Below are 72,089 nucleotides of genomic sequence, written 5' to 3'. Positions count from 1 at the left end.
CAAGCTACTAGACGTTCCCTGTGCTTTACACAATGAGCGCAGAATTTTGTGACAAATTTACCACTAGCAAGACATCGATTACTGCACACATTGCCCACCATGAGCAATGGCAACAGATCACAGTAGACCACCTGAATTCCCATGCATTTTCTTCAGAAAATATAGTTGTAAATTTGTCTAGTTTGATTTAAAACGCTGCAAGTCAAAGCAGCCTTCCATACATACAGAAGCAGTCCCCCCAATCAACCAGTGTGACCCAGGCAGAGAGCGTGACATGCATAGCTCCACTATACCTTATCAAGAGCCTCCCGCTCCAGCAGGTCCTGCACTGCCAGTAACTTGATGCTGGAAACAGAGAAAGAGTATAAGTTTTACATTTACATATTCACATTTTGACTGCATATTTACCAACATATCCACACCAAGCCACTCACTTCCACTAACCACAAACTGTTTAATTGGCTGAATCTTATTTGACTGTTGTGACCAGCAAGTAAAACTGTTAAAGCCACTCTGTACATTTTTATGCAATTATAGCATATATATTATATGCAATCTCTGAATTCTAATAGGCATGGAAAAGGAGGATATCACACTTATACACAGGAATACCAAGAAAGGTGAGCTTATTTAAAGGTTATACATTAAAGTGGTATTTGTTCAAGTGCTCTGGGGCTGACCGTGCCATGTTTTGTCACTTCTAGGAAGGTTGAGTTAATTATAACCAACTGTAAAACCTGTCCTTTATCCTTCAGTTTCAACCAATACAAAGAACTAGAAAAAAAATTACATTACCCAAATAAACTCAAACATGATTAACATTCAGAATATCCAAGGGGAAGATGTGTCAGTACTACCCACGCTGCTTCATAAATGGTTTCTAGGACACAACAGCACTGACTGCTGAGCATCATAGATGGAGATGAGAAACTACTGGTGGTATCCAGCCATGAAGAAATGGTAGTTTTGGCAATACGTGATTTCAAGATGTCTTACTGAGATGTTTGCCCCCATCCCAACACATGGAAGTAAATACATTTTTTTTCTGTGTTGCTCACAGCAATGAAAACTTTGACTTCTAAATTCAACAGGAACTCATCTTTCCAAAATCAGCCCCCTGGTTCTCAGAATAAGTACACAGCCCTTACTGTGAACAGTTCTCAGAGGAATTACATTCCTCTGAAGGAACAGTTTGTTGTAATTTGAGTCTGAGAACTGAACCTTCAAGGAAACAGTTGGTAACACTTCATATTACAGGTCTGGGAAAAGAAAGTAGGGCCTTATTAACAAGCAACTTATTAGAAATTTCTTTGGAATAACCACAATAATTACCTCAAAATGTATTCAAAAATACCCCAATTCTTTTAAATTATAATATTCTGCTATTTCCCAACAAGCAGTATATTCATAGGTGGTAATTTCTTTAATACATTTCCAGGACACTTCCAATTAGTTTCTGTCCAACTTCTGCAGATCAGTGAATTGAAGTACATTTTTAACCATTTACATTTGCAATGATTATACGCAGGTACATACAAGTATTGTAAATTTGAACTTTTTGCTGTTATTAATTTATTCACAAATGTACTGTTGTCTCAAAATGTAAAAAGGTTGACATTTAACTTGTTGGTGTCAAGACTTTATTATTAGTTAAGGTAATTTAAAAATGAAACTTTGAGAAGGGAAAATTAGTGACTTGATTGAAGTTGTATTTGTCCGTAATTAGCAATTTATGGTCACTAAGAATAAAAATGTTTTAAAATTGCCCCAAAGTTGGCCTGATCTGCTGAAGAGATAGAAATTGGTGACAATGTAAATGGTTAATAAAAATTCAATAAAAAATAATTTAGTGACCTTCAAGAGTTTGACTAGTTGGAAATTAAACTGCAACAACTCACTCCAATTTAGTTGCCTGCTGATGGGAAGTAAGTGGTTGAGAATTAAAATGACATGATCAGCCGACATTAAGCAGAAACCCATTAGAAGTTGCCTGGAAATGTATTAAAGAAACAACCAGTTATTCATCAATTGCTAATGGGGGAAAAAAGCTAATTATTATTATGAAATAATAATGGGGTAATTGTCAATACATATTGGAGGTAACTACTGTGGTAACTGGGGGGTCATTTCAAATACATTTTAAATATGTTACTTGGTAATAACTACTTACTTACCAATTAATATGTAGATCTGTAAAATGAAGCATTGTGTCTTGGTCAAGACCACCAGTTACTTCCAAGGAAATGCAAAGGTTTGCCATACCTTAAACATCTAGTCTACTTACAGTGAACATGCTGGAAATGTTGGATTTCTATCCAGTGTACGACAGATAGAGTAATGTTTCATGATGCTACAACCAGGGCAATGTTCTATTATCACACACACAGTAATAACATACTGTGTTGCAGAGAGTCATAGTGTTGACACAACAGATAGAAGTGGCACTGCCCAAACTGGATCCTCGACTTAATAAACAGCACAGCCCTGAGGGGCCAATCCAGTGTTTTTTAAACTGGCAGGGAAGGTAAGAAAATCTGACCATCTCATGCTGAGGGAGTTTCTGTCCTAAATTCTATCTGCTAACAGCGTTATAGCACTGTGAAGGAGGGGTCTTGACAGTCCAATAAACATTTATCTGTTTACTTTTTGAATGATTTTCCAGACCAAGAGTCAGCACAATAAAAAGCTAAATATTTCTGAGAGGCACCAGTGCTTTTCCTCCTGCCCCCATTTGGCTCTGAAGAGAAACTGCTGTGCAATGTCATTTGCGCAGGAAATGAGGAAAGCATCTGTATTTCATTTGGATCAACGTCTTTCACAAATGACCCTGGTGCATGAAGAAAGTTCAGTAATAAGAAGATAATAAAATAAGTTCCCAAATCCTGCTAGCTGACACCCACAATCTTCTAGAGCTCAATCTGAGTTGCTTATTATGTCAGAGCCAGGGGTGTTATTTCACTGAGTTACACAAGACGTTTATTCTAATACACATATGAACACACAATCTCAGCTCAGTCTGCAGTACCATATGCTGAACTGATTCACTGTGGTGCAACATAATATAATGAAGTTTGTGGCAATGCTTTAACCCCATTCACCTCCAACCTACTAATCCGAACTCAGCCAAACAGAAAATCACATTACATAACAGTCTTTTATATTAGTGAAGTGCTGCTGTTGCTGCTGCTGCTGCCGTGCATTACAGGAGCTATGTTACCACTCCAGACTGACTCACAGTCACTTAGCTGAGTGTTAACATTAAGGCTTAGTGACCAGCACCAGCAGCAAGTGTAATGTAATCAGTCAGCCCTTGTGAAGGAGAACATAGAGCAGTTACAACACAAATCTTTGAAATGGTTGGACACCTACTGCAAGGGCTGTGAAGCTGTCATGGGCAAATTCAGCTACGTACTTTCTGTACTTGTGAACTGACCTCCATGTTGATTCTGTTTTGCAGCATTCAGGTCATACAGGGAAGGTGGCAGTTACCATTTACCTAATGTCCTTGGTTTTACAGAATAATTATAGACATTTTTTAAAGTGGTCATCCCATTTGAGGCAAAGGTACAGAAGCCAAGATGTGCCGGTCCATGGAGCCAATAAGATTATTCCATACCAACTCACCCAAATTTCAGAATTTTTATTTAATATTTTCTTGGAAAAAAAAAAACATGTAAAATCTTCTATTAACTTCATGTGACTGTGCAAATCCTTAATCAGTACTTTAAATACATTTTTAGTTATGAATGTTTGAAGTTTGGCTGTCAGAGCAAAATTTCTGCACTTTTGAGATTTTTTCTTTTTTAAAGCCTCAAGGATTTCTATTTTTCACTTGACTGGGTTGAAATTTGTGCTTAACATCCAAGAAACCATAAGGATATTTGGCAACATGTATTCATTTCAATAGTTGTTGCTGAATGCTAACAGTAATACAATGAATATCAATAAAAAAAAAAGCTTTGGGGATGAAAAAACTTTTCAAACATATTTTCAGTGTATATTTTCCCAAGAAGGATTATTTTAATTTTAATTAGTTATTCATTGTATATGTGTATCCATCGATCAGCCACAACATTAAAACCAACTGCTTAATATTGTGCATGTTCCCCTTGTGCAGCCAAAACAGCTCTGACCCATCAAGGCATGGTCATAATACCTCTAGGGGTGTTGGGAGTGCTGTTGCCATGAGGGGTTTATTTAGTTCACAACAGTGTTTGAGTGGGTGGTGGATGTCGAGCGGCATCCACGTGGATGCCTGGACTCAAGGTTTCCCAGCAGAACATTGCATTGTAATGAAATGATCAATGTCATTGACATCACCTGGTTTTAATGTTGTGGCTGATTTCATGGGGTCAAGAAATTTGCAAGTTACAGATTGTAATGGCTTGGTTTGTTGCATACTAGGTGATGTCTTTTAGTTCATTGTGTTCCTTAGCTGAATACACACTGAACAGATGTCTGACACTAACCTAAGATACAATCAGACTAGATTAAGCCATATCAAGCCTATAGCAAATTGTGACGCTATCAAATATGACAGTAGTGTATCGTGATGTGTCATCATAAATCAACTTGATTTGTGATAAGATGGCTGTGTCCCAATTCAGGGGCTGCATCCTTCGAAGGACCCGGCCTTTGCGGCCTTCAAAGGCGAGTCCTTCGGAGAGACCTTTGAAGGCCGCATCAACCGTTGTTAAATGGGACGGTCTAGCTTTCGGAGCATTTCCTGGTTGCGTCACCAGATGTTCCCGCCCCTTACCCTTACGCCACGATTTCTGCAGCCCAGGCCCGCAAAAGTGACAATCTACACCACTTGATGTCGCCATTTTCTTTCTTTCTTCTTTTTCGGGCCCGCAAAGGATCTTGGGATATGGGAGGCCGCGAAGGATAGTAGCGGTGCGTCCTCCAAAAAGAGGGAAAAGAAGGCTGCATTTGTGGGGTGCATTTGGAGGAGCCTTCGAATTGGGACAGCCTTCACATGGCATTGTGACGTAATTGGCCTTCAAATGAGTCCTTCGAAGGATGCAGCCCCTGAATTGGGACACAGCCGATGTCTCCTAAGAAGACTGTAGCTGTGGGTGTTTTGATGTGTATCATGCACTGCCAGCCTCTGCTTCTCTTTGGATTTCTGTAGTGAGACCCGGTCCAGTGTTTTGGGTCCATATCAGTGCTTGATCAACAGCTTTCGTACCAGCCTAAATGAACCAAGCTAAACTGGCAAACACACCAGAGTTTGTACCAAACAAGTTAAAGTCAGGTGTGAGGAGAGAGTCTTCATGTTATTATCAAGGAGCACTTCAAACACATCAGCTGACCACACTGATGAAACAACTGATGTGTGCTCATACCCTCTTCACTCAGCTGCTGTACTATTATTGAGCATTGCATGGTGCAATCAGGACTTAGAAGTAAGCTAGTTCTAGGTATGTAAACCTTAATCCTAAACACATTCAGTCCTCCATTCACTGTTACTGGAATTCGAATCAATTACAGCAGCTGCTGATACATATTTAGTAGGCCACAGCAAGTACAGTATGTGAAGGACGAAGAGGCTTGGAGGTGAAGTAAAAGTGAAAGGGCCTATTTAGACACCTCTTAAGAGTCCAAAATGTACTGTATAGGGTGATGCTGATATGCCAGTGTGCTATTTAGTTGATTTAATGCTGTAGTCATGTGAAAAGGGAATATCCAGAAGAACAACGTTCAAAATCAACAAGTAGTCATTATTTCTTATTTGTTTGGTTATTCTTAATCACATACACGTGCTTTGTGAGATATTTTTGACTTCATATTATTCGGCAAATCACACATGAAAACAAACAATAACACTAAAGCCTGCTAGTCTGGAGGCTGCAATGTTCAGCAGACCACATGATACAAGATCTTAGACAGAACAGACAACATACTGACAACTTTGCAGGTCTTACAAGTAGTGGGGCTAAAAATGTTAAGTTTGTGTTGAGGTTGGTAATGCAGGTAATGTAGTTGTTCAAATCATAAGGGTTTACCCTTTGGGGAGCATGGTCAAGCTTGTATAGTTTTATTAATGTTAATAAGCATTATAATGGCCTTAATACATGTTAACTAACACTTATTATAAAGACCTTAATATAAAGCTTTACCCTGAATATAAACATTACTGTGTTTGTTTACAAAAAACAAGAATGCCTTTATTTCCAGGTTGGTCAGTGGACATTAGCTAAATGTTACCATTTGTACAACAACTCTTTACATAACAATGCCATTGAAACTCAATTTACAAATGGACCAATACTATCAATAACTCGTATTTCAGTTTTCCTACAAATCCCTCTTTTACTGCTCCACCCGACCGCACAGCCTCATATCACGTAACAGTGACAACTGGTGAGGTCACAAGCAGAAACCTTCTGCTTGAAACTTTCTGCAGAAACTTTCTGCTTGTGATCGCCTTCACGATCAGTAAGTCCACAGATCCTGTTTTCAGAACAAACAGACATGCAGTCACAGAGACAATACCTCTTTCCGCTCCTGTTGATGTGATCGCTCTGCACAATGAAAGAAGTTCTCACAGAGTTCCCTGCTTCACTCCCGCTGGCTAAGATCCTGATCCACCTGTTTCTACTGGCAGGGATTCAATCCTAGCACACACTAAGCTGAGCTGAGGTTCAGCCATGTCATCACAACATGAGAGATAATGCTGAGTCAGTGATGCAGCTAGTGCTTTAATTATACTTTCAGGCAATCAAAGGTCATCACAGTTTGATGTGTCTGTAGGAGATAGTAAGTAATACTTAAAATAAGAACAGACACACAAAAGTGCAAAAAGAGAGTCAAAGGTTGGATACAAACTCCGTGACATCAAGTCTAATTCCTCAGTGTCACTGTGACAAAAGAGCCTGTCATCGATGGAATGAATTTATAGGCTCCATATCTCCTGCTGCTGCAGACACAAACACAATATACTGGAGCAAAACAGAGTGTGAGCTTCTGCATGTGTAAGATTAAGGCAAATCTGAGGGCAGCCACGAGGTTGCATAATCAGAAGTGACGACAAGCAGCAGCAGTGGAGACGACCTTGAACATAACGCCTCTGAGGATTCTGTAGCAGGTTCCAGGCTGCAGTTCACCACAGCAGGCACATTTAAAGAGCACACAGCCTGATGGCTGCTGTCAGAGATGGTAATACACTTCTGTTTTGGGCTGGTTCATGTCATATCAGTGATGTTTAGAAAAAACTGTTTGCCGCTTTGGTTTTGGTTCTTCAATTGGCTCTTGAACCCAGATCCTTGTATAAGGTCTCAGTCAGGTGAAATCTTTTATATCCAAGGTGTCAGCTTTTCATCAACAAAAATATACAGCTATGAGAATATGTTGATGAAGCTTGTCAGTCATCCAGGTCAAGGTAATTTTAAGTGCTTTACATACTGGACTTCAGTTTCAGTTTCCTGAAGACGTTTCTCCACTCATCCAAGAGGCTGATGGAAAAGCATGAGAAAGCTAACCGGGACGTGGTTGTTTCTCGTGAACGCAAGCTGCCTTCTAAGTTTCATGAGTCTGTTGTTACTACAACACAGGGAAAAACTTTGGCTGTCAAGAGCAATGATGATTTAAGAGCCCTGTGGAATTGTGTCCTTGATAGGCAGACAAATGAGTTAAACTGCTGGTTTAGAGAGGACACGTATAGAGTCATGAGAGCGTCGGCCTCTTTCGCACCTGGATCTGCCACTTTTGAAATGAAAAAGACATTTTAAAGGATCCTTGCGCTTTGTATGGGTTTGAAATCTGCGATGCTGAACATGCTGCTGTATTCATCCAGTACATCAGAGGAAAAATGGATCGGGAGAACTTCCCCACATTAATGGAAGTACTGGACAGCTGCCCTGCTGACAATTTTCCCAACATGAATAGTTTGTTAAGGGCCATCATAACACTGACTTCCACGTCCTGCAGCATTGAGAGATTTTTCTCCACAACAAACAGGATCAAAACGTGCCTGGGATCATCCATGCTGACTGGACGCCAGAACAACTTGACACTTTTGTCTTTTGAAAGACAAATTATTGACACTGTGAATTATGATGACGTAATCAATCTTTTCAACTCAGAGCCCAGGAGACTCTGGGTTGTGTAGCAGCTCCGGTAAGACTGTGTGTTTTTATGTTTGCCCACCGTGGCATGATTGCTGTTTCTGAAAGGATGTTCTGATTATTAATTAATTTGTTTTTTCTGATATATTAATATTCATGTTTAGTCTGTGTTGTAGCCACTCTTATGCAGTGTAAGGTTTGTTCTTATTTTATGTGTGGAGTTATTCATCTGACAGGCTGGTAACTGTGATATTCTGACAGTACAAGGCATATTAAAATTCACCACTGATCTGCAAATTCATTTGGGAAGGAGGCTGAGCAAGTCTTCAAAACGTTCACATTCTCGGAGGAAGCCGTTAAAGATGAAAATGATTATGAGAGTGTTATGGTGAAACTGGACAGTTATTTGCTACGGAAGGTGAATACGATTCATGAAAGACCCTGTTTCCATCAGTGCACAGTGAAGCATGGGGAACAGCAAGCGGACACCACCTCCTCCGTGGACACCAGCGCATTTGCAGATGTGAAGGATGAAAATATCCGTGACATCTGTTTATCTAATATCCCTATGACCAACCTATCAGAGAAGCTACAGCTAATGCCAGACTTGACACTCAACAAGGCGGTAGAGCTAGTGAGGCAGTCTGAGCAAGTAAAGGGGCACACTAGCAAGCAGGGTGCTAATGCCAACTGTTCACAAGTGAGTGAAGGAGCATACAAACAACGTGTGCAATACAGCTTGAAACAGAGAAACGGACATCCACAGAACAATGGGCCCATGGCAGTAACTATGGGAGACACAAATGTTCCAGATGTAGTAGGGTGAGTGCTAAGGAGGACAAATGTGCTGCATGCAACAACGAATGCTGTTACTGTAAAAAGCTGGGACATTTTGCAGTAGTATGCCGTTCCCGTGTGGTCAACGAGGTCACTGACAGGAGCCACATTAATTTCCTGAGAGAAATTACAGACGTGGATGACTCAACCAAGGTCTGGACTGTGAAACTGCTTGTGCAAGGTATTGAAATAGACCTTAAAATTGACTCATGGGCAGAAACAAGCGTGATATCAGAAAAGACTTTTAACCTGCTGAGAGATAAGCCACAGGGGGTAGATTGAAATGTAAGGGCCACTTTACAGCTACTACTGTGTGGACAAGGCAGAAGTTCAGGTTTAAAGTAAATGTGATAAAGGGGTCACATGGCAGCAACTTGCTGAGCCGTAATGTAGCTATCACTATGGGCTTAATCAAGCGCATAGAAGAGATCAAAAGCACAGAGCAGCTGGGGGATGCCTGCCCAGCAGATACAGGCAAGCTGAAGATAAAGCCAATCAAAATCAGACTGAAGGAGGACGTTGTACCCTACAGTGTGGTCACTGCTAGGCGTGTCAGGACTAATGTTCCCAAAACTAAAAAAGGAGCTTGATCACATGGTAAGCAGTGGTGTGATAGAGCCAAGCTTACTTCTGTAGACATCTCCACTGTTTTTTGAACATATTAATCTAAAATTCTGGCGACATCTTACATATTGGTCCCAAACACCAACATCTTACTGTAGTAGCAACCAACCTCAGCCGTTTATTTAGCTATATTTTGGCTAAAATATAAGGGTTTACAACATACTGAGCATACAGACAGCAGACAGGTGGCTTAAAGTTCTTTTTCCTATGAATCTCATCCTTGGAATTCTTTCCAATCAAAGGACGGAAGCTACAAAACCTTTTTTAGAGGCAGTTTTTAAGCCTACACAGGTTGAGTGTTTGACACTCAAAACATAAGATTCTCATGGAGTATTTGTTTAGGTTTAACAGTTCAGATCAAGTATTAAGTTTAGCAATGTCTTCATTTTACACTAAACCCTACATTTCTTCAGTCTCTCCAGTACTTCTCCAGGTAATTTATCTTCTGTTTCAATCTCACTAATTAAAGTGGAGTTGCATTTAGCTTACTAGTGACAACAGTAAGTCAGTTGATTTTCTGCTGCAGGAGACAAACGAGCCCATATCAGCTTTGTTTAGCAAAAGAAACAGGGTTGGAAGCACTGTATTGGCCCGAGTGCCTCCTGGCTGGCTGGGCTTGCTGGGCAATGCCCCGAACTCACTGTACAGCCACAATAAAATGCTGCGCCAATGGAAATTTCCACATGAGCACCCAACACTCTGCGTCAGCTCAGTACAGACCTCCTTTGCAGCACCCCCATCCTCATGACCTCAGCACCCATGCTGGCCTCACCCTCACTGGATTCCTTTCGAGAATCAGGTTGTCTAACTGAGCTCCAAGCACAAACATCACTGAAAATGTGACTACCCAGCATGTTTATGTGGGTGTTTCTGATAGTTCTCCCAGTCTATGGAGGGATTAAATGAGTATGTCATGCTGCTGCCAGACTCCATGCCTGCCTATCTCAAAATCCAGACCTACTGTACAGACCACAGATGTTGGGTAAATCATCTTAACAGCTGCACTGAGCTTGTGTAGGCTGTAGTCAACAGGATTTACAACCTCACACATGCGAACATAGATGTACACATATATAATAAAATACAAAGGATAAACTACTTTAGACCAAGAGAGAAGAGAGAGTGAGAGAGCACAGCTGGTATCACTATTGATACTGGGGGAAATTATATTGTATTGAAACAGTTTCAAAGCTTCAGTATTAATATTTATCAATATTTCAATATCTTTGACAACACTACAGGTAAAAGGAAAATAAGTATTTTTGATTAGGGGGTGAACTGTCCCTTTAATGAATACTTGCCGATATGACATAAGAGCAGTCTTACTGCTAGTTTTTTTTTCAAAGTTATTTCGGCATTGGGAAAGGCTTTTTATTTGCTTTGCTTCCAACAGTGAGATGAGAAGATCCATATCAGCTGCATAAGGTATAAAGATTTTCCTCTGCTTACAGTCTTTGTGCTAAGCTAAGCTAACTTCATCCTGATTCCAGCTCAGGACTTAACAAACAAGCATGAGATTGGCATCCATCTTTTCTTTTCACCCTCAGAAAAAAAAGTACATAAGCATGTTTTCCAAAACCTTCAACTATTCCTTTAAGACCACAGTTCCTATAGCACTCCTAAACCCTATGGAGTAAGAGAGACATACTTTCCCGACAGGCCTTTGTTCTGGTGGACATATCAAATTCAAAGAAAGAGGACAATAACATGAAGCTAATACACTATAAACAGGCACAACTAACCTTTATGTTGATGAAGGTTCTCAGTCATCCAGGTCATGGTAATTCTAAGCTCTGTATCGTAGTCAACTGGACTTGGTTCAGTTTCTTGAAGAAGTTTCACCTCTCATCCAAGAGGCTTCTTCAGTTCTAACTAAATGGAACAACATCATCACTCCTTATGTCGCAAGAACATCTGGGAAACTCAGGTGGATTTTTAATAAACATCATATCCCGGTTCACTTTAAACCTACCAACACACTGAGGCAGAAACTTGTCCATCCTAAGGACAAAACACCCAGGCATAAAAAGAGTAATGTGGTTTATGCTGTTCAATGCAGCCAGGACTGCACAGATTTGTACATTTCTCCATAAACGAATGGCACAACACAGGAGGGCCAACTCCTCAGGTCAAGACTCTGCTGTCCACTTACATCTGAGGAGCAAAATCATTCCTTAGAGGACAACAATGTAAACATCTTGGCCAGAGAAGACAGGTGGTTTGAAAGAGAAGTAAAAGAATCCATCTATGTCAAACTGGAACAACCGTCTTTGAACAGAGGAGGTGGCCTAAGACATTACTTATCACCCACCTACAATGCTGTACTGAGTTCCCTCCCCAGACAGCTTCACAACCATTCACACCTGGGTCACCTAGCCCTAGCAACCCACATGAAGGCAGGTTGGGTCAACGACCCACAAGTGGCTCTAACGACTCTGAAACTCAGAGCTCACACGTGTCCTTAACGACTCTTTAAGGACACTCCCACACAGAGTTTAAAAGCCTGCAACTCCCCTCCAGTTAGTTAGAACTGAAGAAGCCTCTTGGATGAGAGGTGAAACATCTTCAAGAAACTGAAACAAGTCCAGTCTATGATACAGCACTTAGAACTAACCTTTATGTTACATACAGTGCAGCAGTGCGTTTATGACATTTAACATCTGACAAAAACCATAAAAAAGCCATTACGACACAGTATTTATTTTAGATTTATGATTAGACTACAGTACAACAAAACTGTTATAAAATCTTTATCCATGATGGATTGTAAAAAGTATGATTAATTCACTGTAAAATTTTGACATGTGAAATAGTGAAAAACACAAGTTAGAAATGTATATGTTCTTGGACTTGACATTATTTCTCACGTATTGTTTTCTTGGCATGTTGTGTTTTCTTTGTGCAGCCACACCCAGACTTAATGGCTTTATGGTGAGTACACAAGCCAATGCTGACTGCCATCATTAATAGTTTAATGCTGACCTTTCTATGGAACAAACAGGTAATCAGAAGATACTTCTATGAAATACGGCTCAGTTCAATAAGTCCAACTGCAGCACATTAAGCACTCCTTTGTACTGTCAGAAAAAATGTCAACGTGAAAGGTAGGTGTTTCAAAATCCATGACTCTTGTTTTATGTCTGAGTCTGTCAGGCTCTCTGTTTATGATAGAATAGTGATGTAATATGTTCAAAACATAAGAAGGAAATGTTAACACAATACATAGGTTTAGGATTCTGAAATAGAATATAATGCTCTATGTAAATGCAGCCTTCCACAGCCAGGCTTCAGTGGTTGTATAAGCTTGTAGTTCTCAGTAGAGTGATGATAAGCTAAACAAGGTCCAGAAGCAGATCTGATTAGACGGTAATATAATTAACAAGAGAGTGATGACAGCAGCTGCCATTTGTACTCAACTGTCACTCAAAATTCTGCTCACAGGATGAGGGAATGGTGAAGATATGAAATGTGAAAGGCAGGAGAGTAAGTGCAGCTCATTGGGTTTGGATGTTAGTCAATATCATAGCTACAGATTCTGTTCAGTGCATGGGTAAATGGTTTGACAGCCTCTATTCTGCCGGAATGACCCACACCCAAAGAAACGACAACCTGCATGAGACTGCTGTGGCAAACTCCATGAGGATGTAGATCTGTTTGGTATCTCTTGCTTTTCATTCTGTGCGGTTCTGAGAAAGCTGTTTTTTAGTAGGAACTCTCCACTCGGTGTGTGTTGTCAGCTGACCGTCCCCTATCATCATCAGCCCCGTCAGCAAGGTCAGAGGTTGACTACAGACACAGCACCACTGAAAACAAACCCTTGTGACTTGATATTGTGATGGAAAAAGTAAAAACGACCTTGAGTTACCTTGTGGCTTTAAGGTTCAGCTTGTGTAGCTCAGCAAACTTCTACAACCCAATTCCTCTTTGAATCATGAGTCAAAGAGGAATTAGGAAAAAATGAACTATGTTTGCATGACATTATGGATTATGAATGGAAACAAAAAATGTTTAAGTTAAAAAATTGTTAAGAGCCATTTTTGTGTAGTTAAAAGTATTACAAGCTGTCATGTGTTTAGTATATGTTTACTCTGTACATTATCAGACCTTGCAAGGACCTTCATTTTAACAAGATGTATGCAAGGGACTAGTTAGGAAGGGTTATTAGTTACTGAGAGCAGATTTCTTTTTTGTTTTCTGGGCTTAAAGGTCCAATATTGTGGAAATTAAGATTTTCATTTTTTTATTATAAAAGGAGGTCTGGGTGTGTTGTAAATATTGTAAAAGTCTCAAAACGCTCAATCGACGGGGAAATTAACACAGCTCATATTCAAAAACTGTGGCTTCAAACGAGTTGTCAGGACCTCTGTAAGGTTATTATGTCACAACTGCATAGTCACTGCCTTCAGCCACACCCCCGGCACTGCTGTGGTTGTAAAACCACCTAGGTGGTGCCTTGCTCAGGCCTGTGAGAGCTGACCAATCAGATTAGACTGGGTCTTTCAGGGGGGGAATTTTAAAGAGATAGCGACAAGTGTTCAGACAGAGGATGATAGGTGCTGCAGCAACAGACAGTATATGTAAATGTGATTTGTTAAAATGCTTTAATGTTCAAAGATCACATTATTTTTCACATTTCATTTTTTTTTACTGTATATGTTCTCATAGACATCCAAAACAAATGTGAATCTGAAGATGAATATTATATATATCAGACTTCCAGTAGTTTTTAACATGGGTCTAATTCTCATTATTCTTAACTTGGCCATTATCTGATGTCAAAACTTGTAATCTGGCAAAAAAAAGCATATTTGGACACGCACCATGAGCCTCCTCAAGCTCTCCAAATAATCAGTACAATGCAATGATCCAGCTGTACTAAAATTTGATCATCTCATGTCACTCTTTAAATACAATAAATTCATTCTCCCAAATTGTGGAACTAACTCGTCTACTAAAGTCACGTCCGTGAACTGCACACTGCACCCTTAGTTTACAGACCTGGCTCATCCAGGATGATTCATACAAAAGGAAATCAGAGAGATGACAAAAGATCAAATGTTGATGAGTCCATCATTCTTTGGGCAGATCGCTTCCTCAATTTTATGTTTTTCATTTCCTGTGTGCCTTTAAATGTCATGTCTGGATGAATATAAGCTGGTACACTGTGGGGATGTTCTCTCTTGCAGTTCCACTTTAGTATTTGGACAGCGAAGATGGATGTTGTTTAGTGCATTAAATGCTTGCTTAACACAGCTTGGAAGTTGCACAGTACTGCAAAAACACAGTGGATGTGCCATGTGAATGTTCCAACACTGATAGAGCTGAATTCTTCCCTGTGACACAAGAAAACAACCCCAGACTGATGAAGCCCAAAAAAAACCTGAGTGAACACTCCATGAACAGAAACATCCTCCTACAAACTGTCATGTAGAGAGAGAGGAGCAGATCTGACAGCAACACAGCTTTTCACTACTGCAGCCACATTTGCTTTGAATCAAGTGAGTCCCTGTCAGCTCCAATCTTCACCTTGATCCATATTAACCCTGCTGTTCAGAGCTGGTGGCAGCTTTTTTCACATCCCTTCAGCCCTGTGTGTGAGACTGACTAATGGCTGGCTGATTATTAACATCAGCAAGCCTGGCAGGCTGTTGTGGCTAAGCGCAGTTTGCTGTGTAACGTTTGGTAAGCGGGAGTTCATTGAACTCTAGTAGCTCTCTGCTTGTGCCTGGAGGAAAGCCAGGAAGTGTGTAAACTCAGTCTGGATCTTGTGATTGCTCATACAGCGAAGCCCAAGCACTGTGCAAACACACCGTATCTCCTCCATGGCCTCCTCCTCCTCCATAACAATGATCCCTACAATATCAACATTAGGATTGTTGGCGATGGCTTGGGAACACAGGAAGTGGGAGGCATGAGTGAAGGAAGTGGTAAAGATTTATATGAGGGTGGGTGGGTTTGATAGGAGAAGGGGAGGCAGATCTAACATGGTGCTGAAGGTAATCAGACAGCTCTAAAGAAAGAAAATAGCCAATGTGTGAACTGTGAATGTCATTGAACAGAACTGTGATATGCCCAAAATGCAAATTGTGAATATGCCTGATTAGAGAATTGCATCTGGCACGATGTTGTCAGCCAATAGTCTTGTGTTTGTGGAAGAAGAGAAGACAAAAATAATAAGAAATGTAAAATGTACAATTTTCAAATAGAGTTTGGTATGCGGGCTTCTCCATATGCCATACAACAGAATGTTTAGGAGCTAGAGTGGATCATATGATAGCTGCATTGCAGAAGATACTAATTTCACTAGCCATGACAGTTTCAGATGTAGCAACATATACTGCAGGAATGCCCTCCCATGACCCCCCTTCCCACCCTCCACCCTTCCAAGCAGGTCAGGGCTCACCACCCAAGTAGGGTACTGCACAGCTCCAGGCATTTCATCTGGTTAAACCAGCTGGTGTAACCTGGTGCCAACAGACAGAGAAAGTCTGGTCACACCTTGCTCAAAGAGTGTACTATGAACAAAGAATAACTGAGGAACATGGCAACATGAGAGCAGTCATATGAGCTGAACAAAGTAAATATCAGTGTGTCATGTGTTGCTGAGCTATCTCAGGCATGAGCTAATAGAGCTTTTGGACAAGGTGAGTTGAGTGGCTTGTTGAAAAGCAAATTCACGCAGAGTACCGTTGAATTAATCTCATTATTCATTGACTGTGGAACTGGACACTGAAACACTGTTCTTGACTTTATCTGGGCAGATTAACCCACAAAGGGTTCATTTTCAGCCCATTTTCCCACTATGTGCACTACTGCTTCACTCAGGCCAAAATAGCATGTTCACTGTTTTCTCTTTACTCGTCTTTGCTAGTGAAATCCTGTCAAACAACAATGCTGTGAATCAAAGAATCAGAGATGTTGCATCACTCAAAGCTCGTCCCTGTTAGCTTAAAACAGGTTTGGCCCAGAAACTTTCTGCATTGATACTGTTGCCTTGCGGAGAACATATAACAGAAATCTCTTTTATTTATTTTTTAGGGCATTTATCAGATGCTTTTGTCCAAAGCGACTTACAGTAATTCATACATTGATGGTGGTGGCTGCCATGCAAGGTGCCAACCAGCAACATCATTGTCTGCATTGACCAGGGGAATCGAACCAGCGACCTTCCGATAACAAGACGCAGGCTCTACCCCTGAGCCACAGCCACCCCTCTTGCTTTATCGAATAAAATATTTGACTAAAATACACACTTTGTTTATTTTTGACCATTAAAATGAAGTATATTATTAAAGGTGCAATATGTATGATTTTGTGATTTTGAGATGAAGAAAAAACTAAAACAAATCAGCTACAAGCTTGGCCAACAGGCCCATTCAAACCTTCCACAGAGTGGTTGAAAAAGAAATCCAGGACAGTTACAAAATGAATTCCTCGCACTCAAACATGAATCACAATAAGCAACTCACAATGCAAGACCTCTCCAGATACAGCGACATCATTATCAAACCTGCCGACCAGGGGGTGCAACTGTCTTACTGAACATTACTGATTACTTCTAATTCAAAAATGACTTCTACTTTATAGGTGTTTTCTATTTACAACTAAAAAGCACTATGGGTTCTACTGTCGCTCTCAATCACACCAATCTTCATATGGGTTTCACTGAGCATCAATTTGTCTTCGACCCTCCAAACAATCCGTTTTGTCAACAAAATACTCAAGTGATACAGATATTTGTATGATGTGTTTAGCTTTTCCAAGGAAAAAGGGAGGAACTGTGGAAATTCTTTTCATTCCTAAATGGTTTGAATCCTGATTTAAAATTCTCGTTTGAACATGTTCTGAAATGAGTCACCTCGAAAGAAAGAAACAAATCGAAACACTTTTCTTTTAGCTAGCAGTGAGAGCACTAAAATAAGTTTTACCTAAAAGGTCAGTTCTACAGATTAAGACGCCACTCTGATGAACACTTCATAGAGAAGGCCTTGGAAATTAAACAAAGCTTCTTAGAAATGGGCTATTCAACTCAATGTATGAGGCTTATCAAAATGCTCCATCTAAGCCTTGATCTGACCTATTGAAGAAACATTATTTAGTGTCTTTTCTTACCACTTACACTCAGACCTATATCGTTAAGAACAGTATCCTGTAAAACTGGCATATTTTGACTGCAGATCCAGCCCTCACACAACACTTTAAGGACCCACCTCTCTTTGTTTGCAAAAGAGGACATAACCTGCGCAATAAACTGGTTAGAGCCGACATATTACCTAATCCTAAACAGACTCTCCTGGCTTCCCTTAAACAGGGAAACTACCTCTTTAGTAATGGTGTCCAGTGCTAATACTAATGATTTTAGACATCCTAGAACGGGGAAAATAAATACAGTTTGGGGGATTATCACCTGCAATACAAAAAATGTTGTTCATCTGTTGAAATGTCCATGTGATAAAATCTATGGTACAACTACCCGCTCCCTTAAGCAGAGAATCAGTGAACACAAAAGCTTTATAAAAAAATGATAAGGAATTATTCAATACCCTGTCACTTTAACAGCCACTCATACCCCATCTCCTCCCTTAGATTCCAGGGTATAGACTGGCAGGTATATGTATTTTTCTTATGTATTTTTGTGTGCTAACCCAGAATTTAGCATCGCACTGTTTCCCTCGACAACAAGCCTAGGGGATTTTTGAATTGGATTTTGGATAATGGACGAAAACAAGCTCTGTGGCAAACACAAGCTTTTGATACTTACACATTTTGTTCAGCAACATAATCTTCACAGACCACCACTTTGTGATTTTCAAAGTGTAAATTAAATCGCAAGAAGGTCATTTTTTAACCAAGTTTTGAGTCCTTTTGAGTCCTGCTACATCTATTTTAGACAACAGAGTGTTGATGATGAACTGAGGAGTCTCACAGCCTGATGAATGAAGCTGCTCTGTAGTCTGGTGGTCTGGCAGCAGATACTTCTGTATCTGTTGTCAGATGGCAGCAGGGTGAACAGACTGTGGCTGGGTGGGTGTTGTCTTTTAGTATCTTTGGGCTCTGTACAGACAGCTCACTTCACTGATGTCACTGATGCTCTGTAGATGGTACCAGTGATGTTCTGGTGGTTTTAATCACCTGCTGCAGAGCCTTCCTGTCCTGGGCCGTGATGAACCATGCCAGTTTGTGATGTTTCCACTCAGGATGCTTTCTGCTGCTCCTCTGTTAAAGTTTACCAGAATCTTGCTCTGGAATTTAGCCTTCCTAAGTTTCTGTAGGAAGTAGAGCCTTTTTATAACATTTATGTTTCTGCTTTTTTAACCAGGGTGGTGACTTGTGATGAGCAAGACAGGCTCTCAGTGATGACAACCAGAAATGCCTCAAAACGACACTTATTTTGACTAAATCTATGACCACTGCTCTGATGTCTTTTTACTAATGTTGTTTATATATTTGCGATGCAATCACAATACCAACTGAGTCTTCAGTTTAACACATGATTCACCTATGACCCATCAGTCATTTGGATTCAATTAATAGCTTCCTTCACTCTATAATAAAATGTGTCTAGTTTGTCCTCCTTCAGACATGTGGGGCTACATCACCAGGACACATCCACCTGCTCATGTTTCAGTTCCAATCACACTTCAGACAACACGAATGAGAACAGTTAAGTTGTACTCACTCATTCTCCAGCAGGGTCATGCACACCACCTCTTTGACCCCGGGGTTGTTGGCCTTATCGCAGGAGCAGCCCTGCAGGCTCCATGTGCCCAGGCGCACCACGGGCTTCCCGTCCCGCAGGGCGGGCGGGGGCTCCACGATGGGACGCACAGAGATGATCTGGGTCGGTCCTCCGGGCGGGAGGTCCAGGTCGTCGCTCATGAGGCTGAATGAAGTCGGGCTGGGGTGGGACTTGGTGGTGCAGGTCAGCCCCCCGTTGGTGTTGGTAGACGGCGCTCTGGATCTCTCCACGAACACCTGGAAGCGGATTTTGTCCAGCAGGGAGCTGTTGATGTGGTTGACCCTCACCAGGTCCTCGATGCTTTTGAACGGACCCTGTTCCGCCCGGTACGCCACGATGTTCTTGGCTATTTTCTCCGTAATGCCTCGGATGCTCATGAGCTGCGCCGGGGTCGCCGTGTTAATGTTCATCCCGGTGCAGGACAGGTGATCCAGATCTTTGCGCAGGGAGGACGGGGAGTGCTGGGACGAACTGGTCCTACTGGAGACGCATATTTCCAGTTTGATCACCTCCAGTTTGGTGGCCCCGACCCCGCTCACCAGAGCCAGGTCCTCTACCTTCTTAAACCCCCCGATACAGTCCCGGTACTCCACGATATTCTGCGCAACGGTGCGGTTGACTCCCGGCAGAGTCATGAGCTCCTCCTCGGTGGCTGTGTTGATGTTGAGCCGCTCCTGGTTCACCAGAATGTGGCCGAAGTTACACGCAGCGCTGAATTTGCGCTTCCCGCAGCTGAAGTCTGTGGGGTCCTTGGGGATGGAGCGGTGGCAGCCCAGACTCCCACCCATGGCTCGAGCGGGTCAGCGGGGGCTCGGGTGAGTGCAGCGGACGGGAGCAGACAGCGGGCCACGGCAGAGAGACAGGCTGAAAGAAGCAAACACGGAGAACAGAGAAGTGACAGTCACACAGGTTCACACAGCCGCGCGCGCGCACACACACACACACCGTACACCGTACACACACACACATACACACACACACACACACACACACACACACCACCTCCTTCCTTTTAGTACAGACTGCTTCATGGCAGAGGATATCGAACATACGCACCTCACAGCGGTTGTCAGGCTCAGTCGTGGCTACATGCTGCATGTATGTCACACACCGGCTCAGCGTCTCTCTGCTCTCCTGCTGTCCTGCTGTCCTGCTGCCTGTCTGTCTGTGTGTCTGTGTGTCCTCAGGGGAGATAAGAGCTGGACAAACAGGCTCCACGGTAAACTTTGCCCGGTGACAGCGCGCTGTGTCTGGCCACAGGTCGGCCTCTACACACCCTCGTCTGACAGGGAGCCGCTAGCGCTCACACCGACACCGACCATCGCTCCCAACGCGCGTCAAGTCGCTGAGACTCACACAGGCAAATGCCGGAAGGCTTAGTATTAGTCTTCAAAATAAAAGCATCCAAAGTAAGCAAAGCATTGGTAGTTCTTGTGTTTCCTCTACGTCCACATTTACTTGCTGCCAAATGTATTTCCACATATAGCCTATTTTTATAACAGTTATGTTTCTGTTATTATAGCCTGGGCTATACAAGACATAAACAATTTCCCTCTTGATTTAATCTTTCATGCATCTTTCATTTTTGCTTAATTAAAACATCTAAATGTCTTAATAAATTAATAAAGAAATGTTTTTATTTAATGTTCTTATTTTGGTGCCTGGAACTGATTGATACCCCAATAAAGAAGAAGAAAAATCGTGTCACTCTGGCTTTTATTTTGAAGCCTAAACAATCTCCTGTTCTGAAGTGTTTAATGCTTCCTCTATCATCAGTAGCAGGGGTCGAGGTATACACATTCACACGTGATTCATGTCACCTCTGGGGAACTTACACAGACTTAGGGTGAGGGCTTCCTGGAGATGTACCCTAACCCTGACTACTACTCACCAAACTTTAACCCTAACCTGAACCACTGACCAACAGCTTCTTCTCAATTGGGAACACAGTTTCTGACAGTTTTAAAGGAAGTCAGACTGACAGATGAACTGTAACTTGCAGTTTCTCAATCAGCCATTCTGTTCATTACAATCATGATTTTGGTTGAGGTTAGGCTGAGGGGAATAGCCTCCAATACTTGTCTATGACAAAGAGTTTCTTGTAGCTTTCAAAGATGTTTTATAAAAATACAGACATTTATAAAAACAAGTGTTCAGAGTATCCAGTGTTTGACTGCAGCCTCCATCAATGGAAGGATGTAATTACCAGTCTGGCTCCGTCTGCCCTGATTCTGCCTGATTGAATTATCTTAGCATTATAATTTCAGATAAGCCGCATGCTTTGATTTCATTCTTAATCAACAAAGCCGGTGATTGTCCATTGATCTTATGCTTTCTCTCTTTTCTGTAGTGGCGTTGAAAAGCTCCTCATTCATAAACAGAACCAGTCTGTCTTTCCTGGTCACAAATCAAATGGCTTTTAATGTATTCTTACCAAATGGAAATGAGAAACACAGTCACAACGAGACAGTAATATGAACATATACGCACTGTGGGACCAACACATATGTGTATGTTGATTTCAGCGACAAGAGTGTATTATTTTCATGCAATGTATAATGGTTATAATATTTAATATGCCACACCAGCAATTTTCAAAAGGGGATTCAGAAACCACAGGAGTTCTTCAGGGGTTAAAACAGTTCTTTATAAGGGTTAAGGCCTCGAGAATATTAAAAGAATTGTGTTCTTCTACAAGAGCTTGAAGGGGGCATCACAGTGACAGGATAACAAGGAGTTCTTGATGTCATCTACTCAATCCACTGGAGTCCAGTTGATGGGGTGTTATATGAAGGGTCCTGAGTGGTTCTATGGGCCAGAGACGGGACATGACGGAGCAGCTGCTCAGCTGCCCAGAGCTGGCCAGCTCTGAAGAAGAGAGTGTGGTGCAGAGCCAGACCTTCTGGAGGAGTAAACACCTAAAGTTACGTCAGATTCTGCTCTGATCTGGAGCTGTTTACAGACAGATGGAGAGCTCAGGCACTACTTTTTAACTCTTGGGATTAAAAAGTGGATTTATCCCCACCACTCTTCATCAAGTTTATTGGTAATGCTCTATATTAAGGTCCTTATAAAAAGCAATAATTAATAGTTAATAAGTCAATTATTAGACCTTATAAGATGCTTATTAACATTAATGAGACTATATAAGGGTTAATAATAGCATAATGAATGCATGAATTTTGTTATAAGACACTTATAACTACTAATATGAAACTTGTTAAGAATTTAAAGACAGCTTATCAACATAAATAAGATGCTTGACAACATTAATAAGACTATATAAGGGTTAATAATAGCATTGTTAACACATTTGTTAATGGTTTAAAAGACACTAAATACTCTATCATGCATTAATATTTTTATTATTATTTTTATCATTAAGTATTTTTGCATCTGGATCTAAAGTGCCTTATATCAAGGTTAATACATCGCAGCTCCATTTAGAATAGGCACTACATAGTGTTGGCAAAATGTGAATGAATTTATATGTGTGTGTGTGTGTGTGTGTGTGTTCATTCATTCATTCACATTTTTAAGTTATAAGTAGTTATAAGTGTCTACTAAAGAATAATAAATGCATTAATTATGCTATGATTAACCCTTTTACTCTTGCATGTGTGTATGTATATATGGAGAGGATAAAGCTATGTGCTCCATTTATTTCTGAGATAATTACTTATCTTTTTAATCTATCCATTTCTTCTGAGGTTATCTCTAAGATCTGGAAAACTGCACATGTTGTCCCGTTGCATAAAGGTGGTGATAAAGCTGATATTAACAGCTATCGGCCAATTTCTAAACTGCCTTGTCTTGCTAAAGTCCTGGAATCATTATTCAATAATCAGCTCAAATAGTTCCTCTCAATATATCCTGTGTTGAGTCCTGACTAGTCTGGTTTCAGAGCTGAGCAGAGTACTGTTACTGCTCTCACCTCAGGTACTAATGATATTATATCTGCTGTTGATAAAGGGAAATACTGTGCTGCCCTCTTTGTGGATCTAACAAAAGTTAGATACTGTTGGTTTTGATTGTAATATTAATTATGAAAACATAATTACAAATATTATATTTGATTTTATTCATTTAATTTATTTTCTGCCAATAGTAGATCCTCCTAAACCCTACACACTGGACCTTTACAGTGGTTTTGCACTTCAGGTCCTTCAGGTTCTGGGGGCCCTGAGTGAGGTTCCAGTAGTTCTCAATATACTCATGTGGGTTCTTGTGAGTGTTTCTGGGAGATTTACATCTTTAAGATGCCAGATGGTACTGTGATGTAAGTTCCCTAATTTGACTGACTTCCTGCATGAAGTGTCATTCTGCCCATCGTTTTCATTAATTAAAAATATGACTAACAAGGGATTCCTTCATATTTAAGTGGCATTTTAACTCACAATAATAAAACATAAGTAATTTACAAAAGTAATTTACATTCTTTTGAATGCTAAAAACCTCCGGTATGTCACTCCACAGTGACCCTGTGGTCAGTCCCTGTCTTTTGCCATATTCAGAATAACCTTTGTGACCAGTTCCTGTCTTGTCATGTGGGCTGACACATGGGTTTCAGAGTTAACCTCTGTAACTGGCTGAGGGTGTCTTCACCTGGGGGACCCAAAGGCACAGCCGGCCAATCAGCAAGGGGAGAGGCCGAAGCAGACTAGTTGTCATCCTGGGAAGGCTGTGGCGTGATGCTGCAGCACAGCAGTGAGTGTGTGTGTGTGTGTGTGTGTGTGTGTGTGTACTCTATACAACAGCTTGGAGTCCAAAGGGTCCAGGTTTTGTTTAAATTAGGCCAGAGGATGGACGATTTTAAGGTTATGTCAATAAACAGAACCAAAATCGATCTTTTAAAACTGACAATCTGTTGCCTTCATCCAACATGAATATGACACAGTCAGATTGATTAGATACTCCATCGTGGAACTAATCAATACTGTGGTTGTTTGTGGGAAGACCTCATTAAATGAGCCTACACTTATCTCCTGTTGCATTACTTGGTAAAACAGGGACAGGAAATATACCTGAACCCAATCTGTTCCCAAGCAGCACAATCTCTGGAACACTCCCTGCATTCTTAAGAAGTTGTTGCCTCATTGTACTAAAAATTTTTGTTTAAAAAAAATCATGTTTTTTTATGTAAACTAAAGAGCCCCTACTAGAACTCAAAAAGTTCCATCAAGAACACCCTATTACTCATGTGGTACCCTCACAAGGATTCCGGTCAAAACCCCAGAACCTTCTTAAGGATCCCTGAGACCCTTCATAGACCCTTGAGAGAACCCCTAGAATTCTTTCAAGACTCCTTAGAACCCCTTTAAGGAGCCCTTCACTGACCTCACAACCTTTTCCCTGGAACCCCCCGGATTCGCACAGATTCCTGTCAAGAACCCCTGGTATTCTATTAAGTACACCTGTCATCAATCCCAGGAGGCCTTACTACCCCAAAAGAACCACTTCAAAACCCCACTGGACCTTAATGGAATATTTTCAATGACCCCGCACCTCGTCAAGAACTTATAAACCTCAAGAGCCCCAGAAGGCTTGCTTCATGTAACCCTCAAAAGGAATGACTTCAAAAGCCCCTAAAATCTTTTTCTCCCTGTGAATTAAGTTGACCTGAGACCCTAAAAAAACACATATAACACCCTGAAGACCACTTTGACTAACTCTGATGTGGGGGCTTGTAGGCCGCCATGTCAGACTGCAAGAAAAACAGACTTTACTACCTTGCGAGTTAATAATGTTACAGGCGGAGCATGGCTGGTCTTGTGAGAACTGCGGTCCATAGTAAGCACGCTCCATTATCAAGGGATATGATACGCTGTTTATAAGCCAGGGTGTATTCAACATGTGCTGTCAAGTTGGTTGGTTTTATTCAACTATTGGGAATATGAAATGCATTTAATTAATTTAGTCCAGACCAGAAGTGGGGATAAGAAGGATCACCACTGGTTATAAAAAATGAATGGGGGGATATCAAAAGCAGGGAGGTGGAGCTCCCAGCAACTTGCACCCAGCATATGAACTAAAATCTTCAGTGTCATGGGTGGGCTGTGACTTTGGAGGTTGAGAGGGTGGTCCACGAATCATAGGGTCAGTGTTTCAGTCCCCAGCTCTAGATGCATGTCCTTGGGCAGGATACTGAACCAAAAATTGCTGTTCCATCAGTGTGTGAGTGTGTGTGAATGGGTGAGCATAGAAACATTGTTCAGTGCTTTGGAGAGGTAGAGTTCAAGACGGCAAGTCGGCACCTTGCATGATATTCTCCGCCATCAGTATATGAATGTGTGTGTGAATGGGTGAATGTGGCAAGTGTTGTAAAGCTCTTTGAGTAGTTGGTAAACCAGAAAAGCACTTTATAAATCCAATTCCATTTACCATTCATCTGTGCCAAGCTGGCAGCTATCACCTCAATGACCCTCGGACTGAGGTGAACTGTGTGTCAGATAAAGTTTCTAATCTAACTCTACAGTTTATGACTGAATGTCAGCGGTCAGAAAGGGAGATCCTTCCAGCAGGTGAAAGACTATGACAACACACAGCTGGCTGTGAATCCTTTACCATACTATACTTTACTAAACATAATTAGGGTTTTAAGTGCATCGAGGGAAAACAGCTGGATCATGGTTAAAGTTCAGAGAGACGCTGATGAGACTGATCGGTATGAATGTCCCTGAACTTGTCAGTAAGGGAACTTCAGTGCAGTCTTGTGCTGCCACCTACTGGAAGTTGGTGTTGTTAAGGCCTCAAAACAGAACTGTTCTCTTTGAACCCCAGAAATACTTTCAAAATGTCATTTTGTAATGCCTTAAGATATTTATAGTTGTCTTTCTGTTGCATTTCCCGTTTGTTAAACACTTCACAGCTGTAAGCAACTCCTTCCAAGTCTTCTGTGCATTGTTGATTAGTCTACATCAACATGTCACTCAGTCAAGTGGGTTTTTTTCTCTGCATGTTTGCAGTTTTGAGTATACTTTACACAGCTAGTGCTTCTAATGACTAACTGCTCCCTTCATACATGACTAAAACATATGGACATATTTTTATTCTGGGGCTGATTTTCACAAGCTGCATTCCAGTGCCACACAACAAACTAACTGTGTATAGAATGCTATATATTTACAAGAAACCTACATACTTTCCTGTTTTTGTGAGAATATGTCACCACCAATCACATTTACGTCACATTCACGTCTTGTTTTTTTCAAGCTGTGAGCAACTCCTTCAAGTCCTTTGTGCGTTGCATTGCTGGAGATTGGTGTCACATTCAATAAAGTGGGTTTTCTTGTTTTCATATTTGCAGTTTTGAGTACAGTTTATACAGTCACTTTACCAGTGTGTATACAGTACGTACTTCAATCCTGCTTACAGTTAGTATGTAGTTTGGAATTGGGACACAGCTCTTTTTAGACTTAGATCCAATAAAGGGAAACCTTAATGCTTTAGCAGACAATAATATTGTAGGATGAACTAGAACGCTGACTGTTAGCCAGGCCTTATCACCCAACATCAATGTGACATCTGATGGAAAGCCTGAAGCCAGGAGAGTACAGGCCTTTGCAGTAGCAGATTACTAGCCATGGTTTTAAAATAACATGACTCAGGTAAGGAAATATCACCACATCATACTGATTCTGGCTTTCTTACATTGGTTACCTGTTGCTTTTAAATTTGATTGATTACTTACAAAGAACCGAGAGGCCTCGACCCAGAGAACACATTCTGTGTTGTTCCGAGGTCTAATTAATACACAAATGTGATAAAAAAATAAAAAAAACAGTTTTATGGTGATTTTATTGGCTTTATAAAATTCTGTTTGTTTTCTGTTTAGTTTTTATGGATTTGAGCTTGTTTTATTTACTTTTTGGTTCTGTAAAGCATTTTGTAACTGTGTTTTGAACAGTGATAGTTAAATAAAGTTAGTCATTAATAGTATTTTTATTATATTTTGACCAATAACATTTGGGTGTTCATATACTTGGTCACATAGTGTAGATCACTTGAACATTTAGCCAAGATCATCTGTGTTTATTCCCATCACAATTTTATTATGTGACTTTATACAATAAAAACAGACATGACAAAATACAGATGCAGTACACCAACAGTGCTAAATGTGCTGTAAAGAAAACCAGCTTTGTACAGTTATTGAGTTGACCATTGGCTGTTTGACTGAAGCATTTCAGCTTCAGCTTTCTTATCCACCAACATACAACAGAAGCTTTCCACATCCTGCCCCTGGGAAAATATGATTCTGTTTGGAAACATTTTTAAACAGAATCTGCACAAGAAGTTCAAATAAATGCAGGTAAAAGCACTTCAGGAGCAGTTTCTTTACATTGTCACACTCAGCATGAGTGATTTCAGGAGTACACGTTTGGTTTCCAAGAAAACTGGAAAACACCGGCTATGATACAGAAAACAAAATTAACACAGTTAATGCCAGTCTATGCCAGGGCCAATACAAAAAGAAAAAAATAAATGAACAAAAAGTAAGGAAATGTTTCATATGACTGAAGTTAAACACTGCAACTCATGGTTACACAATTTACATTACAGGAGATGGAAAAGCACAACACCTGGGGAGGAAAATAAATGTGTTACCTAAATAAATGAACCAAAAAGATACATATAAAAAACAGTGCCTGAGGTGAGCTTCAGCCTGACGCTGTCTGCCAGTGTGCAGCTAGTGAAAGGCCGACCTCTTTGTTTTTGGTTTTTGGCATTAAATGGATACAGCACAGTGCACTGCAGCATCCAACGTTCCCAAAGTAGAAGAATGACTGAACTCTGAATGTTGACATGTTGACAGTTTGTCATGAAGTAGACCAGGCATTTTGTCTGTGTGATTATACTTGTTTTTGTGAGCAGTGACTCAAACTGTAGACTGAATCAATACAGAGACAATAACAGTTCTGTAAGGAGGAACATGAGAACTAGCGAACAACAATTGGTTAAAATTCAGAGTCCAGACAATACTGCCCCCTGGCTTTCACTTGATTATTACACAGTAATATGGTCAAACAACGGATGTAGTTAATTGACAGATGTTTTGACAATCAAGGCTGGCAGTTTGGCAAAATAACAATACACTGTAACATCAGGAAAGTCCTCCAGAGTTATTAAAATATTTTCTTCTTTTTGTTCTTCTCCAAGGTCCTGTAGACACAAGAGGACAGAAGAGCGGTCAGAATATCATTTTTCACTTGTTATTATTTTGTAGTCTTCATAACACACGGGGTGGGCTGGGACTGGGTCCGGACTGACTGGCCATGGGGTCCAGATGCGGACCCGAGTCCGGACTTTGAAAAGCCCTGGTATGAATCATAACCTGAACATGATTAAAAGTAGGATACGGCATAACATGACTACTGTTCATATAAAAGGTACTAACTGACAGATGCTGCTGATGATATGGCACAGACCAGGACTCTAATGAAGTTACATTTGAAATAATAGTCTAAAAGTATTATAATTGTAAAATATTGTAATGAAAAGATCAGTCTGCTCTGCCCAGGGCCTCAAAATGTCCACATACTGACCTGCTGCAATACAGGTGTTTGTGGTAGCCCACATCACAACATGACCATGGTATTATAGGTGTAAAGACAGGAAACTGGAGTACAAAGCAATTTACTGAGAACTGGGGGTGGAAGGTGCTACAACCAGTGTTGTAACATCTCTCTGTGGGAATCTGAAGGGGTTTTTCTTGTTATTATTTCTGTTGGATCTCTGCACTAATTACTCCCTAATGTAATGAGTGAATGGAGGAAATTAAATAAAAAAACAGTTTTTATTCACATTTTCTGGATTTTGATAAAACACTTTGTAGTTAGGTTTAGCAGTACTCAGACTCCAGTTGGAAGTAAAACTTCACTGACACCTTCAGTCTATAGTTGAGTGAGGCCTGTAGACTCTTCTCTTCATCTCTATAAACCATTACTGATCATCAGATGTGATAATGTGTCTACCTGGAGGCGTCTAGTTTCTGCTGTTCCAGAATCCTCTGCTGGGCCTCCCAGCTGGCCTTCTCCTCCTCGTACTGGCGACGTTTCTCTTCCAGTTCTCTGTGCTGGGCCTCCAGATTCTTTTTCATTTGCTCGTGACGCCTCTGGAGCTGCAGGGACAGCAAGGTACAGACACAAGCTTAACAAGAATGTAGGAAAAACAAACTAATAAAAAACAATGAACTGCCTCATTAGTTCACCTCAGCCTCAGAGTCTCTGAGCTTCTGGAGCTTCTCTTTGACCTTCATCTCAAACACTTGTTCCATCTCTTGTTCCATCTTCTTCATCTTGGACACGTGCTCCCGTCGCTCCTCCTCCATCTGGGCTAGAGGGCTCCTGGAGACATAAACCAGTGTTCATACACTTGTATGAACAGTGTGCATTTGAAATGCACACTGTGGCATACACACCGTCACAGTTGGACATTATATGAGCAGAAAAGGAGAAGAGGCAGGATGAGGGAAGGAGTGCAGGCCTGGTTTGCTTGCCTTCCCTGGAAGCTTTCTGCAATAGACGGCCTCAAGTGAGGTTTGTAGCTGTGAGATGACAGGGCTTGTCAAGAGAACAGGCGCTATAGAAGAAGAAACCCTGATTCTGATACTAACCACGCCTTGCTACAGTGACATCATAACATCATGCTACACAAGCTGTCCAGATAAAAAACACAGTATCCTGAAGGTCATATTGGAGGTCTTAAGCTTTTGGGCAGCAGTAGCTGTTGTCATGATATCATTTTATAACGTAGTTTAATGTATTACCCTCTTCTAATATATGTTTGTCTACTTTTTCTACCAGTTGATGTATATCCTGTACCGTCCTCTGTATTATTGTAGCTGGACCAGCCAGGCTTTGTACTGTACTTTTGAAATCTCACTAACTTATGGGAATGGAAATACATGTTACAGTTTTGTACAGTGGAATTATGGTTGACATTTTGAAATGTATTTGTATTGGGGAATGTAAACACCTGACAGCAGTTAAGCAAAGAGTGAATCTGATAAAGAAACTGAACGTATAGTTCGCTCCTTACTGTTTTTTTTAATCTAATTGTAATAAAACAGTGTTAATTGTATCCTGATGTGCACAGGTATACTTTGGTTGACTGATATCATGTTTGTTAATGCAAAACTCGTATCATATGTTAATAAGGAATGTTAATAGAGGCTAATAAAAACATTTTTTACATTGTTATTAATGTTAAATTAGCCTTTTGGCAAGTTAGCTAGCTAAATTAGTATATTAGCTGTGTAGAGGTGAGGGCTAATGGCAGCACAGTCTACTGTTTCAACAATTAGCAAGTGACAGCATGCTAAAAAGTTATATATATATATATATATATATATATATATATATATATATATATATATATATATATAAAGATATATAAAACATCTGTATACAAACAATGAGACAGTCACTACATTACCATAAAAATGTAGCATTAAGATCAAAGCCACTTATCAATAGGGTTATCACACTGATAAGCCTAAAGTCAGATGAACATTTTTCATACATTTTTTTAAGATGATATTTTTGTTGTGGTTAGTTAACATTTGAATTTAATCATAATAAGCTGAATTGATTACATTAGTGGATTTTATTCAGATCCACTGTAACTGTTGGTAATGGTGGCTTTGCCTGCAGTTTTCAACCAGTTTATTTGATGTTTTTTAGCCAAGTGGGAGATACTATGGCTATCTTACATATCAAAATGACAACTAGAAGGGGTGGAGTGCCAGTTTTATTGACTGCCGAACTTATGGTGAACTGAAGTTATGGCTGCTCATAACTCCACTTTTTACAATATAATATATGTGTGGAATAAATAATAGGGTTAAATAATTATGTATTTATTAGGGATGCAACGGTAGAGTTTTCCCACAGTTCGGTATGCATCACAGTTTTTGGGCCACGGTAACGGTACGGTTTCGATATCTTAATGTAAAACTACTCACGCTAGCAAAGGCAATATTGCATGTAAAAATAATTAAAAGCAGATATAGTCAAACCACAAACCTTTATTATAAAAATTTAACACTTATCTTAATTGCCTTCCATAAAAAACATATGCAGTATGCAATCAAGTTAAACAGCAAACATTACTGTAGTATTGTATTGTATTGTATTGTATTGTATTGTTTGCCTTTGTGTATTGAACCTAACAGGGCGAATTGAACGGTTAGATAAAATATTGAATATTGTTGCATCCCTAGTATTTACGCATGCCGATTACACAACGACGTGGGTAAAAATCACTGGTTAGTGATATCATCATTATTGTGGGCAATATATTGTGATTGTGAGTTACTCTGTGATTCCCACCACTCATAAATACTGAAATATTAAAAAGCCAGTGGTTGTATAATATTTAGCCACAAGTTGCACAATGGCTGCATAGTAAGGTCTTCATATACAGCATGTGATGAAACTGCAAAGCAAGTAGCCGAGGCAGATGATTGACAATATGCTTTGGAAAATGACATTGATTGGATGTATACACAAGACCAAACTGTTTCTCTAAACATAACTTTTCAATATTTAATCAAACAAGTATATACAAAGGGAAACAGTCCTTTGAGGCAGGGAAACAGAGAAAGGTCAGAGATAGGAGTATATTATAAAGAAAGTGAAGTAACACTTACATGCCGTCAGTCGTCTCAGGTCTAAAAACAAACAAACGCACATACACTTAGCATGCTGCCATAAACCATGCATTAGCTTGTGAGAGTGTGCTTGTGATTGCTGACAGCTGCAGATGGTGGATTAGGAGTGAGATGGTGCTTCAATTAGTTCTGTCAGATTAGACACAATTGATATGATACAGTGGCCAGTTAGTGGGGGGTTAGTAATGGCTTGTTTGGGCCAAGAATGGGTTTAAACTTTTGAACTGCCTCAGTGACAGCTTGCCAACTTTAATCTGTGGGTCAGCCACTGCAGACTTTGACCTCTGAACTGTAGTTTCCTCCATGTTTACACAGTGAAAAAGCTGCTCAGAGGATCCTGATAGAACCAGCAGCCAAATCAACATTATCCCATAATTTTGCACCATTTAGTTCATTTCAGCAACATGAACTCCACAGTTCAGTGCACTCTGTACAGATGAACTTACTTGGTTAGCTGTCCCTTGTTCTTGTTGTTGTCCACACCATTATAGGTGACCGCAGCAAGTTTTCTGCTACGGTAGTTTTCATAGTGAACATTGTTTGTCACATCCTTCAGGTCCTGCATGTGGGTCCTGAAAAAACAACAAGAGTCAAGTAAAACAGCATATTTGCTCTCACAATAAGTAAATAATAAATTGGACTTTAATGGAACAGTTCACCCCAAAATTTAAATTAAGTCATTCTATCTTCTCACCCTTGAAGTTTCGTATTCCTCAAAACAATGACAGAACATACTGCTAAACAATTGATGTAGCTGGGGACATAAAATCTCCAAGTCTTCAGAAGCTTAGAGATCTCAAAGTGATTTGAAAAGACATTATTTACACCCTGCACTGTGTGCACCCATTCAGCTGGGGTGCGCACTAACGCTAAAAATACTGCACAAAACAGGGATTCATTTTCCACAGAGTCATGTCAGGCATTAGGCACTAGCCTTAGTCAAGCATGATTTATCCTGTACTGGAGATTTTTTGCTCACCTGATGAGCATGTTCCGCAGGATTGTAAAATCACAGTGCTCTCCATTTTCCACTGTAGAAAAAGACAGACAGAGCAGTTTAGATAGGATGAGCACATGAGCAGAATTGATTCGTGCAGGGATTATGAATACAGCCAAGAAAAACTACATTTTATAACAGATGGGTTATTATTTTCGAAGCTCTGGCCATCAGTTATATCAATTACATAAACATTGTTATTATGATGAAGTGATTGCAGAGATGTTGAAGTTTGGTGATGTTGCTAAAAATAGTCAAGTCGATGGGGCAGCAAACACAAGCAGTCAGATGATCAGACACACCAACAGATTAGCCAGATTACCTCTAGAGTCTAGACCACTTTATTTGGAGGTAAAACTTGAACTTGAGTACCCTTATAATCCCTCATTGCAAAGGACAGCTGTGTGTGCTAACGACTACAGTAAGTACAGTCCTTTTCTCTTTAACATAACTTTGATTCTATTGGAGATTTGTTTACAGTCCATCTGATCATCTGTGTGTCTGTTTCATGCCTTATCAAACTTCTGTTTTTTGGGGAAACTGGGATTACTTTGGTGAGTACAATAACCAACCAACCAACCAACCAACCAACCAACCAACCAACCAACAAGCCAGCCAGCCAGGCAGCCATGCAGCCAGCCAGCCAGGCAGCCAGCCAATGGAACCAGTAGACAGAGCTACAAAAATATAACCCAAGTTGTAATAAGCCATAGTATTCCTTTAAGTGAATAACAGCATTAAGTCTACTGGTGTGGTGAGGTGTCTGCACAGAGCCCAAAGGATACTAAAAGATAACACCCACTTAGCCACAGTCTGTTTGCCCCACTGCAATCTGGCAAAAGATACAAGAGTATCTGCTGCCGTACCACAAGACAACAGAGCAGCTTCATTCATCAGACTGAAGTCACTGTCTACACTACACCATGAATAGCTAATGTTTCTGAATTGATCACTTTTAATTCTTTAGTCTATACAGTTTTTGTGTAACAACAAACAACAAAAATGTTGTCACAGTGACAGGAAACGTCACAATACCAAAGATACCAAGGTGGCAATATACCAAAGAACTTGAATACATGCACAGCATGAAATAGAAGATAAATTCCCTGTATAAATATAAAGGCACTGCATACAAATAAGTGATAATATGAGTATATGAAAACAAAGACAACAAATACAAAAATAAACAACATGCATAATGCATACACTCTGTCTTGGTCAAAAGAAAGTCATATAATTCAATTATTAAATATATTCAATTAAAGCTAATTCTTTATTTCGGTCTCAGTACTCATTTATCTATTCCATATTTCACCAAGGGAACCTTAAAGAATATCCTCACCATGTTTCTTCTGCTTAAGGCTCATTTATTTGACCAACTAGATTATTTAGTGGTTTATTCGCTTATATTTTCTTATTGATCACTTGCACTGCCTTTTGTTTGGTTTGGGCCTTCACAGTTAATTGCCTCAAGACTTTTCAATGCTTTTCATGGCCCTGCAGCAGCACTAAAGTAGCTAGTTGTATACCAGAAGTCCTCAGCAGGTGGCATCATGTGCTGCTCCTACAGTAAAGCTCACCACAGTCCTCTGAGGTTTCTCTGGGCTGCTGTGGTAAAATAACTTGCATAGCTTCTCAGGGACCGCCCTCTTTCCATATTTATGCTGACAAGGAGCCAAAAACATTTGTGGCATTCCAAAACTCACTTCCCATGGAAGCCAAACACGGGTGGCAAACCAATTTCATAGTAGCACTCCTACCAGTTGTCCACTAGGCTGTACTGTACTCAGCTCTTGAGCTGTTGTTGTTCTCTGAGACAACAACAGAATCTATACGACAGGGAATGTTCCCCTCACAGCCTCTAACACATTAGCTTCAGTAAATACCTTGAAGTCACATTCACACTGTGACTCAGTCCTCATCATGTCAATATGTTATCATGTGTCATAGGTGTCAACACAATGTGAAAGTTGACTGTGTTCCAGTTCTTTGGTCATGAGAAGTAGTCTAACTGGCTGCAGAAGAAACTCAAAATTCTTAAGAAATATGACTACAGATTACATGAACTGGTATTGTTTACTATCAGATGTTTAATTAGTCATTTAGGAGTTAAACAGATTAGATACACATGTATTAATGGTACCCTGTGGATTAATCTTCTAATCTTCTTGTGACCACTGAAACATATTGTGTGTTTCCTTGAGGACTACCAAACGTGCTCAGTGTATCCATCAAATCCTCATGTTTCCATCAATGTCTGAGGGGCATGCTGACAATGGACCAACTAAACATTATTAAAGATTGTGCGGCCTGTCTACACAGGGCGGATGTTGAGCCGCCTCCCTGCTGTTGTCTTGCTAGTTGTGTACTCTCCTGTTATCTTTTAAAGAATCATGCGTTTCATTTTATCTTGCCCTAACCCTAACCCCAGCAGACAAACAAATGAACAGTGTTAAGATTTGTGTTAACATGTTATTATCGCATTAACTCTGACTGCCCCAAGTGTATATACATCTTTTTTGTTGCGGACGAATGGACCGAATGACTGGTAAAGTAAGAAACTACATGTCTGACTACTACAAGTACAGAAAATAAACAGACTTTTTTGATAATTTGGTCCAGCCTTCCTCATGTCGATGTTTAGTGTGTGTCTGTGTGTGTGTGAGTGTGTGTGTTGAATATTGGGATGACAGCAAAGCAAGAGCACATGGATTGTGTTACTGCTTTGCAAAACATCTACACATGATGTCTGCTCAATAATCTAATGACTGTGGAAATTTTGGTGTTTGCATGTGTGTCTGAGAGACAGAGAGAGACTCCACTTGGTTGATCAATTAACAGGCTCTGATCAGTTGACCTGCGACCTCTCACCTTCAGCCACACCCCAGGGGTACTGCCTTCCGCGCACTCGCTTTCCATTGAGCTCGATAATGGTGTTGCTACCGACTACAGCCAAGGGTAAACGATCCTGCAGAGAGGTGGGAGGAGGCACAGCTGTTGCATAGCTCATACACAATGGCTAAAAATACACTGTGGGCTGTGCCCTAACATACACATAGTACGAATGACACAAATCAAAAGACACTAAAAACCTCAGAGTCAGTTTCATTTAAAGTTGCCCTCCAGTCCAGTCACAGTTTAGACTGGACTGGAGGGCTCTTCCTGACTCTTCTTGTTCCTACAGTTGAATGTTTGAGCTTCACTGTGTAGAATGATGTACATACAGAGTTTAACACAAGAAGGTTGTTTTCACATTCAGTACTTCTGATTCTAAGTGGCGGGCCTACAAGCATGTTTTGTGGCATCACAAATAGTTTGGAAGCCAATCCTGGTCCAATTTTAAGCATACACAGGTGTGATGTGGGAACTTGAAGCCTCCAGTGCACACACACTGAGAATTGACGTCACAGTAATGTAGGAGACATCTTGTGTCCAGTAGTTAATCTTTTGAAAAGGACAGCATTTACATATTCATAGACTCTGGAATTTTCAATGAGGGACATGTAAGATGCCATTTTAAGGATTTGAACGTGTAGTTACAGTTTTTTTCGGCAAAAACGATGTCAGACACACATTAGAGAAGTTGTACATATTCCTTAATACATTAATGTGTGGTTGCTGTACAATAACGGACCTTGATTTTTCTGATCATCTTCATCTCCTCCTCATCATCCGTCTCTGGGAACTCGTAGATTTTGATTTTGTGCTCCTGGATTTCTTTCATGATCTGCACACAGCAGATAGGAAACAGTGAGAGACAGGGTTAAATAGATCAACAGCATGAAAGGAGACGGAGTAGAGTCAGCTTTAGGGGAACAATGTCAAAACTTATACTGGAGAATACACACAGGAGGAGGAACCTACCTGTTTGTCAAGCACACACACACACGTACACAAACAGCATCACTGTGTTGGAGCAGTATCTGCATCAATACAGTGTGATGAACTTGCACTGCTTCCTCAATACAACCTTACAATATCCACGTTTCATAAAGTACAAAAAAACAATACCCTCTATTCACAGCAAAATAAGTCCAACTAGACACTGAGTAGGTCATTAACCTTCAGCAAGACACTTGATACCAGCCACTTGAATACACCTGATATTTTCGCTCATGACATTATTCCCTGAAATATTACCAAAGAGTGAGAAAAGTTCCTGGATCTGTCCCTTTATTCACATCCACGCAAAAACTTAATGTGGTCTATCATGGGCCGTGTAGGATCATCAACAACATGCAAAATTGGATTAACCTGGACCTGCCAGCCCAGTGTCCTGAGGACACCTCCCTGCAGAGTCATGAAATGACTCCAAACACAACAGGACGCCGTCTTAAGGTCACTAATTCCACATCGTCAGACATGGCCCACAGTTCACAAACACGTGTAAACTGCTCTCTCAGGACCACAGGACCCCAGGGTGCCGTAGCCTGTGTAGATGCTAATCTACATGCCTGTCTGCTAACTTACACTACAGTCCTCCTCATACAAGAACAAAGGGACAATCACTGGACAAACAGTGTCTCACTTTTGCCTCATCAGCAAGAGGTTCCATTATGTTATTGTAGTGACTATGAGAATTATATCGCTGGTAGAAAGATTAACAATAGTCTGTATAATAACCTTTATTAGAACCATATTAATATCAATATTTTGGGCTATAATTAAAATATTACAGCTGAGACAAACCAAATGACACCAGTGAAAACACCTCCTTGGTGGACGTAATTAATGAATTACCGGACAAATGTTCAGACAGACACAAATTCCTCTTAACGCTGTTCATTTTTTGATGTGCGATTAATGCATGCACGTTATAACCCTCAGCCTACCCCGTAGTTTGGGATATCAGGAAGCGATGCAGCAGTAACGTTGTGGATGGCAGCAGAAACAAACCTCCTTGTGCAGAAACGGATAAAGAAAAGGGTCTTTTGATTGGCAAGTTCAGCTTCAAAGCCAGATGGTTCTTTCTACAAGAACAAAGTTATTTACATTTACTGTCGATGTGAACTGAGTTACCACCAGAGTACGTCCAGTCTCAAATACCACTTGCTGGCTGAGCACACAGCTGATGCAGAGGGCCCTCGTCCCCTCACCAAAGGTGGATAACACCTGAACAACTCTACATGTGACAAACTTTCAACAGCGATAGCTAAATGGGTGGCTACAGCTTTCAGGCCAATTAACATTGTTTAGTTAAGTGTAAAGTTGGACACTGCATTGTGTTAGTATTACAAAGGAATGTTACATTCAGGTCAGTATGCCCATCTGTTGTTGCTTGTTGGGCTTGAATTTGCCATGTTATGATTTGAGCATATTTTTTTGAGCATGCAGTACCTTTGAGGTTGAAATTTAGAAAGATACGCTGTTCACAATTACAGGTTTCCCTTTAGTTTGGATAATTTCATATCAAATCATTTGCTGTGGAATGTTAAGTGCCCATCTAATACAAGATAACAAATGTTACAAGAAACCAAATCCAGACAGAAAAAAAACCTGTTACTGTATTCACAAAGGTTAGATCCACAACTATGAATTTCAGCTTGGTTCAAATAATAAAAAAAAAGTCTCTGGACCACAAGTCGAAATGGGGCCCCAGGACCACGAATAAGAAAAAAAAATCTGTTTAGTGAAGCAGACAGGATGTCGACTGTACTGTCCACTACAGTGGATATGGTTAAAAAAGGTTACCGGTCAATCAGTCAGAGGTGACACACACACACACACAGTCACACACACACACACACACCTGTCTCTTGAACTGATGACACTCCTCAGGAGTCATTGTGTCGGCTTTGGCGATGAGAGGGATGATGTTGACTTTTTCATGTAACCGTTTCATGAACTCAATATCGAGGGGTTTCAGTCTGGGGAGGAAGCAAAGTGAGACAGTTTAATGGTCAGTGGAGCAGTGTGTGGCTCTGGTGTAAGCTGTGTGAGGCAGTGAGTTGCTGTCACACACAGGGTTCAAAATTAGTTTCACAGCTTGACCTCAAACTGAACATCTGGATGGACCAGACAGGTTTGTAAATCTGTCTGTTTTGAGTCTGAAAATCCTCCTTCAAATGTCATTATAATGCTTTACTATTGTGTGTATATTTGTGTTGTGTCATACGAATGTTCTTTGTAGCATGGCCTCTTAACTTCTTCTGAGTGATTATGATTGATAACAACTGGTGACTTTTCTGGGCCCATTTTAAAGGGCTTGTTTGATACACCAATTACACTCAGCCACAAACACTACAATGGGAAAGTCTAAGGAGCTCAGCATTGATCTGAAAAAGCACATTATTGATTTGACCAAGTCAGGAAAGTCACTTGGAGCCATTTCAAAGTAGTTACAGGTCCCAAGATCAACTGTACAAACAACTGTTTGTCAGTATGAAGTGCATGGCACAGTGTGATGATCAGGAAGGAAAAGGCAAACTATAACCTGCTACTCAGAGAAAATGTGGTGTATAAATTACTAAGTAAAGTTACTTGACTTGAGGCTATTGACCACGTGTGGCCCACTACGTTTTTTACTTTGTTCCATTTGCACTGCTGTCTCTTAATTTCCACTCACTATCTCTATAAACACAGGTCAACAGTCTTGATTCTTCTTTCTTGCTGAGGAACATACTGTAAGGTAGCTAGGCTAGTAATTGATTCACCTTTATTTATTCCTGACTACAGAAGTCATTCTGACGGTTATGTAGTCTAACTTAAGGGTGTAGCGTCACAACCCATCAAAATCTAAAGACTGATATTTAAGCAGTAAATTATCAAGCTTCAACTCTAAACCAGCTGTTTATCATCTAGTGCAAGTGAAACAAGCCTGATCAGACATTGCTATATTCTATTCTTTAAAATTGCCTATTTGAAATACAGCTTTTTTTCCATGACTTTACATTATCAATAGGATCCCTGTAGTACCTACCCATGCCCAGACGGAGCAATGAAATACAGGCAGCACTGCACTCTGCTGTCTGGCATCTGCCGTCTGTTGACCCGGGACTCTGCGTTGAGGTAATCCTCAAACTTACTGTCGATGTAGTCGATGACCGGCTGCCAGCTGAGGACCACATATTATTTACAACAATGTTAGGTACAGTGACACAATTAAAGTGTATTATAGTAACTTAAATTAACCAACGACAGATGGCTTAATTCACCAGTTACTGTTGTCAACTGCATCACCAAAGCCAGGGGTGTCGACGATGGTGAGCAGAAGCTGCACTCCTCCTTCCTTTACCAGAACCTTAGCTTGTTCAACCTGCAATGACAAATGCAGACACTAATCAGTCAAGAAATGTACAAATGATTACAAAATGGCATACAGTAATGGCAAGCAACCAATAAAAAGACATCAAGGATATGTACTCCCTAAGGAATTAAATCAGTAGTGTGAAAATATTTTAGATTTTAAAGCAAAGAGGGGTCAACCAAGTATGGATTAATCACCAGGCCGCTGGTGCGTGGGGGCCTCCAAAACCCTACCAACTGTGGCCTTATTCTGGTGACGTAAGGCTATTGGGTGCAATTGGTTGTTCCAACAGGACAATGATCCCAAACACACATCAAAAGTGGTAAAGGAATGGATCAATCAGGCTAGAATTGAGGTTTTGGAATGGCTTTACAAAGTCCTGACTTGAACCCCATCGAGAACATGTGGACTGTGCTGAAGAAACAAGTCTGTGCCAGGAAGCCAACTAATTTAGTTGAACTTTACCCATTCTGTCAAGAGTAGTGGTTAAAAATTCAGCCTACCAGGACTACCAGAAGCTTGTGGATGGCTAAGTAACATTAACAGTTTCAAAAGTAACGTTAGCCTTATGTTCGCCCACAATTCAAAGCATTGGAGCAACGACGCAACGTAACTTTATTGTCCAGCTGAGGCTGGACAATCAACAATCAACATAAGCTGCAGACTCTCAATTATGCTCTGTCTCTGCATCGATGCAGAATCTTCCACGTCCGCATCATGATGCATCTTATAATCGAGACATTTCCATACCTCTAGTCTGAGATAGTACTAATACAACACACGTTAATTAAGTATTTCACTGCTGGTAAGATGGTCTTTTCAGAAAACTGGGCTGTCTTTTTTAGAAAGACACTAATATTGTTTTAAATTGGTGCTATATGACCAGACAAAACAGAGAAAACAGGTAGTCCCCCCATCTCTCTCTTTATCCCACTTTTGCTGCCAGATGAGTTTTGCCAGTAAATGAGTGGAGAGCTCCAAGTGCAAGTGAAATGGAGGGAATTTTACAAAGCTGGTCTAAAATCAGCATCAGCATGTTTCCCTTTAACTTAAAAGTTTAGAACTGCTGACTGGACAACACTAAAGAACGATGCAGTGTCACTCTTCTTCTACTGCACAACAGGATGAGTCAAGCCACAGACATCCTATAAACAACCAGACAGGCTGCCCATAGTGAATTCATGCGAAAAAGAACAACACTGGGCTACAACATGTCGCATCAGTAACGTTAGCATTGCAGCAACTAACATAGTTTGACTGGATCACAAGACAACAAATGCCTTGAAATATGATATTATTTAGGGCCATATTGTTCACCTCTACTGTGAATACTGTGAAATCGCATCCTGTTTCAATGCTGACTACAGTGCACTTTTACTGACAGCTCATGTCACCACAGTTTAACAATATCTGCAACCATGTGCTCATTAGTTAAGAGTTAAAAAGGATAATACTGTCAATTATGTTAATTAGTAAAAAAAATATCTACACAGAGGAAACTAGAATTGTGAAAGTACAGAAAAGTTTTCAAGTGAACTAGACTTAAAATGCAATAACATTAATTTAAAGATCTATTGACCAAAGTGTTATTTACCTACCAAAAGCATAAAACCAAAAGCATACACGAGCATACAAGACAAATTGTTGTAACATTTATATAACCATAGGACTGCGCAATATTAACAATAATAATTCCTTATTGTGGAATGCGTTTTTTTTTACTCATTCATCTACAACAGGAAATGAGGGGAGAAAGAACGACATCCAACTAAGGTTGTTAAGGAAGATGCCTTCACCACGGCAGCCTGTGATGATGCAAATATTAAGAAAAAAAAGAAGCTAGTAAGTAAACCTTTAACCACTATTTGTTTTTAAAACTATTTCTGGATTAGTCAAGAACAGACAGGAAAATCGATTATGGATTGATCCTAACAGCAAGGTACTGCTTACTTTGATGTGGTTTACTTTGATGCTGTTCTGACTATAGACTCAGTGTCTCATTGTATTAATGTCGCATTACCCGACATTTATTGTACCATGGCCAGAAATATTATGGTAAAAACTATTACTAGAATTGTGACTAGTGCTTAAACAAAGGTAAATCCCATGAGTTACCTTAGAGTTGCCACAATTAGTCAATAAATCGATTTGTTGATTAAAAGAAAATGAATTGCCTATTAATTATTTCAGTCATTTTTCAAGCAAATATGTCAAACACTTGCTGGTTCCAGTTTTTTAAATGTGAGGATTCAATATTTTTCTTCGTCATTTATGACAGTAAATGAAGAGTCTTTGAGTTTTGGAGTGTTGCTTTGAGAAAATAAGCAATTTGGAGATGTCATTTACAATTTTTGACATTAACAATTAATTACTTAAGAATTAATTGTGATAATACCAGCAGATTAATAGATAATACAAATATTTTCTGGCTGCAGCCCTTATTTACTTATTTTAATTGCAAATATAGAAACATTTTACTGTACAGTTTTCATTGTTATGTTTGCATTTTTAAGTCTATATGTTGATCGTGTTCTTTTAAAAAGTCACTGTTTAAGCAGTCAGAGCAATGCAAACTGTAGTCATTCAAAAATCAGAGGCAATCCTGGCACTCCAAATAAGACAAAGCATCAAAAACGGAAATATTAAAAAGTTTAATGGCCAAACCATTGATCAATTAAATTGTTTTTGATACATTTTCTTATTTGGAGTGCCAGGATTGACTCTGTTTTGTAGTGGCAAAAATTATTCATCTAGATATAATGACATAATCTTTCAAACACAGTGTTCACTGAGAATAAGAGATAAACACTAGCCGTTATGGGAGTCTGACTTCATCAAACTATCTTGTTATTCTGATCTCTGTGATTCCACTGAAACAGGAGAAATTGTCAGGCATAGCATGACATGTCTGTGCACTGGCAGGACAAGACTGAGCTCACTGTGAGGCTAGCTAATAACCAAGTCCATGTTCTTGGTGACTCTGCTCTGCAGTCTCACTGAGCCTCATTAAGCAGGAATAACAGGGACATCGGCCCTGGCCTATCACCTCTAACAGTTAACACCCACTGGGTCCACCATTCTTACATCATGCTCTTTGAGTTTTTATAATAATAATAATAATAAATATGACTCTATCACACACAACATTCCTCAGAGTTTATTCACATACTTTGGCATGATTTGGGAAAGAAAGTGGCCACAATTATTTGAAATCCTCTCGAGATTTACTGCAAGGATAAACAACAAGCGACACACAGACACACACACGCAGTAAGTTTCAAGTTCTTTTCTTCTTTTGGGACTGGCAACCTACAGTAATCCTCAAACATAAGCCAACATAAGTAGGTAAACACACCGTCACACACACCTAAATCTCATTTGAACTTTTAACATGAGCAGAGGAGGTGTAATAGGCCGGTAAACAAATTGGAAGGCGCAGTGGGGTGAGAACACACAGAACCCCTCAGCATGTTGCCAGGGATTAGAGGAGATTTACAGCAAAGCGGAAGTTCACAAGGAACAGGTGAAGGGAAGATCCTCAGCATGCAGCTCATCTACTGTACAGCAGCCCAATCTGAACACTTAGAAGTCCTTCATACAGGCAGAGGGCAGGAGAGAGAAGCTTGCTACTTCACACCACCAGTATTACCTTTCACTCCTCAAAATGAAACTCAGGTCAAACCATGCAGCTTTGCGCTCTATTTGAGGAAACTGCTAAAGCCTCATTGTCTGCACCGTCACTGCAAACAGCATCAAAGAGTGAGCACTCCGGATGCATAAGCCACATACCTCACTCACTGAATATCACTCACTTCAGTCTTGGCACAGTCACACCTGCAGCTGTGATGTCTGTTATTGCCTGATTTACACGACAATTATTCAACCTATAGTGAGCTCATCAGTGATTCCCAAAGTGCAAGATGACGTCCTCAAATTTCTTGTTTTGTAAATTACATGAGTAGTCACTTTATTATGTCATCTATTGATCATGATCTTATTCTATAGTGTTTACATTCCTTTTTCCAGAAAATATGTACTGAGGTTCATTACCACTCCACAACCCTAGCAGTTAGGCATGAGCTTTGACAGAAATGAGACCGTAGCTACAAAAGTGGAGCATAAACTGAACCTTTTTAACTACCACCTGAGACAACAATTAGTAGTGATATTCAATCATCACCAATAATTTCAGTAAGCTTTTACATGCTCCACCAGTTTCATAGCAACTAATTAGCTCTTTAAAGTCAAACACAAAAGACAAAGGTGGTTTTCTGAGTTAAATATAACCCTTCACACTGCCTTAAGTTTTAGAGAAGAAGGGAAAAAAAAGTTTTTCAATGGTCCAACTCTCTGCCTGAGATCTGATCTGGAAAAACATGCTGGATGACTGACATACCTAGCAACTTTATGGCATACTGCTTTTGATGCTAGGTGTGGTCAGACTTGAAACCAGTCTATACACAAGTTTCCTGGGAAGGTCACTGGGGAAACAATTATGGGTGATACTTCTGGTGCTCTGTGGAATTAGTGTAAGTAACAAAGTACCATAATAACTGACACACTAGTGAAGCATTAGCTAAGTGGGCTAAGCAATAATTATAGTGATAATAGTATTTACCTAATAAAGTCGCAATGAATGATACGCTGTACCAAATGCTCTCAGAAAGAAGATTATAGTCTTGTTAACATGGAAAACGACTGCTCCAGTTAAGTGACAGGATATGCCGGAAGTAACACCCATAATTCGCGCAAGGTATCACAGTGGCTAGGAATAAGGTGGATAAGTAACTATAAATTATCAGTCAAACAATGCTTTTCAGCTACGGGTTACTCTTTGAAAAAGAAGACAGTGTTTGGATAGCACCACTCAAGAGACAAGGTTAAACACATGACAAAGCTATGACAAATCTTTCACGGGAGGGCTGTTACACACATGGATCCAACTAGGGCAGGTATGAGTGACAATCAGCCATTTCATACTGCAGTCATACAGTATATGAAGAGAAGGTTTCTTGTCTTGGAATGGGGAGGGGCAGTGTACTGTATACAAAGGCGCGTGCCTCGTTTTATCACTTCATCACCACAGGAAGTTGCCTGTTAGTGTGAGGGTATGTGCAGTACACACTTTAATGAGGTGTATGAGATCTACTATCATTGAGACACAGGAAACACAGCACCAGTCAGCACACAGCCTAATTCTACTCTGTTGATCTGAGGCCAACTGTGCATTATTGTAGCAGGAACAGTCAAAGTCATTTGTCAAATATACAGTTGGGTCAAAAAGTCTGAGACCACAAGTCAAAATAATTCTATTTTGCATTTGTTTCAAATGTCATCTTATTTTTTATAATAATAATAATAATAAAATAATAATTGTTATAATATCAGCTTAATAATTTTAATGAAAAAGTTCAATCTTTGAAAATGTCTATGAATTTCCCAATATCTTAGCATTTGGTATACCCCCCTTCTGCGTTAATGACAACATGCACTAAAGTTCAACAGATAAACCATCAATGTCTGTCAATTTGCCTTTCTTCTATTGTCATTTAAAAGATAATTATTGCATTTCCAATGCCCTTGTATATGTCAGATGGCTTCTGGGTAGCATCTACTTTCAAGATTATTTGTTTATGGATTTACTTCATTCACAAATTGAAGGGCTGAGGAAGAAATTAAGAACAGATCAATTCTGTATTGGAGGATCAATCTCCTGTTGCACCAGGTGAATTATTGTCATTTTTGCTCTGTGAAGCTTGGTTTTGGTCTGGCAGGATATCTATCCATGATATTATTAGGACATTCATTAAAATCACAATCAAAAATTGTTTATGAACCTTGGTACTTATTTGTTCTTTTACTTTGGCAGTTATCTCATTAAATAAAACGTTATTAGAAGCATGGGAATTAAACCCATATATATTACAAACAAAAAAAGTAGCACTGCCTTGTTTAATAATCAGTATAATCAATCTACCATTGCTAGAATGCTTTGTCTCAACAACATCGCCTTTAAATTTATGTAAAACCAACAGTACTTAAACTACCTCTGAACAGTCAATCTTTTCCAATTCATAAAGACAAACGGGGCACAGAAGGAAGCCTTCTTCCCCTTATTTATTTATTTAATAAGTTTATTTGTATCAGGGACAATGTACAAAATAACATTAGTCTCAAGATGAGAGAAGATGCTTTGTACCGGATTTAGCTTACTAGCTACTTTCCATCCGTAGTCCCTGGGCAGGTGAGTAAGAACAATAAAGGAATAAAAATTGTCAACTTACATAACAGACCAAACATCCATACACATACCCTTTGCTCTTGCTTTCTTCACTAAGGGCCAAAGCTTCTTTCTCGCGGCTTTCCCCTTTTCGAAACAGTGCTTTGATGATCGTTAGATGGTCAAGAAGAAACTTTGAGCCTTTAGCCTCCTTCCAGACAGAATCACAATGTGATCACATGATAAACAGGATGATGGTTGATCTGTTTAAGCCGTCTTACCCCCGATGCCCCATGCTATGTACGATGTCGACCCTCAGACTGTCATGAATTTTTGGAACCACTTTCCCTAATCAATGCTCCTGCTCCTGATGTTTTCTCCATCTTCCTCTCTTACGCCATGAATTTTTTTCAGGGACCACCTGCAGTTGTAATGGTGACATTCACTGATACCTGCAAGTGTCATCATGTCTTTGAGGTAACTCACAGATTGCTTCTGGTATTTCACGTTTTTTCTGCTGTCACGCTTGGTCTTTTTTGTTGGAGAGTATCTGGGAGTGGAAATGCAAGGACATGAGCTTGGACGTCTTGTTTAGCTTCAAACCAGTTAAAATCCTCCACCTACTCTTGTCCACAGGGTATATTGGAAGGCTGCATGGCTGCACAGTTGTTGTGGTTGTTGCCACGTGCTTTTTATCTGGTGTAACGCCACTGTTGGCTTCCTCCATCATCGTGGTCGTGGTGGTAGTCAAATCTATTCTCCCTCTTCTTTTTCCCCATTCAAGTGTCTTCCTTTTCAACAATTATAATCTTCTTTTCTGTGCTGCTTTATTAATATTCAGACTAACTCTGTTGTTTAATTACGAAAACATCCAAGTTACCTGACAGAGCGAGATACTCTTATACTGCCGCCATCTTGCCTTCTCTGGTGACTCATGTTATCCCAGCATGATCTGACAGAGTTCGACAAAGCTTCTTGTGATGTCAAAGAATGGTTGGCTATCTCAGTCCTAAAGTGCCTCCATAAATGCTCAGTGGGGTTGAGGTCAGGTGACTGTGGCGGAAAGTCCATGACAGTCATGACTCCTTTGTCTTCTTTGGTCTTCAAGTAGTTCTGTCAAAGTTGCAGTCCGGGGGGTGGAGCATGTCTCTGTAGAATGGGATGGTATTTTCACTTACTTTCTGAATCCTCAAACTTTCTGATTATTTTCAGGTTTGGGTGCCAATATTATAATTTTAGTTATGTAGTCTCAGACTTTTGAACCCCACTGTGTATGGGGCCAGTAAGGGCCTCTTTTAAAACATTAGATACTGTCAGTTAGAGTCACCAACATGTGGTTACTAGGGGTTTTGGCAAGTGAGTTTCTACATTTCTGTTGGGATTGATTTATCTATATTCCGATGGAGGCAACAAACATTCCTTGTGCAGCTGCTCTGTCAGAAATTCAACAGCAGAAGAGCAAATGGTGCATCTGTATCATCACTACAGTGACGGTCTGTTTATGTTTTTGTTCTCACTCCCTTTTTCCTCTTATTGACAAGCTTATGGTACAGTCCCTAAATGTCAATTAGCAAGTCCACATTCAGCAGCAAATGTTGGAAACTAATGGGAAGAGGAGAGTATCAGTGTTCCAGCAATACAAGTATCATGTTGATAAATACATAATTTCTCACCAAGGTTCCCATCATGCTTTGGGTTATCTAAACAGGAACTACAATGGCACATGGAGATACGTTAGCGGTCAGTATTTCTCCCATCTTTTAGCTCTCATTTCTGTACAATCTTATAAATTGTCATTGAGGAAACACAGACAACAATCATCTAAACTATTACTTGATAACATCTCAACGTATTGATTATGAGGCAAGATCTGAAGTTATAAGGGTTGAAATAATTTATATATAGATTGATGTTTATCTTGGATGGAAATAGGTTGACTCAAGGGCCATGTGTAATGCCTGTGTGTTCAGATTGCTATGACTCTGAAAAGAAGGCGGGGGTTGGGGGGACAGGGGAATAAGGAAGACAATCAACAATATCATCTAACATGGTAATACTAAACATATGGTTGGATTATGTCCACGTGTCTACATGCATGCATTTCTATAATGAAAATCTTTAGGATTATGATGTTAAATCCACTCATGTATAAACAGCTATGAGAGATGCTGGTTCAGCCCCTTTTTTTGGCAATACTTTCCCATGTTTACACTGAGCCATCCTCCAGCCCACATAAAGGAGCTTTTGTGGGGCTTTGCCGCAGTCATGGGCCTCCTTTCTCGGAAACTTCACAGAGCCAGACTTGAGCTGGGTACTACCACTGATTTCCTGAATTAATTCGATCACATGGTCCCAAATTGATTCAGTAAGTGATATTTCGGTTATGATACCAATTTTGCTTGGATATAAAAGATATTGAATGTATGAATGCTGTAAACGGTACAAGGAACCCTCTAAGCTGGTGTATTATTGAAAATATTAATGTTTACATTAAGATTTTAATTATATGGTTTCGCAGATTTGTGGTTAAAATCTTCTTTTGGAAAAATGAATGGGAAATTGCAATGATTTCAGCATCTAATAATTAAAAATGCTGCTGTGAAAGAACAAGAAAGTAATGACAAATCTAAGCCTACCTATTTCAACAAAGGAAAACAAGAAACAAAAGTAGAAAATGTCCTGCTTTATATAACCACTGTGGCCATTCCAGTATAGATTTCTGAGTTTACCAGGTGCATTCTAGTGTAATTGAATGCACCATGAAGTTCAGATCAGTCATTATTGGTCAGTTATTACTTTAACTGTATATCTTGTGACAATACAAATAATAAATATAAATATTAAAAAAATAAAAATAAATACAACATAATGAATGAATAATGATATGACTGATTGCAGATAAAATATGTAAAATAGCAATCAAACTGTGAAATGTTCCGATACATTTTATGGAACAGTTTATTTCAGGGCATTTTTAGCAGTTTTTTTTGTCCATTATTCAATAACATTTTGAATGTTTCTTCTTAATCACAAAGTTGCTGTCAGTCAGTCAAGACAATAAGGACTGAGCTGGTTATGTGAGATCCGTTGCCTTGGTCTAAATGAGCTGACAGCTGAACAGAAGAAGCCGAATGAATATCTGTTATATTGAGAGGATTTTTTATTTATTTATTGCATTATTTCAGATTTTCATTGTTAATTTCATATTTTGTTTGTATTCATATCAAACATTATTTATTTCATAATGTTGGAATTATTCATTATCTGATGTTGGCACCTTTGGGCCTCCATAGCTTAAAACCACACAAAATGTTTGAAAATGTGATTGGCCATCTGGAGCTCTGTGAATATGGGCTTTTTATTGAGATCCAAATATGCTGAGACTGTAAATTGTTACACAGCTAGGTGATTCTCTTTTTCACTGTCAAGGATTAGCTCCAGGAATTCCATTCAGATGAATTCATCAAAAATCCCGATGACTCAAAGAAAATCACAGGAACATCTCAGTCCTGTTGTAGGGTAGATTTTGTGTAAAAGTGTTAATTCTTTTCACTAAATTTTATTTTTAAAATGAAATTTTATAAAAAAAATTAAAAAATAAATAAATTTGCAAAAAGACAATCACTTAAAAAAGCAACTTCATGTAGATAAGTTTTACAACTAAGGAAATGGATACCTGATTAAATGAAATGAAATGAAATAAACTCCCATTAAATTGCCTAATTTGAATTTGTTGCAGCTCTTTCCCTTTGGCAAACAAACTATCTTTTTGTTAAAGCAGATGAACTGGTTTCACTGACTAACACTAACACATGGGTGTCAACAGCAAGGAGGAGCAGCCTCACAAAACAAGATCTCACACAGCAACTATTTAGTTGATGGCTGCAATGCTGAAAAGAAAGAAAGGTTAGGGCACACCACCTGTGTTATAGCAGCCTCGGGCTCTGACACTTTAAATGGCCAGTCAGGATGAAGGTAACCAATCATGTCTTAATTGACATATAAGCCTTTGGCCCTTCATGAGATTAAAATTCAATTATTGGCATAATCAAAGTAGCAACTTGCCAAAGCACGAAATGAATACAATGATGACATTTGAAGAGAAGAAAGGTGTGGAAATAATTACCTGTACAGTTTTTTTAATTCTATGCGAAGGACCCGGGTATTCAGGGGAGTACAGGTCTGTCAGAAAGAGTGAGTTGATGAGTGTAGACTTCCCCAGCCCAGATTCCCCTGAAAGACAAAGACAAAGCCAGAGTGAGTGGGCGGGAGTCCCCTCAAGAGATGCATTTCACGCTGTACTCGATTTCTAATCCTCTTTTTCATATGCAAGACTGAAGCGCAACATGACACAATCTGCAGATGTTTATCAGCTGTCTTTCACTGCTGGGAAATTCTTAACATGTTTCAGATTCAAAACTTGTCTTAGTACAGGAAATAGCTCCCTTTAACCCCCCTTTTTAAACAGGCAAGCGTTAACACGAGACGAAGGAGGAGACAGACAGGGTGGAAGTTCTGTCCTCCCAAATTCTTTTCCTGTCTGCATTTCAGGAATCTAATCAGAGAATCATGGGAAGGGAGGAGAGGGGAAGGAACATTTTCAACCACTGCAGTCATCATGAATTTTCACTCTAACAAAGGAGTGAAAACAGAAATCAAAAGCAGACTTGACAACGAACACTTTGATTCACTGTCTGGCTGAATTGCACCAACAGGGATTACCTTTAAAAATCTGATTCAATCATGGTTTAAGTTTAAATTCTGTTGCACCAAACTTTAAAACTATCTTAGAATTAAGAAAGATTCAATTTAAACTTCTCTTTAAACCTCAGTTTAGATTTTTTTTATCTTTAGAAGTGATCGTAGCAAAAAGAAGCTAGGGTTAGGTGGGAGTGTAGTAGGCAAACATGCTAATGATAGCAGCCGCCTCATAACAGGCAATCTGTCAACACTTTTGCTCTTGTGTTTTTGTAAGTACTAAACCTTAAATAAACAACAATGAAAAATCAATCAATCAATGAAAAAATTATTTTGATTTTGATCAATTTTGATAATCAATTAATTCCTTTCGTTATTTATCAAGCAAAAATGCCAGACATTCCCTGGTTCCAGTTTCTCAAATGTGGTTATTATGCTTTGCTTTTATTGGTTTAATATCACTGCCAATGAATATTTGGGGGTTGAGGACTGTTAGTCATACAAAAATAAGATGTCAACTCATTCTCAAAATTTAGTGCAAGTTCTTTGGGAGCTGTTGGAGCTGCAATAGTCACAAACATTTCTGCAAGAACCTGGAGGGACTGACTGTGGTAATCAAATACCATCAGCAGTGTGTCTGTTAAGATTGGGGTGAATGGAGGTCAACAAGGAGTTACTAAACTAAAGCTTCAGTGTGACAGAGGAGGCAGTCATACGCCAGGCTGGCACTGCAGCTAAAGAGCCATACCTGACCCTTTAAAAGTGGCCAGGGCCAGTTCGGTCCACTGCTGCCAACAACTCAGCCACTCAATGCCCCCTGAATAGGGAGGTGGAATCACACAGAAAATATCACACCAAAGGATCCTTCATTCTCAGGGTCATAAATATTTTCATAAGCAGGCTAAGCCACATTTATGTTGAAATCTGAACAGAAATGTTTCAGCAATTGTTGCTGGCTTGTGATGAAACATGCAAGACTGCTGTAATCATTTCTTTAAGGCTGAAAGGGAATGGAGAACTGTTATGAGAACCAGGGGGAGGCTGCGGTTTTGAGCAAACAGTGGGTGAAACATATGATAAAAATGACAGGAACAGCAGGACCACTGAAACGCAGGGAGATCCAGGTTCAAGTCTCAGCCCAGTGTGAGGAATTGGACGATGAGGAGCTCTGGTTGCAAGAGAACCATACTCATCATGATCATCAAAAGTGATATGAAAACATCAGAGAGAAATAAAAAAGCGTTCCTAATTATAATTATAACAGTAATAAAGTCCTAATGAGCTGCGGAGCACCTCTCCATCATTACTGTCGGCACTGTCAGCACAGTGGCGATCACACAGCTGGACAGCAGCAGAGAAAGCTTTGCCAGAGTCTGCTGTGGTACAGCTGACCTCACCAGTGCCACGGCTGAGAGTTTCCAGTTGCACGAAATGAAAGTGACGAAACAGGGCATGCCGTGCATCATGCTGTTCTGCCCTCCTTTTCTATCAACCCATTTCCATTACAGTCAGGTTTTCCAGTTAAGTCATTTTGAGAGAGGACTACCTTTGAGAAACTTTGTAGTAAAAAGCCTAATGCTTCAACTTTCAACATGTCGTTTGACTTGAAGGCTCCTCAGTTGATGATTCGACTCATTGATGTTAAGGTGGAAGCCCTAACTTTTTACATCAGAAGTCATTCCAATCAGGAACTTTTCAAAGAATATGAAATGCTTGATTTCTAAACATAAGGACACAGCAAATGAATGTTAAAACAACAAGCAATTGTGGTGAAAGCTGATTGAACTTTGTGAAATGTCACCTGTGTACACCTGAGGGCTCAATTTAGCTTTATGGGGTTTTTTCATCACTCTGCACAAATACAGTGATTAAGGTGCTATAACAGAGATGTATTAAAATCCTTAATGCCAGCTAACTGAACTGTACGTATAAAGTAGCCACTCACTACTACAGCCGGGCATCCCGACTGCAGCACCAGAGGAAGACCACTCTCACTGAGCCGGCCCGCCAAGGCCCACCGGCTTGCTGCTTGTCTCGCTCAGCAGCCAACACACTTCCTTTAAAGGAAATTTCCAGCAGCTGTGTAAACCATGGGGGTTTATTCAAAGGCACTTCCCACTGCATACAAGAGGCTGGTGGAGGGGCAGCCCGAAAAGTTTGGCTTGTGAGAGGGAGCCCACGTTGGGTCAATTCATTTGACAGGATTTCCAAGACACTGGGCTAACAATGTGCAACTCTGTTTGTTTGTCAAACAGACATGCTGTGTGTTCAACATTATCATTTGAAAGCAGTCATCTTCTCTCCACTAATCTGTGTTTATGAATGGAGCTTTCCCTTCAAAGGGGCCAGGAGACAGTAGAAGTTTAACAAGTTGTTGTACATGTATCTGTTGGCAAAGCCATCAATTTCCCCTCCTGTCTTTGTGAGGGCATTCTTTCCAAAAGGGAGACAACAGTGCTCATTCATCTCTGTTTCAACTAGGACCAAACACGATGGCTGCAGTTGCCAACACCAAGGTCAGTTCCTGCCAATGTACAAATCACTGCCAAATATTGACTTTGACCAACAAATAGCTCTGGCCTACTTTCATGTTCACTAATAGCCACCCCCTCACTTCAGCCTCATTAACACTGATGTATACTTAACCCATAACCCATATACATTTAAAAAATATACTGTGCTTCCACACTCACTCTGACATTTGATTGCTAGGAAATGCATAACCATTCACTAAAGATCAAATAGCCTCTTTCACAGTGGTGAACTGAGCTCTTAGATTATTTGGTGCTTGAAAACATTGAAAGAAAATTTTAACATTTTCATATTTCATTTGGTTTTCTGAACTTTCTTTTAGAAACAATTTTATAAAGAGACAAAAATAATTGATCTACTGAGCAGGCAAAACACCTGAGCTGATAGAACTGTTTAACCCTGGTCTTGTACGGCCGGACCAATTCCACAGCGCTATGTCAGGGCTGGAAGGAGGTCTGGTTGCACCAATTCTTATTCTAGTATGGGGGGAACATATTCTGCCTCATTTGTATTTCTTCTAACTAATTGTCTCGGGCGGCGCTAAGCAGAGGCAGGGTCCTCGCATTTAAATGGCTAAATCCCAAGAAAGAAAAAGGTAACAGCTGCTAGCTTGTTTAGGTTCGTACCATTAGCAATCAAGTTAGTGTTATGATAACTTGCTACTCAATGCTAATACAGCAGCTGAGCGAGAAGAAGATAAGGGACTGATCACCCGGATGACACCGGTAGTTATACCTGGCTGTGGGTCATCAGCGGTCACACCTGACTTTGTCGATATAAATACTTGACCTGCACATGCGCGAGACGCAAGATGTTCAGTGATAAGCACTGCATCTGGCAGTCAAAATGGGTGGAATAGAACTTGCCATTTTCAGGTGGTTTCAGGTTTCTATCTCAGAGGCTGTTGTTATATGTTTATAAGTTTTACGTAGCATAGACATTAAATAGGCTAACATGCAGACAGCGAAAGTGAGGAGAATCATAGATTTCAAATAGAATTAGACAGTACACAAAGTCAAAGTGACCAAAGATGGCTCCCATTTAGTTGAATGAGAAAAGCTTGCCTGGTGCATATGCCAAATAAGTTTTCTAGCTTCCAGGCTTAGTTCCTGGTTAGGCAGCCCACTGCAGTAGAGTTTCTTCTGCTGGCCCTACCCGTAAGTTCTCACTCGGTGCACAGACTTTACATAGTGATACCATCACAGATTTTAAAATCGCTTTGTCTTTGCTCAAGGAAAGTTTTACAGATATAAAACATCCATGGATCAAAATTTCATAATAGAAAGAGTCATCGCTGACCTTGCAGTTGTCATGTGTAATGGTTAATGTGTATTCACATAATAAAGACAACAATACAATTGCATTCATTCCCAATGTGTTTATACTTTCCTGAGGGTGTGAGCTGCCTGGTGTCCAGCCTATTCACATTTGTCTAATAAAGCACTAAAATAGAGAGAAACCAAGCCGCCCATTTGTAACCAATTCCCTACTTCACAACTGTCTCTTTCTGAAATATGCCTGTTGAAATTCCATCATCTCCCATAAATTCCATCATATCCCATAAATTCCATAACCATTGGGTAAACCCTGTAAAAATGCAGGAAAAGCAAACACTATCTGACGCTTCAACTACTCCAGCGTAAAAAGCACTTGACTTTTCCAATTACCCTGCTAGTCTAATTACATGCTGCACACAAAATTGCCTCATAAGAGCCTCTTTCCTGAAAGCGCACAGTGGGGGGAAACTCCAGGGAGTGGCTGCATTGAAGAAGCCAGGAGGGGGAGGGTAATCTAAGGGCGCACTCACACTTGGCCCAGTTGCTCCGAATTGTGCCGAAGCACGATTATTACTCCTCCCCAGTCCCCCGCTGGCCTGCACTCACATTGCTCTGGCCGCAATCGGACCTGAGCATGGTTACCTATTGTAAAGCTAAGTGCTGTATCGTCAGTTTCTTGAAGACCTTTCACCTCTCATCCGAGAGGCTTTTTTCGGTTCTAACTAACTGGAGGGGAGTTGCAGGCTTTTAAACTCTGTGTGGGAGTGTCCTCACACAATAGTTAAGGACACCTGTGAGCTCTTGGATCAGAGGTAAAACGTCTTCAAGAAACTGAAATACGCCCAGTTGCCTACGATACAGCACTTAGAATTACAATGACCTGGATGACTGAGAACCTTCATCAACATGTTACCTCTTGTACATATGTCATCATGTCGTAGTGGGCACAGCACAATGGAGAAAAACAAGGAACATACTTGATACTGACTTTTTTGTGGCTTTTGTTGTGTCATTTTGGTCATAGATGGCCCTCCCACAATCCTGGATTTCTTGATTATGCAAGCCGGCGTAATACGCATGATTATACTTCATGTCCATGTTGCGCACCCATGCTTGTGCATGAGCAACTGTACCATGCCGAAGCACACCTTTTCCAACCATGCCAGGGCCAAGTAAGTGTACTGAGCACGGTATGGAGCACTCACACTAGCCAAACTGGACTTTGGAGGTCAAACGTGCTTGGGCACAGTATGGATTGCCTAGTGTGAGTGTGTCCTAATTGCCATGGAGACAGGTTCATTAGCCCTGGAGGTAGGTAGGTACTGAGAATATGAGCTGAGCTACCTGCTCAGGTAGCTCTGGATAACGTGTACGGAAAAGAAGGGTCCCATGGCTGTGCCTGCCTTCGAATCAGCTAAGGCTTTGATTTCGGCTGCATGAATGGAATGACAGTAATCCTCCTCCCACCACACAATCCAAGAGACACAAGCCACAGACACAACTGCAAACACACACATGCAGCAGTAGTGGATTGTCTGTACTGCAGAATGGCAAACATTTCTTTTAAATATGGTTTTGTGGAGTCTTGTTTTACGCAAGACTTATCCTTCTCAACTAAAAACCTCTCTTATGCAATTAAGCAGCCAGGTGCTGATGCTGTCGACCATGATATTATTGTGAAACTCAATCCTGCTCAACACATGTACAGTAGGACCTATAAATTCCACCACAGAGACAGATTAACTGTATGTAGATGTATCTTCTAAGACCTTCATACTTAAATAAGCAAACAGACTGAGAAGCAGAGGTGCTCTCAGTGTTTGTTATCCTAACATGAATGCCTGATTGTGTCAGAGACGGAGGAGGAGCCAGGAAGTAAAAAGGCACTAAAAAAGAATTACTCACCCACAACCATAAGTGTGAACTCGAAACCTCTCTTCACAGATTTTCTGTAAACTTGGTTGGGAAGATTTGCAAAGCCCACATAGCCCTCCAGGTTCTTCTGTAGCTGTAGGCCAAAAATAAACATAGCTGATGCTTTTGTCCAGTAACCACAAGACTAAACTGGAAAATGAGCACAGATTTTGCCACATTGTAGCATTTGCAAGCTCAGATGACAGAAAGCACTTGAAGACCACATAATACCACTTCGGTGCCACAATAGTAAAATAAATGCACAGTTAAGCAAAGACAGAACAAATCTAGTTTTGAGTGGATGTAAAGTGCAAAAAGCTTACTTATTATCTAGCAGGGGTGTAACAAATAACACCGGGGCGGGCTGGTGCTAGCTGGTTAGCATGCTTACTAACTCTATCTCTGCAATACTATACCTAGACATCATAATTTTAAAACTGCTATTTATTCAAAGATTACAATTTTCACTAACTTTCAAAAGTTTTCAAGTAATATTCTTCCATACTGGCCATTTAAAGGGTGCACTGCACAATCAACCAACGTATTCACCCTATAGGTATGTCTAGATTCAAATGACTCAATTCTAAGAATAAAGAAAGTTTTGTTCATGAGCATTTGGTGAACAGAGATTTTTTATATGAGCCAATCTGTACAGCTCAGAGGTTCTGCAGGCTGAGGAGAAATAAGAGAGTACTTACAGCTGTGTTGGAGAGCAGACAGGTTGTCATGATGACAAATATCGATGTGGATAGGCAGCAGTCAAAGAAGGCAGGTCGTTGAAGCAGGAACAAAACCAGAGAAAAGAGAGCCAGAAAAAGAAATTAGGACACAACAATTCTCTTCTGGTAGATGAATGAACACTCTGATTTATAATGATGACAGGACATAGCAATCTAGCTCACTGAGTTACAGTAGGCACCAATTGTACCTTGTAGAGGCTGGAATATCCCTTTTCAAATAACAGCTGATATAATTCACAGATGTACTATGAATTTGGAGAATAGGTCTGTTTTATACGTCTCTATTTGCCCGATAACAGTAATGAAACATTCAACAAAATATGGCTCTTCTTAAATATTATAGCAGCAACCACAGAGGCTCAGTCATTCAGTCTTTAGCCCCATTCACACTGCCTTTTCAAGGCGGGAATCTTGCGCCAATATTCCACCTCACTGTCTGTGTTAAAGTTACAGAGGCGGGATGGGGGGACGCTTTCGTTCGACCTCTGATCCACCAGCGGAGGTAGTAACAGAGCCGCAACAGAAGCGAGACGACTTCTGTGTGAATGAAAAAGCCGGCAGCGTGGGACAGGGGTAGGTCGATTTGATGGTGTTCACAGTCTCAGTTTTTATTTGATGAGTGAAGGATCTGTTCAGCTGTCAGACTGTGAACACCATCAGACCGACACACCCCTGATCCACGCCTTTGCTTTTCCACTCACACAGATGTCGCCTCGCCTCTGCTGCGGCTCTGATACTACCTCTACAGGCGGATCAGAGCCGCAGCGAAACTGTCCCCACCTCTCCACATCTGTAACCTTCACACAGACGGCAAGGTGGAGTATCAGCCCATGATTCCCGCATTGAAAGGGCAGTGTGAATGGGGATTAGGAGCGAACAGTCATTCATTGGTATTCATATGCATGCTAGTAGTTGTTTGTGTTTGCGATGTAAACATAGATATTCACATTGGAGTACAGTAAGTGCATCATATCTGTGTGTTTAGATTTGACTAAAATAACCAACTCCCTGTTATACTGAAAGGTGTTTCAAGTACTTTGTCCAGCCCTTTTATAATAAGGATAAGGATAAGATGAGTATCAGAAACAACTGTCTGTATAATGCAATACATTTCAATAACACCAGCGATAGTGCTGCAACTAATGATTATTTTCCTTGTTGATTTAGCTGTCAATTATTTTCTCAATTAATTGTTTGGTCTATAAATCGACAGAAATGCTTGGGCCTCTAAAAAGGTCCAGTGAATGGGCTCTCCCCAAATCTGTTTTATTCATAACAACAAGTGTGCACTCTCTCGCCTCCATAAACACATGCAGAATGTCTTCACTATGAACTTCATCCTCTTTTTCACAGGTGGTGGTGGCTCCTTCACTGAAACTAGCTACCTCATGGCTATCGATGTTAGCTGTACATTTAGCTTCCTGGCTACCACTTGCCTCTTCACTCTGGTTGGAAACAGCTTTCTGAGCTGACTGAAAAAAAGTTGGTCATTATATTATTATTTGGTTTTAAAGCTCTTGCCAGCTCCCCCTTTTTCTTCTCCTTTCTTTTCTGGCATTCCAGTTTATGTGCAGATCCTGGCATAGCAAGGAAATTCACTACAACATTAGCAAGCAGCTACAGGCAAAACATTTTACTATAGACAGTAAATAACATTTTTATTTTATTTTATTATTTGATGTTTTAGTAAGTTATTGTATTTGGTTCAAAATGAAATTTGGTTATCATTGCTCATATTAGGATGACAATGATTTATTACTGGCCTCTATGGGCCCCCTTGGCAGCTAGGTCCAAGAAAGCTTCCCCCATTTCCCCCTGATGGGCAGCTCTAGTGTGAGGAATAATCCAATGAACATGCTAGAGATTCAGGGATGAAGTACATTTTAGGTAAAGCATTCACCAGCTGAGCTGGACATTAGGGGTGGGAATCACAGGGTAACTCAGGATGCAATACAATTTACAATAAGTTTCCACAGTTATGATGGTATCACCATACAGTGATACATTGCAATACAATCATCTAATGAGGGGTCAAAATATCATTCTAACTGAAGAACACAAAATACCCCTAAAAAGGCAAAGTGCAGGCATTATGTATTCATTCACTGCATTGTGGTGTCAGTTTCACAGAATTTGACACAAACTGAGATGAAACTATGTACAGAAAGAGCAGAGTCTTAGCTTACTGCCTCTTTATCATACACACTGAGTGCAGCTGTCCTTGTCCATGTGTACCATCATTCCAATGTGTTACATGTTTTATTAAAAATATCAATATTTGCCGCTGGCGTATCAATAATCGTTTCTCAAGTATCACGATTTATTGCCATATCGATGTTTTGTCCCACTCCTACCACATTGCCACATTGACTACACTGCCAAGCTATCAATAAATACTGATAAATACCGCATACGACAGGAGTCTTATTGACCAAAGCTTCATTTAGTATCAGTGAAATAAATCGTCAGCACATCACATTACTTCGGTGCAGTGCTAAGGGTTAACACAGTAAGACCTACAGTAGAGCAACTGCAGTGTCATTAGGCATTAACTTCTCATGTGTTTAAGATCTGTGTTACACACACACGCACACAAGCACGCACACGGCTTAGTGGCCTCTCTTAACTGCTTCCTGTGTTGGAGACAGTTGATGAACAGCAGAGCAGTCAAACATTCAGCCTGAAACTAACAGCTGCGAACATAACCTCACTGCTAACATGAAGGGACACACACAAAAACACTGTACAACTGACAGGATATTAAGTCAAGAGCTCTGGTCTATGTTTCATTTAGACTGATGTCTCTGTGCAACAGTACTTTCACATATGTGACACAAAAAGCATCATCGGCAACCGTGCAGCTATATTCTGATGCTCTGTGGGTAAGGTGCTATTATCTACAGGAGAGGTGTTATGTACACTGAGCAAGGTTGCAGGCACACACATTACTTCGGAAAGTAGCTTGCTGACTTAATGTTTATTTGTGCGTCACCTTTCATAAACTTAGTCTAGGGGTCGACTGATATGGCTTTTTCAGGGATGATACTGATTATTAGAAATCAGGGAGACTGAAAAGTGATATTTGGGACTGATATTCATTTGCACCAAAACACAAAACTCTTTGTGTCAAAATTTCAAATAATCAGGAAGTTTACTCAGGTACAGTTTTTCAGTACAATTTTCAGGTATTTTTTTTTGAGGACTTCAATTTTCTGCTACTTTCTGCCACTTCCTCTCCACAACATTTATTTGATACATTGTCATATCAAATTAGTGTTTTATTCAGTGTTTATAGGCTATTAATTGTGATGCATTACCAATCAGATAGGGTTGTGAGCAGGACATTGTGAGAGGATGCTATATCAGAGCCAAAGTAGATCATTTTTAAATTAGTTTATTTTATCAGCAATCTGACAGAAAAATCACTCCCGATAATCAGAAAAATGCTGAATATTGGCCTGATAATCAGTCAACCCTTAATTTTGTCTATTTGGTTCTACACTATCATCACAAAAACAAGAATTGAGGCAACATGTTTGTGGTACACAGCTCCACTACATACAGTCATAGTAAAAAGTGGGCAAAAAGATGCTTTACTACTTGCTAACATATTGTAAGGTGTTAACCAAAGGAAGGAAGGGCTTATTTAAAAGCAGCGCTCATCAAATAATTATGATACTACTGTCAAACATTCCATTCTCTAAGACATCTGTGTCTTCAGCTTTAGCTCCAAACCAGTTTCACTGACAAATACAATCAGTGCAGGAAAGCAATGCAACAGTAACAGACTGAAAAATGCATGGCGCACTTTGCTGTTCTGCCGGAAACAGTGTGGTGAGCTTCCAGGAAGCTGGGGTTACAAGACCAGCTAGCCCAGAGGCTGAGAGCGGAGTATGAATTCAACAGCAAAGAGGATACCAATGTTTTCTGACAAACCTCTTCCCACGACCTTAGCTGACTCAGACATTGCATGCATAATCCCACACTGTTTTCCTTCCAAACATCTCGACTTGATTCAACTTGGCCCCATTCACACTGCGTCTGAAAAAGCCCCCAAATAGATTTTTCCCCTCACATGGGAATGGACAGTTTTAAAGAGATGTGTTTTACATTTTACACCATTTCAATACAAAATATTAAGGAGTATTTCAGTGACTTCAAACTTTAGTCTCCAAGCTAAGCTCAGACAACCATGATGACATCATAGGGTTGTATGGTCATGACAATGGGGTCGCTGCTCCGTGAAGAGAGTGAGTCCTGACACTGCTTGCATTTGTGTGTTTTTATCAGTTGCTGTTTTGGCAGTCCCCTTTTTTGTATTTTCAATGTGTCTTAAATGTGTTTTAAATGTGAATCGTGTGCATTGTTGTGCCTTGTCAGAGAAGAATTTCTGTCACTGTTGGGACAGACAATTAAGTTTATTTATCCATCCATCCATCTATCAATCAATTTATCTAGGGTTGCAACATAGGGTTGATAAAGTATGACTTTTTAAAGCTCCCTCAATCCATCAATCAGTTTCAATAACTCTTATTGATAAATGATATATCAGTTGGCTGACATTATCGGCACAGATATATCGTATCAGCATATATTTTGTCCGATATGTGCGAATATGTAAAGGTTTTTCTTACAGAACTGATTCAGAAAAAGATGCTTGGGGTAATTTATCATTCTTAAATTCCCAGTGAAGTTAACTGTGTCGGTTCAATCATGTCATTTTAGTAAGGGTGTAGAGATTATTTACATGAATTATTATTTAATTATTCTCATTACTGTCCTCAGTGTGGTGACAAAATTACATTTGTCTTCCATTTTTCCCAATGGCATAAATTTACTAAAATATTGGGGTTCCCTGATTCTTTCATGAAGTATATCAGATATGCTTAATAATAAAAGCTCTAGGAACCCCAAGTACTGACACTTTTATAGAATTATTATTTCATTTCGATTTCTATAGGAAAATGAATCTGTACATGAAACAAATGTTAAGAACTGCATTAGACTGCATCGTATTGCATCAAATCGTACTGGATTATCCTGTATTCAAAATCGTATTGGATTCCCTGTATCTAGATGCGTATCAGATCGTCTAACAAGGGGGAGATGCACACCCCTACATTTTAGACAATAAAGGTTATTGTTAAACCATAATATATCTGGCCTCCATTACATTTGTATCTTTGTCACAAGTGTTTGATAACCACGTTTGAGGGAGCATTTAAAAAAATTATCGTTTATGTGTATATTCTGAATATCATCTAATATATCGTTATCAGCTTGTTTTTACTCCCCAGTATAAGTATCGGCATCAGCCCCAAAAATCCAGTATCAGTTGCGCTCTAGTCTTGATGCAAAAAAGTCAACAATCAGATATTTCAAAACCAATTCCCGACATTATGATCACCTGTAACAATTAGAAGGCCGTATGATTCTTACTAATATAATAATCATATTATTATATCATGGAATATTATTATATCATGAAAATTATCATGAAATTACAACAATTAAAAAAATAATTTCACGGGCCTGATTACATTACATTTTTGACATCAGGCTGTGGGATGGATGGAGGGTGAGGGCGGGCCAGAAATGGCCCACGGGCCGGGAGTTTGAGACAGCTGGTCTAATATATATATTGTGTATCCCCTATTTATGCCATTCGAAATTACTAATCTAAACTCTGTTACACTACCGCATGAGCAAACTGAGAGCACACTCACACACACAGCTTAGTCACCACAGACTTCCCTCTGGTATTTGACTGCCAGGCCATCTGACACTCTGTCTGTCTGGCTGAATGCCTGACCTACCCATCTGTGCTATGTCACTGCCATTATGTATAACAGCACAGACAGCATGCCACTTGGCTCTGACTGCAAGATACCACCAATTCTATTCCCATGATAAGATCTTCAATTACTGCATGTAGTTATAATTCCTCTTCTTTTTTGGTTGGGAAATTGCAGCAACTGTATAGTGTGCTTTATCATGGAGATACCATGTCCTATTACATTTCAATTTTGTCAGACTGTAGTGGACTTAACTTTGATGACTACCAGGCATGTTACATCAGTAGCCCTAGAGGCGTGACTGTACACATCATGACGTTGAAATCTGTGTTTTTTTCAACGCATTTCCCGTGGTGTCCACCTGTTAATCTAAACATGTATCCACCACTGTTTATAATCATATGGATGCAATTATAATGTGTTGTGATTGAAATCAATCAATGATTTTGAAATCAAAATTACGTTTTTCGCTCTACGTTACATAATTACATAATCACCATCAGTAAACAGGACCCTGTCTGGATCTCACTCGCGGGGAGTAATGCTGTTTTCTGGGGGAAAGTTCACTGAAGTCTCGGTCAGGAGGGCTGACAGTCACTGTGATTTCTTTTCAATACAAGTTTCCAGAGACAGTAACTACTACAACACAATAGTGGAAGGTGACAAAGACATGGCGAGTTAAAGTTTTTTGCTCTGAATCGCATCACATAATCACTGCCATTGAACTGCGGGAGCAGCCTGGCTCTGCTGCCGGGGACAGACACCGTTTTTCTGGCAGAAATGTGACGAAGAGTCGTAGGACAGACAGGATGACAGACAGGATGACAGAGGCTTTTCCATGTATAACTGCGGTAGTTTTTTCCTCATATAAGATGCCAAAGACACTACCAGTTATCACATTACTGTTGTTTGGTTCTGTAATGTTGCTTTGTGGGTTGAAGTGTGGGACATTTCTCTTTGATTTGAGGAGTAAAGGATCTGTTTAGCTGTCAGAATGTGATCACCATCAGACCGACACAGCCCTGTTTCGCGCCTCCGGCTTTTCCATTCACACAGACGCCGGTTCGCTTCTGTTGCGGCTCTGATACCATCTCTGGAGGCGGATCAGAGCCGGAGCGAAACTGTCCCCACTCTCCGCACCTGAAACTTTCCCACAGATGACGATGTGGAGAATCGGCACATGATTCCCACACTCAAAGGGCAGTGTGAATTGGACTAGTGACTTAAAACCAAACATTATCACACTATTACATTATTGTCACATTATCATTATCATGATTTTTATTATGACATTATTATGTCACAGTCTGTCAACCACCCACAAAATGTACATGAACAAAAATGAAAATGCAATAAGGCTATTGATCCAGTTGCAAATGTTAAATGAATTCCGTAATATTTTCAGTATTACAGAAAGTCCTGTTTTGAATCACCTGGGAGGTTAACCAACCTATTCAGTTGTATTTTGAAAGACAACGTTAACAGTCTGTTTGACATATTTTGTGGTGGGTTTGAGCGCAGAAGCAGGAAGTCACTTCTCCTGTAATGAGCAGGTTTACTACGTAGCTACTCACTCATGACAAAAACACAGGAAATGCCTGGCTAACGTTGCGGCAGTATTGTTAAAATGATGGCGTTATTCAGAGAGCTCACAGCCAAACTTAATTCATTAATCTCAAGATAGTGCTTTACTGTAATGTTTTCCATACCCGCTAAATGTTGTCATAGCCTAACACCAATCATTCCTGCACTCATTAGGACGCACTTTTCAAATCGGCATAACGTTACTTCGAAAACACTAAGCAACGGATACTTGCTGGGGGTTTCCAACTTTTAAACAGTTTTCTATGAATAACCTGTCGTTTAATTCCCATAATGTTAACAAATTACACCATACCAGCGTGGTGGGTGGTGGTACACGGGGTGAACGAGGTGAAGTTTGGTTCTAAAATAGGTGTTAAGGTTGTACACCAACATTACCGGAAGACCAAAACAATTTCCGAGGTGTGTGAGTAGCTGCGTTGAACAAAAAAGCACTGAGACACTAAACGATCAGATTTCTACATGAGGTTTGTTCTGACATTCCCCAAGTCGGGGCTAGGCTAACGTTTACCACTGAATAACTATTCCCGAGCGGGTTTCCCACTTTACTTCCAGGCATTTCATTTCACACACATACGCACACACACACTGTTCGCCAAACGAAAGTCCACAGTTCAGTAAGTTAGCGCTCGACTCGGGTCAACGTTACACACGGAGGAGAACAGGAAATAACAAGTAGTCTGACAAAACTCACCCATTATGCCGCCGTTCCCGTCTGCTTCACTAACCAATGCTTCAGACATTCTCTCTCAAGAACTCAGCGCTCAACTCTGCAAAGTAGTAGCAGTTGTACTTAGTGGGATACGCACATTATTTCACGTACTGGTTTCGGCTTCACGTAAGGACGTCAAAGCAAAAGCCGTACGTTCGCCTTGGAGAATACCGGCCGTGACACATCGCGAGATTACAAATTCTGTCCTCATACCACAAAGTACCAAATATTAAGTCACAAAACTGCAGCTACATTCAACCAGTGTGTGATAAAGACTTGGAAACGACTACCATTCTCTGATGATAACTAATGGGGAAATTAAAATAAGGCCATACATGCACACACCATAGGACAGACAGGCATAGTACACTCTTTCCGTCTCTAAGGAAATGAGACAGTCATCAGTGCCATCTAGAGGGTATTTAAATCAGATGCAGTTTAGGCTCAAGTACCCCGTCTGGTTTCATGCTTTTTTCAAACTTAAAGCAATATGACATTATATATCTCATCTCTTAAGTTAAATATTTAATTTAATTGTTTTAACTGCTTCTTTAATATGATTCTGCATTTTGACTTTTTCAATGTATTTATTTATTTCATTTTTCCTTGTATTGTGTTGCTTTATTGGACATTCCATGTGGGAAAAACTCTTTGATCCCATGGAACTAACTTGGTTAAAGGACAAGTTCACCACAAGTCATTATTTGCTCACCCCCAAGCTAATGGAAAGTCAGCGGATGTTTCGTAGTCCACAAAACATTTATGGAGCTACACAACAAAACAGTGTTGCAGCATTATCCTAAACAAGCAGTAGAGAAATAGATTGGGACTTGTTTTAAATGGCAAAAAACCAACCCCACAAAGTACAAAATAGCTACATACAGCTTTATGAATTTGCACAGACATAATTTAATCCCTTTTTTAAGATGAAATCTGCTAAAATAAAATCATTACAGCTGATTTATGGTGGCAGGTAGGCTCTACGCAGAGCCAACACCGTCACCTATGCAAGTGGCCTATGCTGCAATGAGCATTTATACATGTGCACTGACGTGTCTGCATTACCGGCAGTGGTGAGCGGATTGCCAGCTGAACTTTCCCAACACACACAGCTCACAGCTGTGTCTCTGGGCAAGGGAGAGTGGACAGGTAGAGTGACTTCTGGGAGGGCCACCTCTCCATACACACCAAGCTTGAACAACTTGACTTCGACAACCAGCGTTTGCCACCAGGCTGCTCATGGAGGGGCACCCTGCCCTTCGGATAACCAGCCTGTCAGCTCTCTCGCCCATAGACACTCTGGCATCAAATAGGAAGAGGAGTATAACCCAAGAGGAGCAGCAGCCGGCCAGTCAGGCGGGACTTGTCTTTGTCTTGGACTTGGACCAATCAAAGTCCAAGACAAATTTCCTTATGGGGACAATAAAGTATATCATATCGTATTGTATCATATCGTCATCACAGTTGTCCGGTCTGCATCGCTGCATCATGTAGCTACAGTTTCTGGGAAGATGCATGTCAGGTTACGGCGGGGAGCATGTTACACATAGGTACAGCATCAATTTAATGCAGAGGCAGAAATCAAGCTATAGCGTGCACCCCATTTGAAGTGGGGGCACAAGCTCAAATGCACGTCGAGGGTCTAAATAACATCTTTCAAATCAATTTGGGATCCCAGGTATTCTGGAGACTTTTTCCATTTCATGTTGTCTGAGGAGATTGTTTTTTACATTGTAAAACAAGTCCACAGAATTTTATTTTTGGGTGAACTTATCCTTTAAGTCTAGTATAAGTGATTTTAAGAGTCATAAAGACCACCATACATACATACTCCACACTGCACCCTCGCAATTACCCACTGTATGTGTGTAGATTTTGCAGAGATGATTGTCCTCACTTGACACTGCATCTTGCACTAATAATGTCACTATATTCAACTGATGCTGTACATTTGTATTATACTGTATATCTGTATCAGTATTGTATATATGAATATTGTGCGTTGTCCATCCTCTTCTGGATATCTTAGATTATTCTTATATGGCATTTAGAGTGGAAGGCAAAGAAGGAATTCCATTGTACGAGGAAACTGTTTTTTAACTGTACATACAGCAATAAACACTTTGACTTGACTTTTTGTCTTTAATAATTCATCCACAAATAAACATTGGTATGTCAAAAATGAAAATTGTGTATAAAAGTGGTTGCAGTAAGTTTGACAGTTGATCAGTGGCTCAGCTCTAGAAGTGAAAATATTTTAAACTCACTGTGGGCTGGCCTTTTAAAGATAAGAGTAAAAGAACAACTGTGTGCATATCATAAAGAACAGCAAGACTTGATGCATTTTCCAAGGGGGAACAGCCACTCCTCAAAGACATTCATGGTGTTTCACTTGGTTGTACAAATGAGGAGAATGTAGCTGTGTGAATGAAAATAAGACCTTGAGTTAGAAGTTCCAACCCTGACTCCTTTCTGACCTCCACACACCTGACCAGTCGTTGTGTGAAGTGGGTGTACTTGTCTGAGTGTTGGTTTGAGAAAGTTTTAAAAAACTGTCTGACATAGCCTTTTGAATTATGATGTTGGGATGGTGCTGGGGAATGAAGTGTAAAGAATCAAACAGGTACTTTTGATGAAGCCTTCACAGTGGCCATCTATGGATGTCTCAGTGTCAGCCTGTTAGGCTCAGTTTCACATTGCTGGGGAGCTTAGCTTCACATGTATTCTGAGCTATTCAAGTATACAGATTAAACACAAACTACACCTGCAGCTGACAACAACACACAGTTATTCATTTGGTGCTCAGGAACCAAAGTGTTGGATAAGTGGATTAAGGTCCTTGTAGTTAGTTAGGTAATAAGTAATAAAGTCTTTATAAATCCTTAGTAGATGCTCTTTAACATTAATGAGATTATATTTTAATAATACATAATAAAGACATTTATTGTTAGATTATAAGACATTCATAGGCACTTGTTAACATGTTATGAGTTCCTTATGATTGTTTTTAATAGCATTATATACATATTTATTGAGTTTAACTTACTTACCTATTATGTCATTGTTAAAACTTTTCTAAGCTTCTTTTGTTGCTTTATTAGGATTAATAATACACTATTATGCATTTATTAGCAGGTAACCATGTATTTATTAACAGTCAACTATGGTTTTTGCAGCCACTGGAACTTAAGCTAGAACAATGCCTTGTCGGGTTAATAGCTCCTTTATTATGCATTTATTTATAGTTGACTATACAACTAGCATGCATCTTTGTGTCTCATCTTTTAATCTAACAATAAACATGTTAAGATGCTATTATTAACGTTTATATAGATTTATTAAGGTTAATAAGGATCTTATAAGGTCTTATAGGGGCCTTATTACCGATTAAGAAGCATTTACTATAAGGACCTTGATAAAAAGGGGTCACCAGAAAGCTACAGTATTAACAAGATGAACAGGATTCTGGGTTCTTTTGGGGAAAAAACAACTAGCAAAGAGCAGAGAAGACATAAACCATCCTACACGAGGCAGCATTAAGATCACAGAGCCTGAGCAGCCTGACTGCACTGCACATACAGTACGTACATAACAGCCCCCCGGCTGTGAAATCAAATGAATTTGGAGTGCAGCAAAGAGGAGAATGAGCATGTCACATCACATTATATGAAACTGGCAGCTAATGCACACATGGCTTTATATGAGCCACCTGCGTCTCTATGAAGCTCAGTGTTACTGCAATATACAACTGATGAAGCTGTTGTGTTGCAGATGCTGGAACTGTTGAAGAATAGCTGCTCAGAGACTGTAAATGATATAATTAAATTGACAATGAACAACAATTCTTGGCTTCGGTAATATTCTTCAACCCATCGTGGTTTTATAGTAACAGTGGAAGTAAATAGTTGCCTTAATTCTGTCAATAGAGCCCCACATCATCTACACATAAACTCCTGTTCAAACAGATGAATATGGAATTTGTTTCCACTGAAATGGAAACGCATTACAGTGATTTTTTTTTTGTCAATAGAAATAGCTGATGTATGAAGATATGAAGTTGAAAAACAATTAATCTTAAGTCGTCAACCACCCAATCAGTGGAAAGACCATTAACATTTAGAGGATTTTATTACCTCTAAAACAAAACTTGTTGTCTATATGATACAATGTCCATGTGGTAAAATATACACAGGTGTGACATCCTGTTCTCAGAAAGAACATATTACTCAACATAAGAGCTCCATTAAGAAATGATGTAACCAGTCCTGTTGCATGTCAATGAGAGGCAACATCACATTCCATCTTCAAGTCCAGTCTAAGAGTCAAAGACGTCAATGTCTTCAGGACAAAGAGAGAGAGAAGAATTTTCTGTTTAGAAATGTCATTTTCAGGGGGAATGATGACTTTTCAATTCATTCGTTTTCATAGTGGTTCTTAAATATTTTCATTTATGTAGTTTTGTAGTGTTAATGATGAATCTTTTTACGTTTTGTATAATGTTTCTTGTTACTCTTCCTATTCTTTCTATATACAGTATAGCATGTTCTGTTTTGTACAAACTTAAGTTCCACCTCTTGGCTGGTCTTTTCCAGTTTATGGATAAAATATAGTGTCACTGTGGCCCTTATTGAACACTGTCCAGACAGACCAGGACAAGAACTGGCCTGAAGCCGCATTAACCCACCTTTGTAGGTGCTCCATTGACTGATATGTGTGTGGCTGTATAAGATTGGTTGTCATCTAGATATACATTTTTGGCTTGAGTTTTGACCTCTTTGGTTTTTTTTTTACTTTTTCCCTTCTCCATACACCTGAAAGTAGGTAATTGTGCCAGAAATGCCACTCTGCTTCTGTTTTCTTTTTTGGGTTGTACTTGAACATAGAAAACACTGTTAACAGTCTTACACAGATTAACACACACCCACATATACTTATGCATGCTTGTATGTATGTACGTATGTATGTATGTATGTATGTATGTACATGCTACTGCCATACTGCTCATTCCTGATACATACATGAGCCTGGTTTATTTGTGAATAATGATGTAATTACATAAGAAAAAAATGGCCCTTTGCTTTATTATTTCACTATGAAGCCCAAAATCTAAGTGAAGTGGGATGATTAGAAATGTATAGTGCATGGAACAACCGCCATGATGGAGCAGCATGAGATCCAATACTGAGAGGAAATGACTCCACATCACAAAGCCATCTGTGATCCAAACAGTCTTTTCATGAATCCAATTTCAGACAGAAGAGATTCAATTATTATTCAGCATCTATGCACAATTCTAATTCCATCATCAGGGGGTAATTTGCTTCCTCATTTGTTTTGGGTCTCACTGGCTGAGATGGAAGGGTATCATATACCTGCCTGCCGCGCTAATGTATTGTCAAAAGACTGAAGTTATGCAAATGCTGTATTTATTTTTTCTTGTCTATTATTTAGCAGTGGCAAAATGTTGAAACAAATAGCAGCTCCCCTCTGTTTCTCATCAGCGCTGTTTGCCTCCACTCAGCAGCAAACATCGTCCCTTTGCTAATTCAGTGTGGGTTTGTTCAGTGCTCATTTTATGCACAGTATCTATTGACTGTCCCTTTGCAGCAGGGGGTTCGGGGAGCAGGTGTGCTTGTGGGCTCATGCAGGAGCGGCATGGGCACACAGTGTAGTCGGTGTGTATGAGAGAATAATGATTGGTGCTGGTGAGGGAGCAGCCTGTCATCTCCAGCAGCAGCTCATTAGGAAGAAGAAGAAAGTGGGTTCTTCCTCACAGAGCAGACCAAGGAAAGCTGAAGGCATGAAGCAGTCCAACAGTCCTCTCACTTAACTGAACATATTAATACAGCAACCACACCATCAAGAGAGGTTCATATTCCATTCATTTTCATATTCACATGAAAATACTCATATTCCATTCATTTTTAATAGGGGCCACACAGACTGCAGGTCTCAAAATAATCTGGAAAAATTAAAGTTTTGAGGTGATAGTTGAGAGGTGGGTCTGCCACACGCCCTCCCCCTGTTACTGAGCCCAAACCTATTGTTTCCTGTTACCTGCATATAATACTGACCAGAAAGTCATTCTGGTCAGAGAGAACTTTGCATCCCTGTTGTGAACTTCTCTCTCCACTGATCAGTGAATAAAACTCATCTGAACCAGCCACAGAGTTAGACCTGAAGGATTATTATAGTCTTCTAAGATGGATCCACCTGGCTTCAGGTTTTGCAGCAAACAAAATTCCTTTTGGACTAGATTCCTGTGTAACGTTATTTGTATCCATATAAATAGATGATGACGGCCTTCTGAACCTGCTGTTTAATATAGTAGGCCCCTTCAAATGATATCTATGTGGCTGATAATCACTGAGAACTAATATTTATTAGAGTACTAACATAGCAGGTAGCTGCAGG

At 40.0% G+C, this 72,089-nt stretch overlaps 2 protein-coding genes across 3 annotated transcripts in view; both read right to left on the bottom strand.

The window, feature by feature from the left end:
- The window catches only part of eepd1 (endonuclease/exonuclease/phosphatase family domain containing 1), a 38,567-nt gene extending 17,971 nt beyond the window's left edge, over positions 1 to 20,596 (bottom strand). Inside the window, exons 1-3 of the mRNA XM_073462943.1 lie at positions 20,326 to 20,596; positions 19,210 to 20,133; positions 294 to 345 (exon numbers count right to left, since the gene is read on the bottom strand). Of these exons, the coding sequence (XP_073319044.1) occupies positions 294 to 345; positions 19,210 to 20,057 (900 nt within the window). The 5' untranslated portion in view covers positions 20,058 to 20,133; positions 20,326 to 20,596. The remainder of the gene's footprint in view (positions 1 to 293; positions 346 to 19,209; positions 20,134 to 20,325) is intronic.
- Positions 20,597 to 27,295: 6,699 nt separating this feature from the next.
- LOC140993475 (septin-7) lies at positions 27,296 to 56,910 on the bottom strand. Of its 2 annotated transcripts, XM_073462922.1 has the most exons (13): positions 56,818 to 56,910; positions 50,532 to 50,638; positions 40,094 to 40,194; positions 39,859 to 39,993; positions 38,689 to 38,806; positions 36,574 to 36,666; positions 35,811 to 35,907; positions 32,922 to 32,973; positions 32,389 to 32,514; positions 31,922 to 31,942; positions 29,480 to 29,615; positions 29,244 to 29,389; positions 27,296 to 28,431 (listed from the first exon to the last, which is right to left on the bottom strand). In XM_073462922.1, the coding sequence occupies exons 1-13, from the start codon at positions 56,825 to 56,827 to the stop codon at positions 28,395 to 28,397; spliced, it is 1,179 nt and encodes a 392-aa protein (XP_073319023.1). In that variant the 5' UTR covers positions 56,828 to 56,910; the 3' UTR covers positions 27,296 to 28,394. The 2 variants fall into 2 exon arrangements, with proteins under 2 accessions (XP_073319023.1, XP_073319024.1); XM_073462923.1 differs by lacking the exon at positions 31,922 to 31,942.
- Between the last annotated feature and the right edge of the window lie 15,179 nt (positions 56,911 to 72,089).

This window comes from Pagrus major, chromosome 3 (assembly GCF_040436345.1).
Source record: "Pagrus major chromosome 3, Pma_NU_1.0".
Lineage (NCBI taxonomy): Eukaryota > Metazoa > Chordata > Actinopteri > Spariformes > Sparidae > Pagrus > Pagrus major.
Note: the sequence above shows the minus strand (reverse complement) of the source record. Positions and strands in the feature narration are given on the sequence as shown.

What these genes read in the sequence shown, in the direction of transcription:
- LOC140993475 (XM_073462922.1), bottom strand. An exon ending in GAATTAAAAAAACTGTACAG is followed by an intron (nt 40,195 to 50,531) that starts GTAATTATTTCC and finishes TTGTCATTGCAG; the next exon opens with GTTGAACAAGCTAAGGTTCT. An exon ending in AGATGATCAGAAAAATCAAG is followed by an intron (nt 35,908 to 36,573) that starts GTCCGTTATTGT and finishes ACCTCTCTGCAG; the next exon opens with GATCGTTTACCCTTGGCTGT.